General features: G+C 38.3%; 5 protein-coding genes and 3 long non-coding RNA genes across 15 annotated transcripts in view; 4 read left to right on the top strand and 4 right to left on the bottom strand.

Moving 5' to 3' along the window:
• Positions 1-22,839: 22,839 nt before the first annotated feature.
• LOC122528291 lies at positions 22,840-23,602 on the bottom strand. Its single transcript, XM_043653265.1, has 2 exons — positions 23,156-23,602; positions 22,840-22,995 (listed from the first exon to the last, which is right to left on the bottom strand). The coding sequence occupies exons 1-2, from the start codon at positions 23,403-23,405 to the stop codon at positions 22,925-22,927; spliced, it is 321 nt and encodes a 106-aa protein (XP_043509200.1). The 5' UTR covers positions 23,406-23,602; the 3' UTR covers positions 22,840-22,924.
• An 824-nt stretch (positions 23,603-24,426) lies between these two features.
• On the top strand, positions 24,427-27,781 carry LOC122528317 (cingulin-like; the record flags this gene model as incomplete). Its single annotated transcript, XM_043653315.1, has 4 exons — positions 24,427-24,780; positions 24,897-25,129; positions 25,667-25,984; positions 26,057-27,781. Coding segments are annotated over 4 exons (1,131 nt in total), but the record flags the coding sequence as incomplete, so codon positions are not given.
• Positions 27,782-28,284: 503 nt separating this feature from the next.
• Positions 28,285-30,918, top strand: LOC122528290 (cell death-inducing p53-target protein 1 homolog). 2 transcript variants are annotated; one of them, XM_043653263.1, is made up of 4 exons: positions 28,285-28,408; positions 29,332-29,463; positions 30,298-30,442; positions 30,517-30,918. In XM_043653263.1, the coding sequence occupies exons 2-4, from the start codon at positions 29,349-29,351 to the stop codon at positions 30,614-30,616; spliced, it is 360 nt and encodes a 119-aa protein (XP_043509198.1). In that variant the 5' UTR covers positions 28,285-28,408; positions 29,332-29,348; the 3' UTR covers positions 30,617-30,918. The 2 variants fall into 2 exon arrangements, with proteins under 2 accessions (XP_043509198.1, XP_043509199.1); XM_043653264.1 differs by lacking the exon at positions 28,285-28,408 and adding an exon at positions 28,863-28,957.
• A 79-nt stretch (positions 30,919-30,997) lies between these two features.
• LOC122528289 (nucleoside diphosphate kinase) lies at positions 30,998-32,131 on the bottom strand. The gene is made up of 3 exons (XM_043653262.1): positions 31,854-32,131; positions 31,433-31,534; positions 30,998-31,353 (listed from the first exon to the last, which is right to left on the bottom strand). Exons 1-3 carry the CDS (start codon positions 32,031-32,033, stop codon positions 31,120-31,122), a joined length of 516 nt encoding a protein of 171 aa, XP_043509197.1. The 5' UTR covers positions 32,034-32,131; the 3' UTR covers positions 30,998-31,119.
• Positions 32,132-32,623: 492 nt separating this feature from the next.
• LOC122528288 (UDP-N-acetylglucosamine--peptide N-acetylglucosaminyltransferase 110 kDa subunit) lies at positions 32,624-46,524 on the top strand. 2 transcript variants are annotated; one of them, XM_043653261.1, is made up of 12 exons: positions 32,624-33,202; positions 35,789-35,939; positions 36,014-36,257; positions 36,430-36,498; positions 39,902-40,098; positions 42,614-42,703; positions 42,779-42,959; positions 43,041-43,643; positions 43,728-44,242; positions 44,344-44,797; positions 44,883-45,259; positions 45,335-46,524. In XM_043653261.1, exons 1-12 carry the CDS (start codon positions 33,058-33,060, stop codon positions 45,525-45,527), a joined length of 3,219 nt encoding a protein of 1,072 aa, XP_043509196.1. In that variant the 5' UTR covers positions 32,624-33,057; the 3' UTR covers positions 45,528-46,524. The 2 variants fall into 2 exon arrangements, with proteins under 2 accessions (XP_043509196.1, XP_043509195.1); XM_043653260.1 differs by lacking the exon at positions 32,624-33,202 and adding an exon at positions 34,926-35,453.
• LOC122528294 lies at positions 45,615-50,768 on the bottom strand. Its single transcript, XR_006306536.1, has 2 exons — positions 50,227-50,768; positions 45,615-47,940 (listed from the first exon to the last, which is right to left on the bottom strand). It is a non-coding gene; the product is annotated as an uncharacterized LOC122528294 (long non-coding RNA).
• Positions 50,769-66,770: 16,002 nt separating this feature from the next.
• Positions 66,771-71,408, top strand: part of LOC122528293 — a 5,225-nt gene continuing 587 nt past the window's right edge. The window contains exons 1-2 of the long non-coding RNA XR_006306535.1: positions 66,771-67,842; positions 70,022-71,408. The exon at positions 70,022-71,408 is cut by the window's right edge and continues 587 nt beyond it. This is a non-coding gene — a long non-coding RNA (uncharacterized LOC122528293). The remainder of the gene's footprint in view (positions 67,843-70,021) is intronic.
• LOC122528292 overlaps positions 70,563-71,408 on the bottom strand; it is a 7,798-nt gene continuing 6,952 nt past the window's right edge. For all 6 annotated transcript variants that reach the window (XR_006306532.1, XR_006306529.1, XR_006306534.1 and 3 more), the window contains exon 2: positions 70,563-71,408. This exon is cut by the window's right edge and continues 433 nt beyond it. This is a non-coding gene — a long non-coding RNA (uncharacterized LOC122528292).

Below are 71,408 nucleotides of genomic sequence, written 5' to 3'. Positions count from 1 at the left end.
AATTGGATTTCTCTCACGCTCGTTATTCACGCCGAATAGAAATGAGCGAATAACCAAATTAAAGCATGAATAAAATAAAGTAGATTGTATTACTAAATTAATATATTATTAAATCACCAAGTTAAAACAATAAATCACCAAATTGAATAATATTATAAATCTACAACATCTAAGATAGACAAGCATCCATGCACATCTCGCAACGCATCGACCCTTAATTGTAACTTACCTACGTGAAAAGGGCAGAAACTCAGCCTCGTTCGCTCGTAGCTCTGACGTTAGTTAAAAGTCACTCCACGTCAAAAAAAAAAAAAAAAAAAAAAAAAAAAAAAAATGAAAATGAAAAAGAAAAAGAGAAAAGGAAAAGCTGACAAAAATCAGGGACAAGATTCCATTAGCTGCTATTTCACTTAACCGGCCCGTGTTCCATCCTCCCCCACGCGAGCGCAGACACGGTCCAATCGAGAAGCGGCTCACCCTCGAGTAGAACGGGGCTCACCCTCGATTACGTGGTAACGAAGGTCTCTGTCCGCCGGTATCGCGGTCGAAAGAAGGAAAGAGGACTGTAAAATTCAGGAAGGAACATTAGGGCGAGGAAGGGGTGGCGCCGGTTCGTTGATCACCCCCTGGGTGCCTGGTTGAATTAGGGGGATCGGGGTGAGCCGTGTTTATTGACACAGGAAGCGATTGCTGCGCCTATGGTGCGCTTCCACGGTCCACGGAGGAGACACGAGGAGAGACGAGAGAGAGACCGACTTCCATGGGGGAAGAGGGGTGGACTGGTTGGTCCCTTCGTTGACGTATTTGCACCGTAATCCCATGATAAATTGCCAGGGATAAGCTCTATTAATTTTGCGTTATAAAGTCGCGAGGCAGAGGGAGCGTGGGGCCAGATACCGGCGCGTTATGGAGACGTAAAAGTATCTTCGACGAGGGGGTCCCGCAGCCCTCGCTTCGTTTACGGGCCAGTTAAAATTTAATCTTCCTACGTTCCTTCGTCTCGCGCGAGTGTTTTGATTTTTTTCAATGGGCTTCGGGGTTGATTAGTTCGTTCACTTGCGGGTTTCAGACGGAAGGGATCCTTTCTTTAACCTCTTGCGCTGGAATGACGTGCAACGCGCGTCGACAAAATTGCAACGTTTTCTCAGTTTCATGTTGTATTCAAAGGTAACCCAGGCAAAACGAACGACAAGTTTATTACTTCTTAACAATTTCTGTCCAGCGATATCATATTGACGAGTTCAATAGAAAAAGAAAGCGACCAATTGTTGTATACGGTCCACAATCAGTTGCCAGCGCAATTGGTTCAGTTATAACCTGTGGTTGTAATTATTATATCGTTAGTTGCGTTTAATTATGATACTAGACGGCTTGTAATGTGCCGATCGTAGAAATGCGTGAAAAGAAAGAGAGTATGGCGCGAGGCATTATTATTATTTTCTTTCCTTTTTTTTTTTTTGAAAAGGGAGAGAATCGAGCGAGTATGAAACAGAGTCGATTCGAGTTACGAAAAGGAGTTGATTGAGTTGTTCAGAAAAGAGTTTGTTCGAGTCCTGACCGCGTATATTAATATCAATCTGTGTTCATTGCCTTGTTTAATTACCTACCGTTTAATCACCAGCATCATGCTGTCAAATAAATATTATTTATTACCTACACAAAGAATAAACAAAGTGCCACCAAGTGCTGGAATGACGTGCCACGCACGTCGAGAACTTTTTGTCCCAATATTGCAACATTTCCTCAGCTTTAAGTATATTTAAGTATAACGCAGGCAAAACAAATAATAAATTTGTTACTTCTCAATGAGTTTCTATCCAGCAATTCTATCACACCGGCGAGTTCAACAGAAAAAGAAAGCGAATTGTTGTATAATGGTTCGGTCACTCGTTATGGTCCGCGAACCAGTTGCCAGCGCAAGCGGTTAACTTTGTTCGATTTTCGTTTTTGCATATATATATATATATACAAATGTCTTTTTCTTTCTTCTAATTTGTTATTTGTAAAATTTCACTAACGCGCGAGACTGAATACCGAATAACCTGATCAATGGTAATTATTAAAACCATTCACGCGTCACCTCTTTGAGACATCAAAAAAAAAAAAAAAAAAAAAATACTTCGTGCCGATCGTGCCGTTTTAAACCTGGAAATCACTACCAGGGGACACACGACCGAAAATCCTGCTGCACGACCTTCGGACGCGGCTTCAGATACACCGGCAGATAGGCTTATTGATGATGTCACGGTGGTTAGACGATCTGTCGTGGAACGAGTTCCAGACCTCGGCGTCTTCGGTACTGCCGTGCACGTCATCTCGATTCCTGATCTGGCGAACAGTGTTGGCGTTATGTCCTCTAATGCAGATTAATTTATCAATCGGGGACAAGATAAGCTGGCCCAACTCGTTGTTCTTCGCGCGATATCTGTTGGAGACACGTGAAAGAAAAATAATCGCCTACTATGTAACATGCATTATATATGTATGTGTGTATACTATAATACGATTGGATTCGTGGGAAGAAGACGTTTGTCTTTGGTATTTTGGATGTACGAGTGGACGATGACCCTAAAGGCATTTGTCATTCGCACCAACGCTGATCCAACGATAGGGCCCCGGTCAAATGGGGTAACCACCGATCTTCGGTCGTGTTTTACGTTTGTCGTTGTTAAATGGGGCCTGAGGTGATTCCGATTGCGATCGTGTTGCTCTTTCGTGTTGCTCCTTCTTTACGGTCGCTCGTCTGTTATCCTTGCGCATCGCCGCTTGGAATTCTGCCGGCGAAAATTAGCGCGGCCCTCTGCGTCAGATCGATCTCAAGTTGAGAGATGTTAATACAAATTTATCAAGCGAGCGCGATTCGTTTATCGAAAGTTAGAGACATTGGCTCGCGATTGTCCAAAATCTTCGTCGCACTTTATCTTTCGATTCAATTTTTTCTCTTTGCTTTAAATCGAACGAACGTTAACGAAGATCGCGAGGATTTCAGCTAGAAAATCGAAAAGTCGATTCTCTGTCACTCGACGAAACCAAGATTAGTTATTTAGGATTTCTTTATCCCACGATATTGCAATTCTCGTTCATTTCTGACCAAATTGTAATCGTCAGTTGCAAGTTTTAAAAATCTGTGATCCCTAATAAACCGATAAAATAATCGTGCCTAATTTGCCGATTGCGCTGCATGCCCGCGAGAAATCAAGCTCCAAAGTATTTCTCGTTCCTTTATCGGCGTCGTGCCGTTTCATGGAAACGACTCGAAGAAGGAAATCTTATCCCAACTTTCTCTTTTTTTTAAATCACCGATTTCAAGAGCGCTGTGCCGCGCTCTCGGCCGGCAATTTACGGTAACACGAACGTTACGTGCGTTTCGCGCCAGCCATAATTATCGTCCTTTCCACGAGACGGCACGCGAATATCAGTAGAACTGCGGCGCACGCCTCGCCCGTTCATTAATTGCCGAACGACCGTCCGTTCCACCAGCATTCTCGACTCTGGGAAACAAAGTTTGTGTACAACGTATCGCCGTGAATTTCGACTGCATGATACGCGTGTATGTACGTACCTAATATTATATTATAATAAACAAATAATTACTAATAATATATAATAATAATATATAATATGAATTTAATTTATATAATAAGGACAGGTAATAAAATATATTATAATATATATATATATAATATTATAATAAACATATAATTATCAATAATATATAATATAAATTTAATTTATATAATAAGGACAGGTAATAAAATATATTATAATATATATAATATTATATTATAATAAACATATAATTATTAATAATATATAATATAAATTTAATTTATATTATAAGGACAGGTAATAAAATATATTATAATATATATATATATATATAATATTATATTATAATAAACATATAATTACCTCCATTCTCTCGGGGTCTTTGTTTGAAATTTATTATTACAACGCCGACAATTTTGGCGAGGAGAAATTTATTTTGACAGACTTGGAGATTTTGCGTTTGTTTACGAATTTACTTGGAATTTAGAAATATTTAGACGATTTCGTGTTGTAGTAAATTTAGAAATTTTGATAGCTTCCTAGGTTTTACGTTGTTTTAAATCTAGAAATTTTGACAGCTTTGGAGATTTCGCGTTTCGTTGGGAATTTATTGAAAATTTAAAAACATCGACAGCTTCGAACATTTTGTGTTTCGAATTTAGAAATTCTGCTTTCAAATTTAGCTTTGGTGAGTTTACGTTTGTTGGAAATTTGTCTCAAATTTAAACACTTGGAAACTTTGGAAATTTCATTTTTGATTTGAATGTTTTTAAACTGCGCTAGCTCTCCTTGGAGAATTTCTTTTATAATAGTAGGATTTTAATATTTCTGAATCCTCGGAAAGGATTTTGGCAGAGACTGATTGGAACTAGATTGTTAGAAACCTGAATTTTTGACTTTCACAGCTCAAAATAATTCACATAACAATATATTAAAAGCATTTGCAATCCTTAAAGAGAACTGGAAACCCTAAAATTTATTACTATCCAGTTCAAAGCTTCCGAATCACTTTCTCCCTCGCAAAATAATATTTCAACCCCCTAGTATCAAAACTATTATCTTCGTTCGAATCAAATTGCCTTTCAATTATCGACGAAACTACCAGAAAGAGAGAAATAAAAAAAAAAAAAAAGCAACAATGAATTTTCACTTGACGAGACGCAGTTTGTTTTATTCATTCTATAAAGAAAAAAAAAAAAAAAAGAAACTAAAATAAAAAGTAAGAAATATATATATATATGTGTGTTATGTATTTATAGAGAGAAGAAACAGAATTGCAAGATCTGCTTTCTTTCAAGGGAGTGAACGTCGAGTGAGGATGGTGGAAGGGGGAGGAGGAATATCGAGGATCAGGCGCAGAACAAAGTCCTTTGAGAGGAGCGGAATAAATTTGCATGGATTACGATAAAGTTGCGCGAGAGTGCATCGCTTATTGCGCCAGGCTCCACTCTCTTTCTCTCTCTCCTCTTCGCGACATTGTGCAAAATAAAAAGCTGGCGACGTGAACGCCCGGCCAGCTCGAGCGGAAAAGGCGTCCACCGATATTGTTGCTGCAACAATGTCCTCCGATCCTATCGGTGAGGTGTGACTGTCATGAAAAATGGCCCGCTCCTCGTGCCAGCGACGACGCGGCTTGTTACGCGGCACAATTTTTCAAAGGATTTCGTACACGTCGTTACGTACGAGGTAAGTGCTTTTCGACGAATCACTTTTGCTTTATTTGTTCCGCCGAGTGTTTAGGATCGCCGAAAGTTAAGAAAATTAAGAATTTTCGTCTTTATATATTTTATTTTCTTTGAATCTCTGTATAATATTTTATTATATTTTATATATTATTTAATTTTATTTTTGTTATTTAATCTATTTTTTATTTTCTATATATTATATATTATATTCTATATTCTATATATTCTGTATATTCTATATTATATTCTATATTCTATATATTATTTAATATTATTTTCTATATATATTATATTCTATATAACATTTTATTGCTGGTCAGATTATTTGCAATGTATACTTAATGAACTAAACACTTAAAGGGTTAACTGTATAAAATGTCACGTAACTTGAACGTTGGTCATATCTACGTTCTGAAGATTTTGCTTATCGTACTTATTGTTTTGTTGTTGCATTTCATTGATACCGAACGAATTTTTAACAATTGTTTCCTTGAATTTATAATTGATGGATTAACAGTTTATTAGCCATCATTTTCAACTGCAGGTAAGCGAAATTTTGATTATCGTGTGTCAAGAATTTGATGTTAATTAGAATTTTATATAAAGCGACGTATTGAGACGCGTTTAAGGTTCAGCTTGACTTTGTTGTCACTTTGTAAATTATTCTGCATTTACGCACGTACATGTTCAGATTATATTTATATAAGTCCAAAGATTTCGTATAATTATTACATTCGGTTAAATCATTAAATATTTTCTACTATATATAATATAATATTTTTTACTATAATTTATATTATACTTTACCATCACTCTGCCGATTCTCAATTTTAACCTTGCTGTTCTAAATGAAATGTTCATTCAGATTATACTTATGTAATTTTTTACATTAATTTTCATGTAACAATTACATTCGGATAAATCATATATTTTTTTCTACTATAATATTTTATTCTACCATCACTCTGCTGATTCCCAATTTTAACATTGCTGTTCGAAATTCAATTTCACTTCCACTCCCAACAAACCTCATTCTCACCTCCAAAGTTACAACATTCCCCGTCATCCCCAATTCGAACGTCCCGGCCGAGCCACCAAAAACCATCCTCCGTCCTTCTCTGGAGGGAGGCAAAGAGAGATCGATGACGTATCCTCTCGGCCCTAAGTAGGACTCGCGTCCTAAAGCAATTAACAGTTATGGTAATAATCGTTAACGATCGGCGGAACGAGCGGGCTAAACAAGGATGGAACGAGCCCGTAGAAAAGAGGGAAAGGAAGGGCGAGGAAGGTGAGGGACTGTGGAAGGAAGCCGAAAAAGGAGTGGCCTGAGTGGCTTTGGTAGCAGCAGGCACAAGAGGCGGCGGCTTAACGTCGAAGAAGACGAAGAAGAAGAGGACGAAGAAGAAGAAGAAGAAGAAGAAGAAGAAGAAGAAGAGAAGGATGACGATGACGATGACGAAGAGGAAAGGGAAGGTCGATCGAGCGAAGATTATACGACTGGACATTTCGGGCATTTTTACGAAAGGGACGCGCAGGAACGCGTGTTCTATTAGCTAAGACAAAAGAGCGGCGCCTAGACGGGAGGGAGAGGGGGAGGGGGACGGGACCCTGAAACTGTCCGACAGCGTTTATTTATGCGGCGAACCGCGGAAAAAGATGTAAGTCCCTCGGAGGGGGCCCGTTCCTCGGTGCATTCCGAGGGCCGGGCTCCGGCACCCACCGACAGGGGATATTATCTGCCGCAAGGATATAATCGACGTGTCCTCCGACTCGTGAGGACACATTTTTGCCGGCCGTTCCGACGAGGAACCGTCGTCGCCGCCCGACACGCGTCCTTCGCGCCGCCTGTTTTTCGCCAGGTCCCTAAAATAGGGCCCCTGGGAGACAGCGATAGAAAAATTACCATTTCCTCGGGTTTGCCGGATATTTAATTGCTTGCACTGCGAACGTTTTTCTTCTTCTTCTTCTTCTTCGTGTCTTTTTCTTTTTACGTCGCATCGACAGCGACGACGGTAGAATTAGAGATGTGCGTGTAGTAGTTTGTGTTTTTGAGATGTTTCAAGGGGTCAGGACAGCGTGAAATTTTCAAAAAGAAACTAGTTTTTTGTTCGTTTCGTTTCAAACGGTAGTTTGAAGTTCTTAGAAGCAAGGTGTAAAAAGTCCTTTAAAACGACTTATTTTAGGGTATAAATTCGCGGAATAATCGAATTTGTATCACTGTTTACAACTTTAAGCAGTATTATAAAGTGTAAATATACTTGAAACTGAGGAAATATTACAAGTTTGGGACAAACAATTCTCGACGTGCGTGACACGTCATTCCAGCGCAAGAGGTTAACCACTTGACAACTGATTGCGGACCATAACGAGTGACCAAAACCGTATACAATAAATCGTCGCTTTCTTCTTGAATTCGTCGGTATGATATCGCTGGATAGAAAAATGATCGAGAAGTAAGAAATTTATTATTTGTTTTGCCTATTTTGTTTTACGTACAGCTGAGAAAATATTGCAATTTTGGAACAAAAAATTCTCGACGTGCGTGACACGTCATTCCAGCGCAAGAGGTTAACCACTTGACAACTGATTGCGGACTATAAGGAGTGACCAAAACCGTACACAATAAATCGTCGCTTTCTTCTTGAATTCGTCGGTATGATATCGCTGGATAGAAAAATGATCGAGAAGAAAGAAATTTATTATTTGTTTTGCCTATTTTGTTTTACGTACCATTGAGAAAATATTACAATTTTGGAACAAAAAATTCTCGACGTGCGTGACACGTCATTCCAGCGCAAGAGGTTGATACAGTATTTGTATTTGGTGGTCGACAAAATTCTTCGACGACATTTTCGACCGTTTCTTCAGATTCGTAAACGATTTTTTCGCCGATGAGAAAAGTTTCAGATGTTTGGAAAGACGCCAATGTTGTAAAACGATGGTCAAAAGGTGAAGTAAGGACAACGTGTACGAAACAAGCGAAGGCTAAACGTGTAAAAAGAAAATCTACACGTCTCTCAATATTCGTTTCATTCACCACGATCAAACCGTACAAAATTGTCCCGCCAATTCTGTATAATTTCTACGTCGAACAATTTTTCGACTCGCGCAAATCGACCACTCAGTCCAATGAATAATAGCCGGATGAATTATTAAGAACATCGTAAGAACTTGCACTCCACGTGCATGCGCGATAAAATGCCATCCTCTCGCTCTGTCGCGGCGAAAGAAAGAGAAGAAAAAAAGGGGAAAAGAAAATAATCGACAGTGTGACCAAATTGCGAGTCGCACGAGCATCATCGGCGAAGCACTCGGTGTATTAACATAATGGTGGAAGAAGTTCGAGCCGAAGAAGCGCCATTATCCGCAGTTACGAGTGAAATCGGTCCCATTACGGGAATGCCTTATGAGCACTGGCGGGCGCGTAAAAGTGCCAAGTAACTAACAGGTTCTATAGAACGCCAGCGGAGGGTATAGCAAGCAATAAATTGCGTACAACAGCCGTCTACGGACGACTGAGGCCGAGGAGACGACTTGGAATCGGCTGTCTCTCGTCGAACTGCATAATTTAACCGGACTCCATTAAAACTTCGAAGGAAACCGTGGAACGGTAACCGTGGAGCGAAGAAATTGCAAGAGCTGCGGCTTCTTATCAGCTTGTGTTCTTGAAATGAAAGAAAAAGAAAAAAAAAAAAAAAGAAAAAAGAAATATGACGGTGTCACGTTGTGATTTTCGTGATTGGCGTAAATCACGACGCGTCAAATCATTTTTTTTTTTTTGGATTTCTGTACTGTTTCGTTTTGTTAACAACCTCGCTAGATCGTTTCGTTGCTTTCTATTTCTCCATGGACGATTCCGTGTTTCATTGCCATTGAATCAACAAATATTCTCGTTCCCCCAGAGTTTTCACTATTATTTTGTTATTACTTCGCGTGATTTGAAAATCTCATCTTTGTTTCTCGAATGCAGTTCTGTTTTTATTACGTGAAAATTCTGGAGCTCCACTTTTGTTTATTGCAATTATTTCAGTAATTATTATTAATCTACCAGGAGACTTGGATTCATTTCTCATTCAAGTAAATAAAAGTTATGAAGTCTTTCCACCGATGACTTTTCTAATCATTCCAGCAGTTCCAAGTTTCAACTTCAGTATTTTCCAAAATCATTTCTTCCGACGTTTGATTGAAGATCGTGCGTACAGAAAACGTGTTTCGTCAAGTCGGCGAGATCTTTGTCATGCCATCTCTGACATTCGTGCATTCCCTAAATTAAAACTGTCAACTGCATTTTTGTTTTTGCAGTAATTGTCACAATTGACACTGTGTCCATTACGATTAATTTCGTTCGCTAGATGTTCATTCATTCATGAACAATTGAATCTTTATGAATTAAAGTTGATGCTATTCCTGGTCGAATTAATCAATTAAATTTATTTTCAATTCGCCCTAGATTATTTTTTGGTCAGTGTTCAGAAATTTGTGGAATTAATCATAGATTTATACCAATTATATTGGAAAGAACAGATTATTCGAATTTTATTAATTGAATGAATAACAGTAATAATTTTTAATATATGAAAATTTAGTTAATATCATGACATTAATATCATAAAATGTCGTTTCAAAATAAACTAAATAAATTGATCTTCTATTTCACAAATAATACCAATTAATTGATTAATAATTTATTTATTGTGTTTATTAATTTTGACAACAACTCTGTTTATTTTTATTATTAGTATAATTCATTACAAATTAAATAAATTTAAATTTAAAAATTTATATTAAAATGAAATTATTAATTTTAATAAATTTATTCTTAATAAAGATTTGATCTTTATGTTTCTTTATCGATTCTTCTTTGAAAAATCGCTTACGACCAACGAGACAAATGTAGTACTTCCTCCGAAAGTCGAAAGTCGAGCAGAATCCAGCGACTCTTTATTCGTTACAATTATATTCGACAATTCCAAGCACACCTCCCGTCACCAAAATCATCCAACGCTGGCTAAGCGCCGCACGCGATCCTCCTGAATGCCTCCCCCAAGAGAATGGAAAAGCATGCCGCTTCTCTAGGTGGTCCAATAATAAGACAATAAGTTAGGCCCCGGGTCTCGGTTGATATCAGTGCGGGATCGAGGTTGGAACAACGGAGAAAGACGCGAGCGAGCGAGTCCGAGGCAAGTCGTGAGCGAAGGGATCCGAGAGAAAGAAAGAAGAGGAAGAAGAAGAAGAAGAAGAAGAAGAGGTGGAGGAGGAGGAGAAGAAAGAAATAAGAGAGAGACAGGACGAAGAGCGAGTGGTATGCCCGGAGTGGCGCCAGAAGTCTTTCCTCGTCCTTCGTGCTCCCTTGTCCGGCGTTGGTCGCGCGATGCTGAGCCATTATCCTCCGGACCGTAGGACCTCTCTCTTCGTCTCTCTTCGGCCAACGTGTTACCGTGTCGATCCAATTCTCTCGGGCACGCGGTATTCACAACGGGAATTAATAATCTTTCTCTCTCGCCGGTGCGGTAGCGGAGGCAAGCATTTCCTCTCCCGCGATTTTTTTTTTTTTTCTACCCCTGTCTACTGTCGTGTGTTTCTTTGTATTTTCAATGAGAGAAATTTGAAATTTGCCAGCATAGCAGATTCTCTAATTTTTGTGAATTTTATTTATTGTAGAAAACCTGGAAATAAGGAACTTGCAGATAATTCCTATTTTCATTAAGTAATCCCTTTTTCTGAAACGTGGAAATTTGCAAGTTTCCCGGAGTAGTGGATTTTTTTGTATTTTTAATGAGCGAAATTTGAAATTTGCTAGCATAGCAGATTCTCTAATTTTTGCGAATTTTATTTATTTTAGAAAATCTGAAATAAGGAACGCGCAGATAATTTCTATTTTCACTAATAATAAGTAATCTTTTTTTCTGAAACGTGAAATTTGCAAGTTTCACCGGGCAGTGTGTTTTTTTGTATTTTCAATGAGAGAAATTTGAAATTTGCCAGCATAGCAGATTCTCTAATTTTTGCGAATTTTATTTATTTTAGGAAACCTGAAATAAGGAACTTGCAGATAATTCCTATTTTCATTAAGTAATCCCTTTTTCTGAAACGTGGAAATTTGCAAGTTTCCCGGAGCAGTGGGTTTTTTTGTATTTTAAATGAGCGAAATTTGAAATTTGCCAGCATATCAGATTCTCTAATTTTTGCGAATTTTATTTATTTTAGAGAATCTGAAATAAGGATAGAAATTGCAGATAATGGTGTGTATTACAAATTCTAAGTCCTAGAATGTTACTTCGTAGATAGGAACAGTCTGTCCGTAGGTATCTTGGAAAAGTAAAAAGATAATGTCAGATGGAAATGTCTTATTTTCACTAATTGTAAGTAATTTTCTACCCACGTGAAAGTCATACCACTACCACGTCTGAGTAATTTTTTTTCTAAGCACGTCTGTACAATTCAGTCTCTCCCGTTACTCGAAATTTCGTGACTTGAAGCTCACTCTGATCAGTTTTCAAGAAACACCCAAAGAGATTCACTAAAGTCCACACTTCGGCAACTACCACCACACTCCGCAACCATAAATAGAAAAACCTGGTTCCGTAAAAACGGTGGAGTGCCCGGAAGTCGTTGGAGTCAGCACGATGGAACACAAATATTCTCGATTGCACGTTATTCCTAACCAATCCGAGCTTATCACTATGCATGAGACAGGAGGTAAGAGGGGTTGGTTCGATAGAAATCGTCCAGGGCATAAAGACCCGGATCCATTATTCCATTAATACTCCTCTCATCTAGCTGGTCCTTGTGCCTCCTTCAGCTTGCAAGAACGACGAGGTATCCTCGCGCCTTGAGCCCCCTTTAATTAGTCAGGCTCGAAGGGAGGACAGACTCCGGCGTCTATGCATAAGAATCGGACAGAGAATCGCGCCGATTCCCTCGCTTACTTAACTTTAGAAGAGGAATACCTGGCTCGCCTCCGCGAGAGAGAAAGAATATTAATTTCTGTTGTGAACCGAGGGAATTGGATCGACACGGTTATATATATATATATATATATATATATATATATTAGTACAGTATATTATATTATATTAGTATATATTAGTATAGTATATTATAATATATTATATTAGTATATATTAGTACAGTATATTATAATATATTAGTATATAAGTAATTATATATAAATATATTAGTGAGGCGAGGATGGTTCCACGGTTAGGAAGATAACGGTCTTGCCGATCTATTCAATTGTTTCAAATTATGTTTTTTTGAAAAAATTTGGTAGTTTAAGAGAGATAGATTTTTGCTTCGAAGCATAAATTTTCGTAGAGTGAGAAATTTGTGAAAATTGGGGATGGATGGATGAATGATACGAGTAGAAAGTTGTAAATTTGGAGGTTGGGAAAATTAGGAAAAATCGTGATTCAGGATTTTTCAATAACAATATCAGCATAATATAAGTGGTAGTTCCGAAATTTGTCAATTTGTCAACATTATAAATTCCAGAAAATTCCTCAAAAACCATCTACCACGAAATTAACCAATTTTCAACAATATAAATTCCAGAAAATTCCTCAAAAACCATTTACCACGAAATTAACCAATTTTCAACAATATAAATTCCAAAAGATTCCTCAAAAACCATTTACCACGAAATTAACCAATTTCCAGCAATATAAATTCCAGAAAATTCCTCAAAAACCATTTACCACGAAATTAACCAATTTCCAGCAATATAAATTCCAGAAAATTCCTAAAAAACCATTTACCACGGTAAATTAACCAATTTCCAGCAATACAAATTCCAGAAAATTCCTCAAAAACTATTTACCACGGTAAATTGACCAATTTTCAACAATATAAATTCCAGAAAATTCCTCAGAAACCATTTTTTTTTCCACTTGGAACGTCCAAAAGAATCGAAATCGTCCTCGGGGAAAGTTGTTGGAGAGAACGTTTCTCTCGCAGCGCACGGTTCTTCCCGATTCCCCTGACGGGTAGTGAGGAAGGATAGAGGGAAGAGGGGGAAGGAGGAATTCCCCCCGGATCGAGGCTGATCCTCTTTCGCGGCTCATCAGCGTAACTCGCGCTGTCAACGGCTGGACAACGGTGGCGGCCCGGGGTTGAAGTGTTTATCGGCGCTGGCGGAACACGCCGGCGTTACAAGCGGCGCTTCGTGTCCGGCGTGTCGCGGCGGCAAATCACCGAATCGGCCGCCGGGACGCCGTGGAATCCGCAGCATTCGCCGGCTGGTCTCCGGCATTCGGGAATCGTCGCGGCCAGCGGCCGTTGAAAACGATGGAATTGCGGTCGTGCCCGTCCGAGACCAGCGGCGAGCAACCCGCCTCCCCATCGATCTCTCTCTCTCTCTCTCTCTCTCTCTCTGTCTCTCCTCGGCTATTTCCATCGAGAGAATCGTCGTCCCGCCGAATTCTATCGTATCGTGGCTCGATCGCTCGTCTGTTTGTGACTCGTCCGTCGTTGCTCGTCGTTGTATTTTCACTGTTGCAGCCGATTGTCACTGCATCGAACGACGAAGGATTCTTCTTTTTCCGGTTCCAGGTGTTAGTTAATACAGTTTTGCAAAATGTTCGAAGCTCAGCCAACTCACCAATTGATCTGAATTGGTCTGTTAATATTTGCAGCCATGTTCGTTATTCCATTCGTTTTTATATACTGTATGCGCGCGAGACCGCCGCGTAACCGTTGATCGTCACTTTTCGTATTCCTTGTATGGTGAACGCGTGCCCCAAACGATTGTGAATAATGTTAAATGTTTAATACGGTATATAGATATTAAAAGGATTCGTTTAAACCAAACACAAAGTCATCTCTTTTTGTCTCGTCACGTTCTCGATTTTGTACTCTGTTAGCTGTAACATGATAGCTATCAGTTGGTAATGTTATAGTATTATTATAGCTTGTAATATTACAAGCTACTGTTCGTCGTAAAGTCACGTCAAGTCTGTCGTGTGTTTGGAATTCTTTTAACTCTTGAGTGGTTGAGTGGTTAACTTTGACGCGTTATTAAAGTTATTCTTAAAGTTCTTAGAAATATGATATAAAAAGTCCTAGCCTTTAAAACGACTTATTTTGAGATATAGATTCGCGGATTAATCAGAATAATCGAATTTTTATCACTGTTTACAACTTTAAGCAGTATTATAAAGTGTAAATATACTTGAAACTGAGAAAATATTACAATTTTGGGACAAACAACTCTCGACGTGCGTGGCATGTCATTACAGCGCAAGAGATTCACCACTTGGCGATTGATTGCGGACCATAACGAGCGACCGAACCGTAATACAATAAACCGTCGCTTTCTTCTTGAACTCGTCGGTATGATATCACTGGATAGAAATGATCGAGAAGTAAGAAATTTATTATTTGTTTTGTCTATTTTGTTTTACGTAAAACTGAGAAAATATTACAATTTTGGAACAAACAATTCTCGACGTGCGTGACACGTCATTTCAGAGGTTAACCACTTGGCAGCTGATTGCGGACCATAACGAGCGACCGAACCGTAATACAATAATTCGTCGCTTTCTTTTTCTTTTGAACTCGTCGGCACGATATCACTGGATAGAAATTGTTGAGAAGTAATAAGTTTGTCATTCGTTTTGCCTGCGTTATACTTGAATGTACTTAAAACTGAGAAGATATTGCAATATTGGGACAAAAAGATTCACGACGTGCGTGGCACAAGAGGTTAACAATGGTTCAGTTACTCTTGAATAATTCCAAGTCCAAATTTCTGATTCTCCACGAATCATCCTCTCTCTCCTTTTCTCTTTCGCTCTCTGAGCACCAGAGAAGTGTTTCGTGCAGAATAATACGACGGAGAAATCATTTGGAGATGAAAAATGGCGACGATTTTTCAATGGTAGTTTAATTAATAAAAACCGGACGTTTATTGTCATATCCACGCTCTGAGAAATTGATTTTCGGGAAACTTCCTCTTGAGATCTCGAGAAATCTCGAAAGATCGTAACACGCGCGACGTGCACGTTTATTAAATCACTCTGTAAGTGTTGGAGCGGTTTCCTGTGCCGCTCTGTGTTCACAGAGAGAACAATTGAACAATCGGCGAATCCTGGAAACCGAAACGTTTGGAACTCTTTGCACCGTACGCGCGTGATTCGATATCTCGCGATGTTTGTGTTTTTGTTTGCACGTGATCGTGGACGTTCGGTTGGCAAAACTGCTGGCAAATATTTCTGTCGAACTACCACCGACACTTTCGTATTATGTTCTCTCTCCTCTCTCCCCTCTCCACCCTCTTTATTTCTCCTTTTATTTCAATTAGAAATTAGCGGTTTCAGCGAGACGTTTTCACGTTTTCAGCTCGCTGGGATTTAATCAAGTAAGGAAACACAAACCATTACACCTTTCGCCGCTTTCAACCCCGTTCAACCCCCCCCCCCCCTTCTTTGTTGATCGATACTGTTTGCACTACAAATAGTCGGCCAACTGGTTGAATACATGTACGCATGTACATCTGTGTCTGTGTGCGTGTTCTTTTTTTGTTTCTCTTTTATTTTTACCGGCGCAGCGTTGTTAGTTTGTCAGTAGTTCCGCGTGTATATCTTTTTTTTTCTCCTTTTTTTTTTTCGACCACCGTGAAACGGCAATTAGCACGGTGCCTAGGCAGCGAACAATGCGTCCGTGCGTCGCTGACAGCTGATTTGGCGGAAAAAGAAAAAAAAAAGAGAGAGAGAGAAATTCCCGCGAGGACGCAAGCGAGCGTGAATTTGACAAAAACAAGAGGGAATTAGTGTTTCTAGTCTGAGATCGATATTTCTAATAGCTCTACGTAGATATAGATATCGACTCGCTGACCGAGAGAGAGATACTTGAAAATTAGAAGGTTAAGGATTCAAAGATGGTCGGAAGGTGTTTGGAAGAGGTTACTCGGCCACTATCTCGCGTGAACATCTACGGCCGTTTGCCCCCGAAAGGGAAAGCTACCGCTCTAGAGATTTGCTGAAAGTTAGGACAGTTTGTCCTGCGTAACGATCGCTCAACGACTTTTAAAAGTTCGTCAACTTTTCCGCCGTCACGAATTATTTCGAAAGCTTCCACGGCCTTGGCTCCTCTAAAATCCATCAGGTTCAATTTATCTTGCAAATCGTTGATCGATCTCTCTCGTTCGAGGAAGTAATTTCACAGACAAGATTCGTATTCGAGGCTCGCGCAGGAAATACGAAGCGTAGATCTTTGGAGAACAGGGAACAGGATATACACTGGGTGTATCTTTTCGAATTCGTGACGATGAAAAATAAAAGATTTATCTTTTCGATAACGCGAGTGGTATCAAGAGGCCGATAACTGGTAAGAATATTTTTTTCAAGGTCATTCACTACATACTCTATATATATAAAACTATATATTCTTTATTATCTATATTATCTATATATATTATATATATTATCTTTATTATCTATATAATATATTATATAACTATATATTATTTTTTTTATTGTATCGCGTAGCTACGTTCAGATGTGTGAAGAACGTGACTTTGAAAACTTAAATTTTACCACTATAAATTTATCTCTATCGCAGAATCGGAGGCATTGTAATAAATTATTTATTACATCAGTGATCTTCCAATAGCTAGAAATCCTGATCAGTCAGTATCGAAATTTGTCAATCGTTTGCAACGGAACATTCAACGCGAGAAATGATCGAAATATTATAAATAATTTACTTTTCGATAACACGCGTGGTATCAAAAGGCCAACAACTGGTTAGAATTTTTTTTTTCAAGGTCTTCTTTTCCCAAGAACTTTTCAAGGACATTGATGTTTCTCTTTACATAACTATATATTTTTTTAGACGTGTGAAGGACGTGACGTTTTACCATTATAAATTTATCTCCATCGAGATCACAGAACAGAATCGAGAGCATTGTAATAAATTATTTATTACAATCAGTGATCTTCCAATAGCCAGAAATCCTGATCAGTCAATATCAAAATTTGTCAATAATAATTTTGCGAGATATTCAACGCGAGAAAAGATGGAGAATATTATGAAAAATTTATCTTTTCGACAACACGCGTGGTATCAAGTGGTCAGTAACTGGTTAGAATATTTCTTTTTTCAAGGATTCTTCTTTTCCCCAAGGATTTTTCAAGGTCATTGATGTTTCTCTTCACACAACTATATATTTTTTTTAGACGTGTGAAGAACGTGACTTTGAGAACTTAACTTTTACCATTGTAAATTTATCTCTATCCGGATCACAGAACAGAATCGAGAGCATTGTAATAAATTATTACATCAGTTAATCTTCCAATAGCTAGAAATCCTGATCAGTCAGTATCAAAATTTGTCAATAATTTCGCCAGAAAAGATGGAGGATATTCATTTATGGTGTATATACGCACGGCGGGCCATTTTCGACCGTTAGAAAGTTGGTTAGACTTAGCAGAGGTGGCTGTGGTGGAGTCAGGACGCTCGCCGAGGTAGAACGACGAGGGTTTGGCAACACGTTAATGAGGCTGAAACAAAAGAATCTTGGGGCCCCAAGGCGGAACCCCTGCCGTGCCATGGAACACCGGGGGGTTGGTGGCGCCACGAGCTGTCATCACGTGTCAAACGTTCGCCTATGATATTCAGGTAAAGGAAAGAAGGCTCTTCGCCTGCCCTCCTCCCTCAACCGGGGAAACTACCCTTTCTCTCCGTATCTCCTCTCTTCTCTCTTCTCTCTCTCTTTTTCTTGTCTCCTTTCCCGGAGATCTGCCGATCAGATAACCCTAATGCTCGCGTCCCGTTAATACTCGGGGCACACCCTTGAGTCTGCGCCCCTTTTTCTGTTAATTATTTCGGCAAACGAGGGTGGAGTCACTCGCTCTCCCGTGTGTGTGCAGATATTTTTAAGATTCGCTCGTTTGTCGCTAGTTTCGTTTGTGCTTCGTTTAGAGAGAGATATCTCGTGGCCTGTGTACAGATACAGAAGAATTTCAAAAGAGAAACCTGCCAGATGAAACGCCGAATGGAGGAAGACTGTGTGGTAGATAGTTATATATTGGGGAACGAATGTACATGAATGTTTGCATGGAAGGATGAGTGTGGCGAGAGTGTGCATATAATTGTGGTGTGGTGTGATCTGAGTGTTTGATATATTTCACGGCTAAAGAAAGAACGAATGAGAAAGATGTGCGCGAGAGCATGGTGACGAGAAACAGTTGTAATTGAGAAGATCCCCAGACTCAAAGCATGAGAGACGAGATAGAGAGTGAATCGATGAGAATTGAACATAATATGTGTTTCATAATTTATATTAAGTCTATCAATAGTCAGTGTGTTTGTTATTCGATCCACTGTTGGATTCCGTGTAATGGAGTCAACACGCTTACAAGAAGAGTTTATTCCCTTACAGTCGTGGTCGTGTATGAAATAGGATGATATACAATGATTTAGAATGCCTTAGAATATGATGAATGTCTAATGCTCTTAACGATATAGAATGTCTCTATAATGATTTAGAATGTTTTACGAGTGAGAATGTCTCTAAAGTATGTCCTCATATATATTTGGTTATCATCGTCAAGTGGAAGTGGAAGAATCATAGATGACCAACTATTGAATCTTGCCTTTATGACTAACTATTCACAGTCCACTTTTATGTGGACTGTTGCTAGCTTATTGTCAGTGTTTGCATAGATTCAATATTGTCCGGGTCATCCAACAAAGTTATGACTTTTTCAAAGCCCTCAGTGTTTCAGTAATCCAGCCTGTATAACTCGACCGCTTCATCAGTCACTTGGATCACTTTGGATACTCGGTTTCGCGGATTAGATCGAATGGAGAAGCCGAGGCACGAACGAAAGGTTGAAGGGCGCTAGAGGGAAGCATTTTCTGCCGAAGCCTTTGCAGGGAAAGAGATCCGGCAAAGAGCGTCGGTGTGTCGGTGTGTCGGTGTGTCGCGTCGCGTCGCGTCGCGTCGAGGATTTTCCTTGCTCGTGAGAGCATTGGTTTCCCCTTGGCCTTCCCAATGGAACGCGCGGCCACTTGTATGTCTGCTTATCCATTTGTTGCCGCAGGATTTACCGCGGTCGTCGTACGTGTGGATTTACAGCGGTGGCCAAACCGCAGAGGCGACGCCCGAGCTCTCTCCCCTCTCGGCGAAGAAACGGTTTTTTACGTTTCGTTTCTCCGCTTTTTTTCCTTCTGCGGTCTTGTTTCTTCGACTCACCTCGATCATCATCCCGCCCCCCTCTGTTGTTCCTTCGTTTTGTCTTTCTTTCGGTTTTCTTGGCCTCTGCGTTATTATCTGGCGTCTAGTTTCTCCGGGACAGCGGAGAAACAGGCGTGTGCTCTCCGAGCTGTTCTGATTCGCAACACGTTCATCAACCTCGTATATCTTAACCATCGAGAGTCGAGTGCTCGCCCGCAGCGTGGCTGACCTACAATCCGACGCGACGTCAGACGCGATTCTAGTTGAAGGGAGGAGCGGCCGATCCTCTCGCTCGACAACTCTCAATGTCGGATCTTTTCAATGACCGGGCACTGTTCGTTCCTGTACGAAACGATTTGCGATCAATAATCGGCCTTACACAATCGACCGAACCATTTGTCGGCGAATCGAACGTATATACAGAGCGGTCACTGAAAGACTGAATGCTACAACACAAAAGTAACTTCTACAGGTTTTTTTAAATTTTTTATTATTTTATTTGGAAATATAATTACTAGATTTTTTTTCTATAAGGATGGTCACTGAGAGACTGAACGATATAAAACAAAAATAACTTTTACAGTTTTTTTTTAATTTTTTATTATTTTATTTGGAAATATAATTGATTTTTTTTCTATGAGAGTGGTCACTGAAAGACTGAGTGATATAAAACAAAAGTAACTTCTACAGGTTTTTTTAAATTTTTTATTATTTTATTTGGAAATATAATAGATTTTTTTCTGTTAGGGTGGTCACTGAGAGACTGAATGATATATAACAAAAGTAACTTTTACAGTCTTTTTTAATTTTTTATTATTCTATTTGGAAATATAATTAAGAAGAAAATAAAGAAGATTGAAGATGAACAAGCTATGACTTTTTCAAACTCTTCAGTTTTTCAGTGGCTACCTTGTAAACATATATGAATTTTTGAAAGAGACACACAGTAGGATCTCCTATAACACGAGATAAATGTTCCACGTTATCCAAGAGCGCAAAAAACTATAACTAAATAAATAAAGTCTTCTTTTAATATGACAAAAAAAATATCTTGTGTGTCTTATTAAATAAGTATTCAAAGAAATCATATCTATCATATGATCATGGAATGTTGAACCAATCATATAATTAAACAATTTTCTGTTTTTGTTAATAAAAGATCTTTTGTACGGGCGGATTTCTTGAAACTTGATGACGTTGTCTAGCTCTTATTTTACTTTCATTTTTCCTAATTGTCGATTCATTTCTGTTAAATTTCTTGCAAAGAGATGTTAACTTATCACCAGATTTCAATCGATTAAGAATTTCTAATTTTTCTTCCAACGATATAAATCTTCTATTCAGCTTGTCTTTTCTGGAGATCTTTGGAGTCATGGCTGGAAAATATTTCTTACTTCTGACATCAAATATAGCGAAAAAAGATTGCTTTAGAGATGTCTAACACTTCACATATTATAAACAAAAAAAGTCACAGTTTATAACTGTGAAACTATTAATTTTTCGACCCATGTTTACAAGGGCTTTCTTTCATGTGTCGGCGAGTACTATCTACCCTGAAGTTATGAATCCTTTTTTCCATTCACTCTGTACATGTGCTTGACTTCTGTTGCCCGAGATATTAATGTAAATAATAATGAAATATTCATATTAATGTAGACGATAATGAAATATTAATAAATGAAAATATCTGTTAATACTAGAACAATTGTATTAAAATATTCTGCATGTAAATCATTGTAGTTCGAAATGAATTATACAATTTATACAATTACGTTTCTATCCAAACGAAAATTAATATTAATTTTGACAAGAAAATTCATAGCCTTTGAAGCAGTTGTAAAAAAACTGAATGACTGATATTGTCATATTGACGGGTTCGATTGTTACAGTGTTAAATTAATAAAATTACAATTATTTATAAAGTTCTGACAAATAATATTTCTTGCACGCAACTCTCGTTTCAAATATCCCGCCAGGAATTTGTTGATGATTACCTAACATATATCAAGAAAATCTCACAGTCAGTTGCTTTCAATTTTAATATTGGCTATTCTGTTTGCTTTAAAAAAGAGTCACGTGGAATTGTGATTAATCTAATCGCTAACTTGATCTTTTTGAGAAAGTGACTTTCAAAATAAGCGACTCCATATTATGTACAGATTTGCCAACGTTACGCCACAACGCAACGCTAACAAAAAAGTTTTCTCAGCTTACCAGTCTCATTCACCTTTGACCTTTTGCCTCTTGTATATAAAGGGTGTCCCATTTGAAACTTTCCATGCAATTGTTTCTATTCGTTGTGGAGGAAAATGTTTCAAGTGCAATTTACTTTGTTTCGAGGATATTTTTCGAGGGTAGGTTAGGTTTAGGTTAGCTTTCGAGAATTCAAAGTGACCTTTTTTTTTTCTTCAAATGAAACCACGTATTTTTCTTGTAGCCTGTATATGTGACGAATACAACGACCTATCGTGTACAAAATACTCTGAAACACTGGAAAAGGTGCAGCAACTATCTTTTAGAAATAGATCAGATTATTCGCCATTTCGAATATGAAAAATAATTTCTCGGTACGCAGGTAACTTTTAAAAGATGGTGTACGACCTCGAATAACTTTGAAATACCAACGTATGATAAGTCTCGATAGATTCGTCATGAAACATCTATTCGGGTTACACGTCTATTTGGAGGAAAATAGTTTTATTTGACTCTGCACTCGACTGTGACTCTAATGAGGAGACATGATACTTGTACAGCTAAAATTATAAAATTTTTTTATAATTACTGATTATAATTAATGTATATACGATGTTCTATGATATAATATAACGACATAAGAGGATAATAAAATTTTAAAATGATAAACAATCATAATAAATAATGGAAAGAGGCAACTGTGTCAGTTGATACTCATTGTCATCGAATTATTATTATTATTCGAACAATTCGGGATAACTCGCATAAACTAAACTTGTTGCTTCTTAACCTCTTGCGCTAGTAACTGGTTCGCGGACCATAACGAGTGACCAAACCGTACACAATAATTCGTCTTTCTTTTTAAATTCATCGGTATATCACTGGATAGAAATTACTATAAGAAGTAATAAATTTATTATTTGCCTTGCCTGGGTTATATTTCAATATACTTAAAACTGAGAAAATATTGCAATTTTAGGCCAAATATTCTCAACGTGCGTGGCACGTTATTCCAGCGCAAGAGATTAACCACCAACTGATTGCGGACCATAACGAGTGACCAAACCGTATACAATAATTCGTCTTCTTTTTGAATTCATCGGTATATCACTGGGTAGAAATTACTATAAGAAGTAATAAATTATACATATTATTTGCTTTGCCTGGGTTATATTTCAATATACTTAAAACTGAGAAAATACTGCAATTTTGGGCCAACTATTTTCGACGTACGTGGCGCGTCATTCCAGCGCAAGAGGCCAACGAAAGTTTATAAAATAGGAAAATTTTCCAAAAGATTAAAATTCTATGTCATTAACTATACTCGATGATTACTTAAGACGAAGTTGCGTATTAAAGAAGCACAATCGACAAAATTCCATGCTAAATCTGAAACATTTAAACAGGACGATTATTTCCAATCTTATGTCATTTTATTCGAAGTGACACTTCGCTCGCCGTTTTCGTAAATAAATCGCTAGTAGATGATGCAAAAAATGTTTTCGAGGGCAGAGAGTTAAAGAAAAGAAAAAAAAAAAACAGAAGTCACCTTGGAAACCTCGGAAGCACGGTCCACCACGAACGAAGATTTGCGGCTCACTGCAAGATGTCCTCCTCGAAACAAAGTAAATTGAAACGAATAATTTTGGAGATAATTGCCTGTATGAATACGAACATTCTTCCGAATGTGTTTCACTGACTATAGGTACAAATAATTGATTCGTTTGCATGCGGTCCACAGACGCAGCCAATGCATCGGGAAGCGATGGCCATGAAATCAGATGCAGTGCTCGAAGCATTCTGTTCCATTCTCTTTTTTAATTGGGCCTATTATCTTCGTTAACGATCCCTGTGGACTCGTTCTCGGGTTATCAGTTGACAATTGTGATACTTTCGTTCGAATTATTCTGGTTTGACAATGCCTGGTGTCGCACGACAATTTAAAAATCTAAAAGCAGAAAATGAAGGATATGAGGATATGATGTGACTCGTCGATCAAAAGCGAATCGATTTTAACACTGGACTAAAAAGCATGAAACTTTCATCAGAGAATTTTTATTAAAGTGAAAAGAAAATGAATAAAATAGAATACACAAGCTTTTATTTGTCATTTTATTTCATAAGAGAATTATTTATATCTCTAGAAATACACTGTTTCGCATCTATAATGTGAAAATTAATGTGACAAATATTAATAATATTTAGAAAATAGTATGACAAAAATTATGAATTAGTCATTTTGATCACTTTGGTAGTTGTAGTGTTAATATCGCTAACTTGCAAAAGAGCAGGAAGAGAGAAACAGGGTCGTAAAAATAATAAAAATATAAATAAAATAAAATAATAATAAATATAGTAGTAGTAAATATTAAAAATAGTAAAAATAATAAAAATTGATAAATATTAAATATAGTAATAGTAAATATTAAAAATAGTAAAAATAGTAAAAATTGGTAAATATTAAAAATAGTAAAAATAGTAAAAGTTGGTAAATATTAAAAATAGTAAAAATAGTAAAAATAGTCAAAATTGATAAATATTAAATATAGTAGTAATAAATATTAAAAATAGTAAAAATAGATAAATATTAAAAATAGTAAAAATAGTAAAAATTGGCAAATATTAAATATAGTAGTAGTAAATATTAAAAATAGTAAAAATAGTAAAAATTGGCAAATATTAAATATAGTAGTAAATATTAAAAATAGTAAAAATAGTAAAAATTGGTAATATATTAAAAATAGTAAAATAATAAAAATAGTAAATATTAAATATAGTAAAAATAATAAAAAAATATATTAAAAGTAATAAAAGTAGTAAAAATTGGTCCGATTGTTTCAGGCTGAAAGGGACAAGCTGGAGGAGACCCGGCGGTCGTTGGAAAAGCGGCTGGAGGGTTGCGAGGCAGAACTGCGTGGCAAGGAGGATGAGCTGTTCCTGCAGCTGGAGCGGAGCCTTCGCTTGGAGGAAGAGATGGAAAGAGCGAAAACGGAGCGCGACGGTTGCCTGGCTGCGAGGGATCGGCTGGAGAGGCAACGCGAGGTAGCGTTGCGCCGTCTGCAGATGCAACTGGCGCAAAACGAGATCACCAGGCAGACTCTCGAACGAGCACGTCAGGACGTTGTCAGGCAGGCCACTGTTATCCGTGCCGAACGCGATGCTCTTGAAAGAGAGGTGATGATGATAATTATATGACCAAGTATTTAGCCAAGCTCGAGTTCTGTCTCGACGTTACGATCCTCTATAGTAATTAAAATATCTCACTGTTGTCCGTATTCTCTCTTCCCTAGAATGAAGTTTTAAAAGAGAAGCTGCGTATAGAACAAGGAGAATTGGGCGAAGAGAGGCGTAGACGGGAGGAGGGTGTTGCTGCACTGACTCGAGAAACGATTACGTTGAGACACGCTGCTAGACACCTTCGTGCAGCGACTCTACACGCTACATCTTGCCGCCGTCGACGACGGTGTTCCGTATGTTTGTACGCCAGACGCACGTTTGCCGAGATTGACGATTATCGCGACGAGTAAGCACGAGACAGCACGAGTCAAGCATGAGAGAAACGCGTGTCACACTTTGTGTAAGAGTGTGGGCCCAGCGGCCGGATGGTTGGACCTTCCGACTGCGGCACACTCTCGCACGAAACCATCAATACATACGGCTCGATATTTGCGCGAAACGTATATCCATTGACCAAAATGTAAATTTCGTTTCTCATTAACAAAATGTGTATAAATCATTATCAATTGAATAGAGAAGATTTGATATTGTTGGTGAGAATTCAGTTGAACAAGTTTACCATAATAATAATAATATAAAAATGAAAAAACTTTAATAATCAACTTTGTGAATGATGTATTCTAAAGCACGGATCAGCACATAAATCCACGGTCACGTTGAGAGTCTGACAGTTTAGCAATCAATCCCAACCTAGTTAGGTCACAGTTCGGTAATAGAGTATATCTATATTATAGTAAAACAAAAATTTAGAGAACGTATATATTGATGGATCTTCGAGAGAAAAAAGAAAAGGCTTTGCTCACCGTTGTCACAAATGTTTCAGTGGAAATCTTTTCAAGTGCCTTCAAGCGCCGCTGCAAGATCTGCGTACCTGGTTGCGACCTAGCGCAACGTCTGCGACACCGACATCGCGCAGACAGAGGACCAGCTCACCGTTGGCCGATCAAGAGATAAGTTTCATCGACGACTCCAGCGTGGACAGCAGTGCCGGTGGAAGCAACGGTAGCAACAGCAGCACCACCAGTAGTAACAGTGCGTCTGACGACGAGGCATATCCGAGTACTCCTGTTGCGGAGATATCGCTTTCATCGGCCAACTCGAGCGCGCCAGCTACCGCGAGAGCCTTTTCATCCGATTCAGGGTTCGTCTTGGCATCTAATTTGAGTATAACAGCGCGACAACAACGTTCTTAATCGATTTTCACGTCGTTCAGGTTTTCTTCGGAAATTGGAGATCGACGATCACGATGTTACGAAAATGGGGGTAGTAGCACCAGCAGCAGCAGCGGCAAAAGCAGGAAGATCAGCGAGTCGCTTAGCTGCAGCGAGCCGGACGAGCAAAGTACCACGGGGTTCAGTCGGTCGAGATGGACCTCCTCTTTTCGCAAGTTACTTGGACGGAAGCCAAAGACCAAGTCCACGCCTGACCGCTCCTCGTGAAAAGCCCAAGACTTGAGAATCATGAGAGAAAGAAACCGCGTTGTTTCACGCTCGAAACGCGTCGTGAAATTTTTAGTGCTCCCGCCCTTTTTCTGCTGCCGCGTCGTTGATCCGTCGAAAATTACTCGCTTGATCGGTAAAACATTCCAAAACGAGTCCGTTCGCGGTCGAAAAAACAACTCGATACTGCCAACATGATCGATACGATGCGATGTAATCCTAGATTTCTTCCTAGTAATAACATCGAATTAAAGACTATAGATTTCCAATGACGTACGTCGGTATAGAAAACTTATCCTCGCAAGTGATCGTTACGACCGTTTCACTTAGTAGTTCACTTACTTTCTCGTATCTAATGTATCTTGGCTAAAGTGTCGGTTCTTAATATTCCCGATACTAAGTAGGAATTGAAATTTTCACCATTATTATTGCGAACGATCGATCGAATTAAACTGAATTACGCACGATTAAGAAGAGAAGCTTTAAGAAGAGAAGCTCTGTTAAATTATTAGAGTTCGATGTGAAATTTTGTAGAAATGTCCTGTTTTCCAGTTTGGATTCTAAATGAAATATTGTTATTATTTATATCGCGTTTTATCGTCTTTGTTATTGTTGGGATGATTGTTGTTCTGCTAGTCAAAGAACATATATATATATATACACACACACATACATATATGTATGCGAATATCCGAATCGATCGGTCGTATTTGATTTGTTAGTTTGTAGAATTACAAATGTTAAAAATCTTCAACTCGTTTTAGCATTCAATGCTAATTTTAAAGTACCACTTGTGAAATTAAATATGGTTTTTTGTATACAATAGTGTACGTATACATCTAAACCAAACAATGTCAACTCGAATAACGAGTTTGTTTTACAGGGATATCGTGTAACGTAACGTATATGTGATAGATATATTTGAATGAATTAAATTAAAATCGATAATCTACGAATGCATTTGATAATGTATTATTAATAATCGATTATCGTGACAACTCGTTGTATTCAGGGTAGTAACAAATTCCTTTAAAAACGTCGTTTAATTATTACACGAATAATTCAGCCGCAATTGTTACTGGGTTCCTTTATAAATTTTGCTTGTTAGAAGTTAACACATATTTTGTATATATTTTTTATACTTTATTTATGAATTTCAAGTAATAGGTTTTTTATGATTTCACGAAATAAGTAAGAGTAACTATCTGACGTTAATGCAAAAATCGTAGAAGTTTTATGATAAATCAAGAGGTAGATATCTGTTATAAAATTCACTGAGAATGATTCACGATTCAATTCGGAATTGGATGAGTCAACCTTCATAATGATATTCATAGCCAGTTTGTTTGGAAATTCTTAAAATTTTTGCATCAACTAACAAATGAATGATTCTAATTGGTTTAAATCATGATTAAATTTTTACCAATAATGAACGAAGTTATTTGTTAACCAAAAACGATTATATATTGAATAAATAAGAAACAAAAATGGAAAAAAATACTCGCTTATTTACCGAATTAACCAAAAAAATATGCCATCTTGTACATTTTTTTTTTTTAACATGAAGTCTTATTATTTTCTCTTTTCAATTTTAGATCAATAATTTAATATTTTAGCTTCTAAATTTTTAATAAAATTCTAAATTCTTTATTTATTTTAACTCTAAATTCTTTATTTATTTTAACTCTAAATTCTTTATTTATTTTAACTCTAAATTCTTTATTTATTTTAACTCTAAATTCTTTATTTATTTTAACTCTAAATTCTTTATTTATTTTAACTCTAAATTCTTTATTTATTTTAACTCTAAATTCTTTATTTATTTTAACTATCATAACTAGTAAAGTTATAAAATTTCTTGAAAATAAATAATTTTCCGAATTGAAATTTATTTCATAAAAATTGCTAATCTATTCTTATCTAGATTGTATATATACGAATGCTGATAAAAAGGATAGATTATTAGATATTTCTTACTATTTTCTGCAGAACCTCCCACTTTGGTTGCCTGATACGCACGTACATGTATATATACAATTTAACGACTATGCAGACCTGAAGCCGCTAGTTTGATTTCAACAGTATACCGATTGCCGACAAATTATATATCTCCATAGTTGCAACAGGTAAATACCTGCGTATTTATTTATGTACTCGGAAATAGATTAATATAGATGCATACTGTTAGATTAATTTTGTCACAAACAAAAATAGATTTCGACGCCAAATAATATATGTTAATGAAATTTGAAAGAGAATATTCAACAATATTAGTCTTCGATACTACATTTGAAATTGACTGATATCATCGATTGAGAATACATATATAGAGACTGATCTTCAAGGTCAATTGTTTTATCGCTACTACATTGAATGTTATTTGTATAGCAGTTATATAAAACAATTTCCAGAAATCATATGTAATTCAAGTATCTTCATCTTCGATATAATTGATTTTAGATCGAAATTTCAACTTTTTATTTTTTTTTCTGATGTAACATACACGCAATAAAATGAAACATGTCGTATACTTGCGTTCAAATCTTCTATCTATCTGAAATTTGATTTATGGAACGTCACGTTAGATTATAGTTGCGATACCTTTTATGTACATGCTGTGAAACTCGTACGATGTAAATTATCCTGCAAAGAACATTAGAACGAGAACCTTAGAAGTAATTTTAATAAGAAAATGTATCATAAACTATATTTTTTCATATTTGTCGAACACATTGTACTGTATCAAATTTCTTTATCTCAGACTTCAATATGATCAGTATATATATATATATATATATATATATATATATATATATATATATATATATATATATATATTGAACATTGTCAAACATCTGAGTTTATATAAGCATTGTTATACTATACCTACCACTGGGATAGTTGATTGTTTCGTACTAAGTTAAATATAAGTTACTAAAGTTAAATATAATATATTCTATTAAAGAATCAGTTTCAGCCAATTCATATCAATTTGTTAAATGACAGATTAAAGAATATGGGCTTATATGATCGATACAATATGTTTCAGATAAGAATTGAGATATAATGGAAAAAATGGGACCACATCCACCGCCACCACCTGGTTTTGTTCCAGCACCACCACCACCACCAACTGGCATCTATCCACCACCTCCGCCGTATCAGCCATCCGGAGAACCAAGTAAGTTACATAAAAAAACTTTAAGTACTAAAATGATCGTGATCTTATAGTGACCTTAAATGTTAGCTAGTACCTGTAGGTAGTCTGGAAGCCAAGAAAGTGCAAATACGCATAAAGTGATTTAACGATTAAAATTTAGAGATAGGTATCATCGCTGCATTTACTACCCAAAAATGGGAATAATGGTACTAGTAGTATTGACCAAAATGACAATTTGGGCCTTCCTATATGTTAACAGCTTTATCTCCATGTAGCAACTTTTGATAATGACGCTCCATGTTGCTTCACAACTTGGAGAGTCAGCTAAGTAAACCGTTTTCCAAATGGGTAGGTCCAATTTATTGAATGACTCACAAAATGAGGATAAAGTGTTTTTCATGTTCTATATTATATTTGTGTATAATATATTTCCTGAAAATGATTCTAGAGAATAAAACTTTCAAAAGCGAAGCCTATCTAGAGCAAAAATTCAATCAATCCGATAGTATATATGTATGATACTACAGACATGTTATTTGAAACATTTCATAAATAATATTAAAATCTATTCTTTAATACGATAATTGCTTCTAAATATTACCACTTTATTCTATATAAAATTGCAATACATTAATTCATTAAATTTTATAGAATTCTCATGATTATGAATAAATAGTTGTTCAATATTCAACATCAAAGACAGTTGTACAACTTCTGTCACGAGAAAATTTTTCCAACATTAATTAATATTTTCTATATTTTACATTATTACAAATCTTGATATATGTTATATGTTAATGATTATTATTGCTTTTATATCAATTAAAAAGCTTACCTAAGAATATACTTTTGCAGGTACTGTTGTGATAACTCCTATGCAATTTGGTTCAGAACCGCAGCATGTAATATGTCCTCATTGTCGGGTGCATGGCCGCACGACAATTGAAACTGGAGCAAATACAACAACTCATCTTTTCGCATTACTACTATGTATTTTCGGGTAAATATAATTTGTGATTCATTGTTGATTTTGAGGAAGAACGAAAATTTAATTATATTTACAATTATTTCTAGACTTTGGTGTTGTGTTCCCTGTCCTTATTGCATGGACAGTTGCATGGCAAAAAAACATTATTGCAGTAATTGCAAAATGTATTTGGGAGAAAGTAAATAATGTACTGAAACTACTAAGGTACATAAGGAAATAGCTAATCAAAGCTATTTCCTTATATAATATATATGTATTATAATACATATTATTGTGATTTTCTATAAAATGTAAACAATATTTTATATATGTATAATTAATAGATGAGTAAATCTTTGCTCAAACATATGTTAATCAATTAATGAACTTAATTTATAATTCTGAATGTGAATGAAGTTCAAACACAATAATGCTGTTTACTAAAAAATATAAAGTACACGTATACATTTCATTAAAATTTTTATGAAAATTAAAGAGTAAAATTTAAATTGTTTGTATTATTATTATTACCTTTACCACTTTTTCTATTAATGTATTGGAAATTTTTATTATTCAATCAAATAGATGTATATATGAATCTGGTTTATTGCTTATCAAGCAAACTTATGTACAAGAAATTCTTGATGTTATACCCAGATATAAAAGAATAGATATTACAATAAATATCCTTATTGAAAATTTCGTGTATTTTATTCGTATATCCACTTCTCTGCCCAAGATGCCCAATCAATAACTTCCTTCTCTTCTCCAAACCACAGTTTGACTTCCTTGTTGGCAGATTCAACAGAGTCAGAGCCATGAATAATATTGCGTCCAACTTGAATACAAAAATCACCACGAATTGTTCCAGGTGCTGAATCCTTTGGATTTGTTTCTCCTAACATAACACGGCCAGTTTTCACCGCATTTAAACCTTCCCATACCTGAAAAACATTTGTAAATAATTGTAAGATGTAATATACAAATCAAATTTTTTAATTGTATTATATAGAAGGCAATTACCATTGGTACAACTGGTCCCGAACTCATGTATTTAATTAGACCTGGGAAAAACGGTCTGGATGCCAAATCTGAATAATGTTTCTTTAATAAATCTTCGCTTGGCTATAAAAAAAAAGAATAACTTTAATGACAATAATATAATTTCTACACTAATAACGAAAATTACTGCGCATCTTAATGGGACATTAAGCAAGTACAAGAGTCATAAATTAGTATTTCTATTAATTATCTTGATACAAGATAATATAATGTCACAGAGCTTGGTAACGAAGGTCACGGCAATTACTATGTATTCCACGATCGATAAAATGCGATAAGTGCTTTTAAAATGAAAATGTTTAAACAACATACGCCGAGTTACGAGATTCTTAAAAATTAGAATTTTTTTGAATTAGACACGTAAACATATGTAGACACTTACCCACAACATTTTCATTGCTACAAGTTTGAAACCTTTGTCTTCGAAACGTTGAATTATTTTCCCAACGAGTCCACGTTGGACGCCATCGGGTTTAATCATAATGAAGGTGCGTTCCTTATTTTCTGCCATTATTAATTTACAAAATAAACGAAGTAAAACTAATACAGAGCACAAAACCATGCATCACCGGCTTCAACGCCAAAAGAGTAAGAACAAGAACGAAAGAGCTGATTGGGCCTTCGGTTATTCGAATTCTTTCAACGTGGTGGGGAAATCATTCTCGAACTCTTACCACGTGGCGCTCGTGCATGATCGATCAGAAACGATAACATTAATCTTTACCCGATACTTTATTCTCCCCTAATTTTTGTTCTAACCCTTTTGTGAAATAAACATATTATTTGTAACTTTTATTGCAAACTGCATCATAATCTGTGAAATAACATGCAATTCAAAACGATAATATAACTAAATATTGCAATAGTTGTACAAAGATAAAATATGTACATGAAATCAAGAAACTTGTCTAATATTGTATCTTTTTAATTATACTTTTAAATTAATTACTTTCTTAATGTAACCTGCTACTTTCTAAAAATTTTTGCGTAGATTAATTGATATTTAGTAATGTCTGGTAGATCTTTCTCATAACATCTAATAGTACTACCAATCAAAAGTAACTGCAATAGTCGTGGGTGTTAAAGATAACTTTTACTTGTATGAACATGACGTATTTCCCGCGCGTAGAACGGCATCAGTTTCCCTAACCCGGAATACGTTCATCGATTGGTTTTTCGCGTCGGACCGTATTACGTATGCAGTCTGACAGACTGTCGTTCGTGAAGAACTCAACTGTCGCGATAAAAACTTCTTAGAAAAAAAAAAAAGAAAACCATCTTTTAACGACAAAGTAACTGACAAATATATCATTTACGTTTCATGTGATTTGCATGTTGTGCATAAATCCTTGGTTAAGTAAATTGCTTGGAAATCCATGATGGCGCACGTTGAAAGATCGCGCTAGTACATACCGATGTAAGTGCCGCGTGTACCTGTTTTTTGTTTCAATTCTTCGGAAAGTAAGGAATTCTCTCTGGACCCGGTTCACCACGATATCTCCAATTTTGATATTGGAATTCCTGCACGAGCGTCGACACGTGATCATCGTCTTACATCGTTCGCATCGTTCACACATCATTTTTTTATGGTGGTCGTCATCATGCAAGCACAGCAGCAGCCACAGCAACAACAGCAGCAGCCACAGCAGCCGCAGCAGCAGAATCATCAACAAATTGCATGCAGCAGTGTCATTCTCAAGATGAACGAGATACCACAGGTTTCGACAATCGGTACGTAGCAAGACGATTTCAATCACGTCCCATTCTACTTTAACAAAGTGTCCAATCAAATGGATAATAAATTTGCATATATTGATCTCGAGATGTTCTGACTCGTTTTTTACCAAGTAAATTTCTACAAAAAATTAACACCGACAAAAATTAAGCACAGATTTATACATGGTCACGATTTGATTATTCCTAACAGTTTTGTCGATATTAAATCGTGGCTGTTATTTGAAAAAAGAAAATTTGTGAAATAAAGCTTCACGTGAATTGAGTAACAATTTAATTGGCATACAACTTACGTATGTAAAATGTCTTGTATATCTTTCATTTATCATGATATATCGTAGTAATACAAAGATGTACATACTGCGTATAGACATTCGTATATAGTATATGTAATAAAAAATGGAAAATGTGATGTAAGAGGGAATACCTTTAATATATTTACGTGTTTTTTTTTTATAAATCTACGAAATGATATACATATACACATGTGTGTGTATTATTGTCATCAAAATTGCTCGATAACTTTAAAATTTTTTTTTGATGAATACAAGTATTATCCTTTGTATATAGTTTTCTCCTTTTTCAAGCTTGTTTTCCTTGTTAGCTGTCTATCTACCCTTCTTTCTTGCTCTTTGGTTGTTTCCGCTTCAAAGTGACGATGGAATATTCCATTCGATACCTATGCCATCTGCTTTCCGTGCGAAAGAGTGGGGATGGTCTTTTGTATAGTGTCAGTGGTACTTTCCTGACAGAAAATACAGTAATTTTGCAATTAAAAATTCTCTTATAATTCCATATTTTAAAGTTTTCTGGTATTTGTATTTTTTTCTTTCTCCTACAGTCAATATTTTTATATTTTAAATTAGGCATAAATACACATGCTTCAACCTTAATAAACGTATATTATTGTTTTCAATGAATTTTAATGAACTTACAGTTCTAAAAATCGATATTATAGCATCGATATTATAGCTGTAGTATTAGTTTGTCCTCTAAGATGTATATCTTGGTACTAAAAATAATCAAATGATTTTAACAATCAATTTTGTTCATACGAATTGAGAACCGCTGTTGTGTTTTCTTTGTGTGCTCCCAGGCGCGTACCATCGCATCTGTATGTACAATGAGCACCTTAAAATAATAGAAATTTTTTATATTATTTTCTTACATTGCAACGTATTCGTGAGAATTATTGTAACTTTAAAATGGATTTCTTACTAAAAGATTCACCGACGAGAAAAGGATGACTCCGTTAGCTGAAAACAGAAATTTGCTACTTTTTATTAGATTTTATATCGTTATTATTAATAAGCTGTAAATATATCAGTTATTACTTCATTACATTTATCTATATTTTCATACATTCAATACGTTCATTAATTAATATAAAAATTGTTTGAAAGGTAGAATAAGCAAAGCAACGGAAAAATGAATTTATTAGTTTCGACAATTTGTGTTCAGAATTTCTAAAAATAATTTGACAACGGTGTTTATGATCAAACGTCTGTCAATTATACTGAGAATAACAAAGAAAGCAAAATTATCAAACTCCGAAGATATAAAATACGAAAAACGAAAGGCCACAGGGTGCTAGACGTGATATTCGCGGCGTTGAGCCGGGTGTCTTCCATGTTCCCATTTGATGCCCGGCACAGCGTTGCAGAGGTCTGCCATAGTTGCCAATTGACCAATCAGATTGCTCCTTCTGGTCTGGTGGGGATAACCTGGTAGAGCGTAACTTGTACAGGAAAGGAATACAGAGGACATACTCTGTATGGAAACGGAAAGCTACGAATTGTCTTTGCACGGTTTGAAGTAATAAAAGAGCGTAAACTCGGATAGTGCGGAAGAAATAAATGACTCTGGAGAGCTCGGAATCGAACAGCAAGAATTTTTTCGAAGTGAGAGAGAAAGCTCGAGTTGCCGACACTGAAGCGTAGAAGAGTCTCGAAGTTAATTAGAGGTGATCGTGAAAACAGAGGTGCGCGGCGTGTAATATCGAACAGAAGAGAACGTTTGGGAAAATTTGACAAAATGAGCATAAGACTAGCAGAGAAGAAGGAGAACGTGATAAAAAGTTCGGCCGGTGGAATCGGGAACGTGGTCAATAGTTCGGATGACGTTTGTAATGGAACCGTCGAGTGGCAAAATGGACAGAATCTTCTGGTTGTTACGCAGGACACGCAGGGCAAAGAGCTAATTGCGATCGCCGACAATCAGACGATTAACGTTGCTGTTGACTCCTATTGTTCGTATTTTTCGCCTCATTTTCGTTTCTGAATGCGATTTCGAGTTTCCAACGAGCCGGCTAACAAAATCGATATACATGTTTTATTCTACAGTAGACATATTGTTTTTATATAAACTTCCCTAAAATTTTTGAAACAGGCTCGTTAAAATCAAAATTATTGTATATTGTATTGTCATATTATAAGAATGTTTAAATTAATAGGTGTTCCTGAAATTCTTTAAACTCTTTTGAGAGTTAAAGTAAAAGAAGTGAATGTCTTTGTTTCATTTACACACGAGTTTCCAAAATCTGACAAGTTTTATAAGAAACGTGTTTGAATTTACTTTTTTCAGGGTTACTGGAACTTGCTCACAGGGAGTATCAGGCAGGAGATTACGAAAACGCTGAAAGGCATTGTATGCAACTGTGGCGACAGGAAACATATAACACAGGGGTTCTTCTGTTGTTGTCTTCTATCCACTTCCAGTGCAGAAGGCTAGAAAAGTGAGCATCTTCCTCCCGTTGTGTAACTTTCGAACAAAATAGAATGTTGATCAATTATTATTCTTGCATTTCAGATCCGCTCATTATAGTAGTTTAGCGATAAAGCAGAATCCCTTGTTGGCGGAGGCTTACAGCAACCTTGGGAATGTTTTCAAGGAGCGTGGTCAACTGCAGGAAGCTTTGGAAAACTATCGGCACGCCGTTAGATTGAAACCAGATTTCATTGACGGTTACATCAATCTAGCAGCTGCATTGGTAGCTGCTGGAGATATGGAACAAGCGGTTCAAGCATATGTGACTGCTCTACAATATAACCCTGTGAGAAATCAATCCTGTTATTAATATTTCTTTGTAACCCTTTGTAAATTATCACACTTGCGTACGTTTAATTTATCTGAGCAAATTCTGCTACATGCTGTGAAAAGTATTCTTGAAGAATGGTTGTTTGAGATTATCGAATATATATATTTTGTGCATTCGTGTGTTACAGGATCTTTACTGTGTGAGAAGCGATCTTGGTAATCTTTTGAAAGCATTAGCAAGACTTGACGAAGCCAAGGTAAGTTTTCTTTATCTGTTATACATTGCTGTAAATTAATTTGACGTGTCACGCACATGATTGAATGCATCAATACCGCAGTCAAATACTAAGATGTTGAGCATTGCTGTGTTGTTTCATCAATTTTGTTTTTGACTAGATATGGATGCATTACGTAAAATGTGCACGAGTGCTAGTTAGCAGCTCTACAGAATAGCCAGGAACAACTGGTATCCACTAGAGGCGAAAAGCTATTTCTCTTTGCGATGAAATGTATGCGCGACGCATGATGGCCTGCTATCGAAAGCAATTGCGTGTGACTGTGAAAGAAAATTCAGATTTTGATAGTAGATTATCCATCGTGCGTGTTTTCCTCTTAATTAACGTAATCACTGCGTTTGGTGTTTTTTTACTTTTTTATTTGTCTGTTTATCGAGAACCGATGAAGGTGCCCAAAACAGAATAACGTTTCTTACAAGACATCAAACGCAGGACGAGGGTTTAAGTTTGAAATTAGCTAAAAACTCTATGAAATCCCTCTTGGCATTGCGCGTTTTGGAATAACACTGATGAGAGCAACAACGAAATATCTTTATTTGGTGTTATTGCAAAGTTTAACTTGCCGGTCCTATTATAGCAGTGTCTTTTGTTTATCGTTGATTAAGCAAACAGTGTCGATTCTTTTCTTTTTCAACGAGCTACAATAGGACCAGCAGCGCGCGAATGTAGCGTTTAAGCTCATCTCATTTGATTCAGCTCATTCTGAATGTGTATTTACTTTAGGTATACTCTGATCCGTTACATATACGTGGACAAATGCAACCTTTCTTTTCCAACTACTCTTTCCAATTTTAAAAGTAAACAAATTGTGTATGACGATGACAATTGCGCGAGATCACTTGACTAGTTCCATATTCATCGTTTATTATGAAAAATTCTTAGCTCTTTTTGACGAATCTGTGTCAAAATATTTTTTTAATTATGTTGGAAACTCGTGGGACTTTCTCGGCTCCTAAGAGTTTCATTCGTTTCAATGATACGTAGTGAAGCAAACGAGTCAAGTGGTCTACTTCATAACAGCAGCGCGGCGCGGCAATAGTCGACGAGTAGAAACTGATTGCAGACAGTATATGTAAATTGTTGATAATTTTGCTCAATTCATGTTTGAATTTCATATTGGTATCTTTGTTTGATGTTTCATACTTTTTGCAATCAAACTCGCCGATGATACTCAATGCAGCAAAGAGAAAGGCTTTCCGTTGAATTTCCTGCCGTTCTTGAGCGCTTTCTAGTTCACTCGTTTGTTTTTCGCTTAGTACGTTTTGCCACCAATAATGTTGCATTCACAGAAAGATATCGACTGGAACTACTGGTTATCGATGGGATCACAAAAAAAAAAAAAAAAAAAAAAAAAAATAGTATAGATGGGAAATGGTTTTCCAAATTTATCTTCTTCTCTAAAGAGCAATATAGATTCGCGTTATTTATAATTTTTTTTTTTTTTTTAAAGTATCGTTAGCTACAGGGGTCGCAAAATTAGCACGTTTGTTTTTTTTTATGCTTTAATTTGATCTTATTTTTTCCTTTTTAACCAGGGGACTTATTTTCAATGCAATTGGTAATTGGGGGTGGGGGTGTAAGACTTACACGATTGTGATATGGTGGCTGACGACCTCAGCGAAGCGTGTCTTTCAGCAGCACGCATAACTAGGTACTTCTATATACGTATTTAAGAAAAGAAAAGAAAAGATAAAAAAAAGAACATAAAAGATAATTAGAAAAAAAAAGACAAAGTTGAGGCGAACAGTATCAGTGAAGAGACATTAACGCAGCTGTCTTGTTGTTGTGGATGGGATGATCAACTCTAGGAGGGGAAGTCGGAGCAATGTGATTGGTCTGTTACCATGGGTTCCTTCGTCAAAGGGTGAATCTGAATCTGGTTATTCAGTAACACACTGTCTCTCGGTCTAAGTTTATTATGAGAACTTGCGAGCCGTACCTACCGTCAACCTACCAAAGGGTACACTGCAGGTAAAGTAATTCCCAAGGCCGATCTCTGAACAATCCGTCACAGGCCAATTGACTCCGTTGTTTCCGAAAGGGAGTGAAAGTTGGATCGTTTCAATCGAGGACCGAAAAGGCATGTTTGTGCACGAACACACAGCAGATGAACCGAATCGATTTTCTCTTCGTTGCACGTTGAAACAAGGGAATTCTCAGTTGAAGCTTCATCCAACTTCGTTTCTATCCGTTATCCACAGTTATCCCGACGCTACGATGCCTGTTAATTTATCCAGCCTCTCATTACCGTTCCCGATAGAGATCGGCCAACTGTAAATGCCCTTTTAAAACTTACTGTTTAGGTACGGATTTACTCTGTTTCTTATAACAATGCAGCCCGCCTCTCGGCACGCGCGATGCATTTATCCCTGCTTTGACCCTTAGGAGCGTCGTCATGTATAGAAGATATTGGGATAATTTTGTTTTCTTTACTGCATTAGGATATTAACGATAATACAAATTCAATCGAGACACGATGGTCTAACGTTGAACAGAGAGACACATGTGAATAATGAAAAACCAATGTTTGTTTAAGCTCGTCGACTGAGAACGGACAATGTTGGAGGTGAATTGAGCAGAAACTGAAACTAACTGACGGCGAGGGGCGTGCTGCGTGCCGATCGAGTCCACCGGACGCATTCCGGAGAATCGATGGACACGAGGCGGGACGCCCGTATCGCTTGTGTTTTCTACGAGATGACGTTTCTAGCGCGCACCTAAATCCTTCTTTCCCTGTTTTCATACTAGACTCCGATCCACTGTTACATACTGTATGACTTGCAAAATGGATTTCGTTCTCTCTGTTTCTGATTCGTTCCCGTCCGCCCTGGAACGCGAGGGGAGAATTCGAGTGTATAAAGTACAAACCTTGCAGGAGCAAAAGCCTCTTTAAGAAGATCGCATTTAATTAGCTTTCACAGTGATTGATCGCTTGTCAAATTGGCATTAACTTACGCGTTTCATTTGCACCGAAATGTAACAGAAATGTGTACATGGAACATTTCTCCGAGTATTGATAAATTTTGATCGCGTAACGAAGCAGCAATAAACGAGTAACATGTGGTAACAAGTAATTGATTCCTGAAAGCATTTATTTGCATCTCTGCTAAAAGGTACTTTATCTATGTGGTGGGAATTCATAGAAAAGAAAAGGGACGTGAAACGAGGAAAGAGAGAGGTAACGAGGCAGGGCAGAGAGGACGAAGGTGTATGAAAAAAGATATATTATTGTTCTCTGAGGTTTATCGAAAATAGTGAAATGTATGTGAAAGCCTGCGGCGCGGCGAGGAGAGGCCGGGCAAAGCGCGCGGCGCGTCTCTCACAGTACCGCGAGCAACCTGTTTGACCCCCTGTTTGTCTTTAGGCTTGCTATCTAAAGGCGATTGAAACGCGTCCAGATTTCGCGGTCGCGTGGAGCAATCTTGGCTGCGTGTTCAACGCTCAGGGGGAGATCTGGCTGGCGATCCATCACTTCGAGAAGGCCGTGGCTTTGGACCCAAATTTCTTGGACGCTTACATCAATCTTGGCAACGTGCTCAAGGAGGCTAGGATTTTCGATAGGTAAGAAAATAATTGGACTAGTGGTTTCTGTCAGTCTGGTGCTAGAAATATCAAATTTGGAAGTATACACGCGATGCTACTACGCCAGTTCAAACGATAGAATAATGTAATGTCGCTTTGTTGCTTTGTAGTGACGTTGATTTCCAATATTAGATACAGCATTTTCAAAACATTGCTGTTGAAACGTTTCTGATTGAAAATATTTGTTCGTGTTTATTCGAATTATTGCTAGTTATGTGTAGAAAATAAATAGTTATCAAGAAAATAAATATCACATGATATGTTTAGTATAGTCTGTTCAGACAAGCTCTATTTGTACACATTTTTTTTTTTTTTTAATTCTTATAGTAGTAAAAAATGAAAATTTATTCATATTATTATTGTTATACGAAATTTTATAATACAATATCATGGAGTTTCCATGTATGAGCACTAGTAACAAGTAGCTTGAGAAGTCTCTTTGGCAATAGATATATGGTTTTAACTTCCTAACCAGAGGGACGCGAGTTCGATTCTCAATTAAAATAATAAAAATACATGTCATTTTTTCTCCTCATTTTCTGGAACAAAGTGCACAGTTTGATCGATCGTCGTCTCGAATTTCCCATGGACGTCGGTTTATAAAGCTTGTGCTAAAAAAAATTGGCTCTAAGTTATTCATTTAATGCTCAGTTTACAGTCACATTAATTGGAGTCAAAGAGTCAGACAAAAATACACGTATATTTTTGAAAGTACCCTACCGTGTTATTACGTTACATTTTCGTGTAATAATGAGAAATGTGCTCTACTTTTTTTGTCTTTCAAAGTCGAAAGTATTTTCGCGTTTGCAAAACACGTTTACCGAGGAATCGCAAGCAAAGCGCATGAGCCGACGTGTAAACACCAGATCGATATTCATACAGCGTCCTTTGAAGTTCATCGTCCTTTGTTTCTCCAGAGCGATGTCCGCTGACAACGCAGTACGTGAATTTCTCCTTGGATGTCCTTCGCAACTCTCGCTATGTCGAATTATTTTGCTAATATTATTTCGGATGCGTAAATTTGAAAATCTATTTATTTCGAATACATGCTTATTTATTGGCTTGGAATTTGCTGGAACATAAAAGATTTTTAGAATCTACAAGAAAAAAATATTTACTTAAAAATTGTCAGAAATATTTACTTGAGAATTATCTTAAATATTTATTTGAAAATTATCAAAAATATTTAGTTGAAAGTTGTCAGAAATTTTTACTTGAGAATTATCAGAAATATTTACTTCAAAATTGTCAGAAATATTTACTTGAAAATTGCCAGAAACATTTACTTGAAAATTATTAGAAATATTTACTTGAGAATTATCAGAAATATTTACTTGAGAATTATCAGAAATATTTACTTCAAAATTGTCAGAAATATTTACTTGAAAATTGCCAGAAACATTTACTTGAAAATTATTAGAAATATTTACTTGAGAATTATCAGAAATATTTACTTGAAAATTATCAGAAATATTTACTTGAAAATTGTCAGAAATATTTACTTGAAAATTGTCAGAAATATTTACTTGGGAATTATCAGAAATATTTACTTGAGAAGTATCAGAAATATTTATTTCAAAATTGTCAGAAATATTTACTTGAACAATACACATAGCTACGTAATGGAGGCTGACTTGGCAACAGATAGGAAATTACCTCCGCGAATGCGAGCTGAATTTTTTTTTTTTTCTTTTTATTTACGCGTATTCGGAACCGCTGGAATCTCGGAACGTTACGCACAATAGCGGGAGAAACTGGAGGGCAACTATCGATTCCAAGGATCGCTCCGCCCCTACGCGCGCGCGAGAGCGAGAGCGAGAGAGAGAGAGAGAGAGAGAAAGAACCCCTTTTACTCTTCAAGGGAGGGTGTAAGTTGTTCGCGGGTTTGCCAAAAACGCGTAAGTTGTTCGCGGTGGAGAGAGAGAGACTCTCGCGGTGTCGGTCCGAGGGAGTGGCAAGTTTTGTTTATTAATTATTTAAAAAGAACACACACACACACACACACTAACACATTCATTCGAGGCATCGAAATGGAGAAGGAATGGACTGCCAGTGCGTTGTCGTGTACACGGTGATCTCGCCCTCGACCACGATCGCGCCCTTGTTACGCGTGCAGTTAGAACGAGCTCTCTCACGATCCTCGGCCCGTGGATGTATCTCGTGGATTAAATATAGCGTGAAAAGGTCAATTTCTCATTGTTTTTTTGTTTTCCTTTATTCCGTTTTATACCGGCGCGGTGATACACGTGTGCGAATTTTACTCAAGATCATCGTGTACGTGCGAGTCGGCTGTGACATCGCCATTGCTACCGAATCGAAACCAACGAGCAACATTTTCCACGCGATTCTACGTGCGTTTTCACGCGAGTCCGAATTCGGAATCGATGATTGAATTGTGATTCACTGTCCGTTCGTTCGGAGAACGACCTAAATGCTCACTTCTCTGATTGTGCAATGAATTTTAACGACGTGCGAATTTTTTTGTTTACGACAGATCCGTAGCTGCTTACCTGCGTGCTTTGAATCTCAGCCCTAACAATGCAGTCGTGCATGGAAATCTGGCGTGTGTTTATTACGAACAAGGGTAAGTATCCGTCGGAGAGTATATTTCGTTATTTTTTGATTGCGCGTTAATCTGTTTCTTTGTCTTTTTTTCTAGGCTTATCGATTTGGCGATCGACACGTATCGCCGTGCTATCGAACTACAACCGAATTTCCCAGATGCTTACTGTAACTTGGCGAACGCGCTCAAGGAAAAGGGGCAAGTGGCTGAGGCTGAGGATTGCTATAATACGGCTCTCCGCCTTTGCCCTTCGCACGCCGATTCCCTTAATAATCTGGTATTTATATTTCTGTTCAAATTATTGGCGGGAATAAACTTTCTTCTTTTTGTCACTACGACGAATGTATTTTCATTCTAGGCCAACATAAAACGCGAACAGGGGTACATCGAAGAAGCAACTCGGTTGTATTTGAAAGCGCTTGAAGTATTTCCTGATTTTGCTGCAGCTCATAGCAACCTGGCTTCCGTATTACAGCAACAAGGGAAATTAAACGAAGCATTGATGCATTACAAGGAGGCTATTCGCATTCAGCCAACTTTCGCGGATGCGTACTCGAACATGGGCAATACGCTGAAAGAAATGCAAGATATACAAGGGGCGCTTCAATGCTACACAAGAGCTATACAAATTAATCCCGCTTTCGCCGATGCTCATTCCAATTTAGCTTCAATTCACAAGGATTCCGGGAACATTCCCGAGGCTATTCAATCGTACAAAACTGCGCTGAAGCTGAAGCCCGACTTTCCCGACGCGTATTGTAACTTGGCGCATTGCCTTCAGATCGTTTGCGACTGGACCGATTACGAGGCTCGAATGAAGAAATTAGTCTCGATCGTTGCCGAACAATTGGATAAGAACAGGTTGCCAAGCGTGCATCCGCACCACTCTATGCTCTACCCGCTGTCTCACGAATTCAGAAAGGCCATTGCTGCTAGACATGCGAATCTTTGCATCGAAAAGGTAAATAAGACTTTTACCTTTTAGGTTTTTTTTACCTTTTACCTAACTACTTTACATAAAACTGTTTTACAAATTGTTACACAGATACACGTTTTACATAAACAACCGTACAAATACCCACGTGAAATTGGCACTCGCTTGAAGATTGGATACGTTTCGTCCGATTTTGGGAACCATCCTACTAGCCATCTGATGCAGTCGATTCCGGGGTTGCACGACAGACAAAACGTTGAAATCTTTTGTTACGCTCTCAGTGCCGATGATGGAACCACTTTTCGTGCAAAGATCGCTAGAGAAACCGAACACTTCGTCGATCTATCGCAGATTCCGTGCAACGGGAAAGCAGCTGATCGTATTAACGCGGATGGAATTCACATTTTGGTGAACATGAACGGCTACACAAAGGGAGCAAGAAACGAAATATTCGCCCTGAGACCGGCACCGGTTCAAGTGATGTGGCTTGGATATCCCGGAACATCTGGTGCTAGTTTCATGGATTATTTAATTACGGACGAAGTTACATCACCGGTGGAACTTGCTAGTCAATACAGCGAGAAGCTTGCTTACATGCCACACACGTACTTCATTGGAGATCACAAGTAAGTCTGCGAGATTATATACGATTATGGTACTATATGTGAAATTTATCGGTATTGTATGTTTTTGTTTTTTTTTTTCTAAAACATATTTATTTTTGAAGGCAAATGTTCCCGCATTTAAAGGAACGTCTTATTTTGACGGACAAGTTGAATATGAAAGGCAAAGTAGCAGATAATGTAGCTGTGATAAATGCCACCGATCTCTCTCCCATGATTGAAAATACGTGCGTCAAAGAAATCCGCGAAGTTGTCGTACCGGATGCCAAAAATAAGCCAGTAGAAATTTCCTTGAAAGTTGCGGAACTGCCAACCACTACTCCTATCGAGACAATGATTGCTTCTGGACAATGCCAAATGTCTGTGAACGGCGTTGTAGTTCAAAACGGCATGGCCACCACGCAAGTGAATAACAAAACAGCTACGGGTGAAGAAGTGCCTCAAAATATCATGATTACAACGAGACAACAGTATGGTCTGCCAGAGGACGCAGTTGTCTACTGTAATTTTAATCAATTGTACAAGATCGATCCGCTCACACTTCACATGTGGGCACATGTAAGTTTATTCATATTTTCGTGACAAATTTACATTGCCAAAATTATTGCGTATTTTGTACATGGACGCCGACACCAATTTTCAGATTCTAAAACACGTGCCAAACTCTGTATTATGGTTACTACGCTTCCCGGCCGTTGGTGAGCCAAACCTACAAGCGACAGCCCAACAATTAGGTTTAGCTCCCGGTAGGATCTTGTTCAGCAATGTTGCTGCAAAAGAAGAACACGTTCGAAGGGGACAGTTGGCTGACGTATGCTTGGACACACCGCTTTGTAATGGTCACACTACTAGCATGGATGTTTTGTGGACTGGAACTCCAGTAGTTACACTACCAGGTGAAACGCTGGCATCTCGTGTTGCTGCTAGTCAGTTGAATACTTTGGGCTGTCCTGATTTGATTGCACGAACACGTCAGGAATATCAGGACATTGCTATTCGTTTAGGCACTGACAGAGAATAGTAAGTAAATTATTTTTTTTTCCTATCCCTACAGCTTCATATTCGACATGAGTTAACCAACTGTTTCTTTTTAAGCTTGAAAGCTACGCGAGCCAAAGTGTGGAAAGCAAGATCGGAAAGTCCATTATTCAATTGCAAGTTATACGCAGCGGGCATGGAAATGCTGTACAAAAAAATGTGGGAACGTTACGCGCGAGGCGAAAAGCCTGATCATGTGTCAGCAGTAGATAAAACCGAAAGGGAAAAATTACTAACAGTTACATCTTAAACATAACTCTATTTCTAAATATTTTTATTTATACAGCTTTAATTCCACATCTGGCTTCTCTTTCATTCTTTCTTTCTTTTTTCTTTTTATATAAAAACGTAACATTTAAAACAGATAATCGGTAATCTATTTCATGAAAATAGGATTTTCATACAAATTCCATATGTTTTGGTATTCACCGTTTTCTATGATACGTCGTCAAGCTCGGGTAACAGGATAATTATCATACATATACGTTCAATTACATATTTGATGTCGCAACAAAGAAAATTGTGGATTGTTATACCGTCGTACGAGTCACAAGAAATAATTACATTCATTTTCTACGTTATACAACCACATCTTTCACCTTATTTATACATATAATATATTATGATTCTCGTAAAGTCAGATGTCTATATTTTTTGTTTATCTTTTTGGTAATATGTGTATATTACCTGAATTGGAATGGGATTGTGTACAAGATTGGCTTCTTCATTGTATAAAGTACAATGACACAGACATAGTATGTATGTTGACGAAGGTTTGTATTATTAATATGAAATACGCAGCTGTCATTGATACTTTTATTCGAAAGTTTCTTTGATTCTCAAAGTCTCTGACGCGTGACTCATTACATAATAACGAATAAATGCTGGAAGGATGTTCTTATGGTCATATTTTCCGAATTTATAACGATATTGTCGTTCGGATCGGCACGTAAATGAAGATTGAAATACAGAGAGAGAAGAGTCGGATTATTTGCACCAAGATGTTATTGCTAGAAATTGCTGGTAGCAGAGTTGCAAGTTGTATTATATATATAATTAATTAATGAGATAGACATGTAAATATTAAAATTGTTATTGCTTTAGTTACGATAACGTGTACGTTTAAGATTGAAGAAATGTGTGAGGTAGTGAAAAACGTCGACTGTAGTAAATTCCGATGTACGTCTATAGAATAAAAAAAAAGAGAGAAAAAAGAAAAAAAAAGAAATAATTAAAAAATATAATTTGAAAGAATGTGGATGTTGTGAGAATGTTGGATGGATATGCGATTCGTAAGATCGATTTCTTTTGTGAAATTTTTACTCGATCCTTTGATATTAGTTTCGCATAGAAAAATACAGGTAATGCTTGAACGAATAACTTGCTTGAATTTCTTATATTTATTCAAAGTAATCATTCAATGCGGTTTATAATTTTCAACGAGTTCTACTTGAGAGAGAAATTTAAACAAGTGATTTTCGACAAACAGGCAACGTTCAGTTGAATTCGATGTACGTATGATCTCGTCCACCTGCTGTGTGTATTATCAACATTGCACAGTCTCCATAATGAATAATTGTTCCTGTTACGCACAATTTATATCGGAGTTCAATGTTTCTTAATTTTTATTCCGAGTGCAATCGGAAGAGCAACAAGTATGCCGTATAAAAAGTATCGTTGACATTAGAATGAATTCAGATACCAAACCTTGACCTTTTATAAACGATAATAGTACATTTGTGTAGATTTACGGTAATTCAACATCTGAAGAACTTTGAAATAAATTTGCCAGTGTCAATGACTTCTCAACAAACCGTCTTCTGATTTATGTTTTTACGTCGCGATTTATTTGCTAGGTAATACTATGCTACGATTCGTAAAATTGCGATTATTTTGGTTATACCTGTCCTAATGATTATTCGTGACGAATACGTGACCGCCTTGGGCCACCTCTGCCTAAGAAGTAATGTAACGAGTAATTGTTTTTATGTAAAAAAAAAAATAGCGCATAGCATTCAAAATAAAAGTAACAAATTTTTTACTCTTATTTTTTTGTTAACACGAGAAAGTTACAAATCGTTCGATCCCTAAGTTATGACGAAGTGTGATGAATGAATAGTATTGACAAGAAAAAGAGAGAGAACTAATCACGGTAAGAAGAAACAGAAACGGACAAGTTGGGAGAGAAAGACGAAGTCATTTTATTCACGTGTAATTGCCAGTAGTTTTCGCTAGAGCGACAGTTTTTACAATGATAGAGCACGATATCGGTACTTCTGAGACGTATTATCGATTGCTCGTGCTGGTACTACCACCATGGAAGGGTGAAACTGGGTCGAAAGCATCCTTCCCAACAGGAGTAACTTCCCTCTGCGTGTTCTCTTCCGTCCTGCTTGCTCTAAAACCGGCACCGAAGCTCCATCTTCAGTCGCCACCTGCCACTAATAATAGCAATCGTTTAAATGGCAACTAATCGCCGTTTCAACGCATTCACGATGATTCATTTAAAAATTTACCGACGACTCACGACCCTCCAACGCGATAACTTTATCATCTCGGTTCTCGCGGAAACTTCATTCACGTTTGTCTTTGTCGCTTTTTTTTCTAACGTGTTCCAAGTTCTTCCGAATGAACATAACCTATCAACGTATGTACGTATTTATCTGTATGATAAAAAAAAAAAATCGTATAAATATACGAATATTTATCTATACGATTAAATTCGATTTCAGACGTTTGAAAATCGAAGTGTGATTTCGTGAAAGGAGCGAATTGCTTGATGACTGGAGAGCATCAATCCCGGAAACCGTATAAAATTTAGTTGCAAATTTAGTGGTTGTAGTGGTAGAAACGGTTCTGAAGAACCACTTGAATCGAGCCATTGATTTTTATTAATTTGTCGTACTGTGTCGATTCTATTTCGCGAGACTTTACTTCCTTTCACATAGATTTCGAGATATTATCGATCAGTTTTGTAAATAATTGTAAATAAATGTTCGATGATCTAATCGTCGTATCGCGACCGAAATGAACGATCGAATTTCACGCTTGAAACTTCATCGTTCGTCCAACGGGGGGCGGCAAGAAATTTCGTTGGACAACAAAATTGGAAATTAGGTCAGTTTGACCAAGCGAATCCAGGTTTCCAGGGCCGAGATCGGGTATATAACACGTTCGCAACGTCCAAATGTCTCGGTTGGCGAGAAAATCGTGGGAAATCTTCGCGAGAGGGAGATTCGAACGCAGCCGTTGGGGTGATTCGCCAGCGTTTGAGTTTGTGTTGCCGAGCCTCGAAGCAGGGAGGGATCCTTGACATAAATAATCAGTAGTAGAGCACCGCGGTACTGCACCTGTAGCCATGGTAACAGCATCGATCGAGGCCTACTACAAAGTCGAAACCAACTACCCTCCTCGTGCTACGCGTTTCTTTCTATTTCCCTTCGTTTCCTTTCCTTTTCTCCACGCCCGCGTTTCCCCCTTTTCCCTCTTTCTTTCTTCATTCCCTTCGATCGCCGCGATTTCCGTCTCCGTCGCGCTCGGTTTCGCTCCACTTTGTTCGTTGTTCCACCCTCTCTCTGCTCTCAATCTTCTTTTTTTTTTCTTTCTCTCTCTCTCTCCCATTATTTCCCTCTGGCTGCGTTTTCTTCAATTTCCCTGTGTTCCAGTTTCCCAGACTTCGCCGACCTAACCTCCTTTACGCTTGTACACTCTCGTCTTATTCGACGAGTGTTCGTTACGTTTTCTTCTGCTTTTTAAGTACGACTTTTCTTTTTATAAAGAAACAAGAAGTACGTGTTTGTCGATCTTCACTCGCGTGCAAATCGTGCAAAGTCTCTGTTATCTAGCAGAATGAAGAATATAGAGCACGCTCTTAACAAACGGTGTATTCAACGTTCGGTTCTCGCAACGGCAGATTGAGAAATAAGTCGCGTGCGTTTGCGGAAGAGAACTGTTGTACCGAAGCTGTTGAAAAAGACCGCTTGGTTTTCGCTTTTTGCTCCCGCAGGAGGTCGCGACATCGCGAAAAGTGTACACGGGTACCGTTGATCGCGCAGTGGCACACTGTTTCCCCTTATTCTTTCTTTCCTTTTTTCACGCTTGCGCTCCGTTATCTTTTCACCGATTTTCAGCGACACGATCATCCTCTCTGTCTTTTCTTCTCATGCCTCACCGTTACGGAGGATAATCGAGCTCGTGAATATCAGTATGCGCGAGAGGAGAAGAGAGAGAGAGAGAGAGAGAGAGAGAGAGACCGGTAATACCGCTGCGTGGAGGAATACGAAATGCTCCGACAAAGCATTGTCATCTACGTATAAACGAGTTCGGATGAGCCCGAGGAATCGGCTCGTCGGACTCGTTAAACGCGAGAGCACCGTTTCCTCGGTGGTTACACGAAACTGCTTTTAGACGTAACGAGGCACCACCGGTGGTGCATTCGGTGTGACCCTGATTGACGAAAGCGTTCCCAGAAAGCCAGCACGGCCGGCGCGATGCCGCTTTTATCTATTTTTATCTATTCGCGCCGCTTCTGCGAATCTCGGCGTCCGATGCTCTACGGGGAAAAGGTATATATTGCGAATATCTTCCGAGTTGGGAACTTGAAAAGGGAGAGAGAGCCCCCTCCTACCGCCTCCCCACCCCCTCCCGCCGCCAACCATCCAAGCGATATCTAACATTTCCTCCATCGTATCGATGGATATACGCATCCAGCCGATATATGGTTTCCTCGATAAATTAACCGGCCGGCTATTAATCCCCCGATACCACCAGCCAGATAAAACTACCGTTTGGACAACAATAAATTACCGTTGATAAATTACTTTCGGATACGTCGGTAATTTTCGATCGTCGCGGATTCTCCTTCTTCTCGTCGAAAACCAACGAGTCGAATTAAAACGGAGAGGGGGGGAGGGGGGGGGAAGAGGGGCGAGTTAAAAAAATCGATTCACGTTGCCGTCGAAGGTGTCGATCGGAGAAGAATCCGGTGATAAGGACGGGTGAGAGTAGTAACGGTACCGAGTGGCGCGAACAACGTGGGGAAAAAAAAAAAGGTTGGAAAAAAAAAAGGAACGGACTCGACACGATCCCGCGAGCCGACGTTCGTGCACGGAACTCGCGACGAAGCCGCTCGCGGCGCGTTTCAAGGCTGAACCGCCTCTTCTCTACGCTCTAAGCTCTCCACGCTCTCTTCGTCCCCCTCCAAAAAAGACATCACCCCCCTCCCACACCACCTCCCGGCCCTGGTTCTCTCTCGCTCTCTTTGTTCTTCTTTTTCTTTCTTTCTATTCCCGTCTCGCTCGGTTCGGTTTCCTCCTCGTTCGTTCGTTCGTTCGTTCGTGTTCGTACGTGTTCGTCGATCGCGCCACGGCGACGGTGCTATCCTATCGCATGACTCTGCAGCGTTACGCAACGAACAGAAGGCTAGGTGAGCGGCGCAGGCCGCGGGAGCAGGCTGTCGAGGAGCTGGAAGAGCGCGCATGATCGCTCTGCGACAGTGGTACTCACCGAGGTTACACGCACGACTCTTTTTCAACTCTGGAAAGTTTGCCCGTGCCGCAACTCCCCCCCGTTGTCAGAGGGCGGAAGCTTCGAATCACGGAATGCGCACGCAACAAAAATGCGTCGACTGTAATTGGTAACGATGTTCCTTTCGTTTGGAAACCGATGTCACGCGCGCCCTTTCTCGCTGGATAACCGTCGATATTTCCACCTACGAGACGAAAAATTGCCTCAACTCCAAGTACTTGGAAGGATCTATGAGTGTTCTACTCTAATTTAAGTATTCTAATTACTCTAATTTATAAGTATTCTGCTAAAATTCGATTATTTATTTAACACGAAAATCCGATTCGCGCGCCATTTCCACGGTCGTCAAATCGTGAAATTTGAACGATTGTCGATGATTATTATACCCGATGAGCACCACTGGGCCACGATCACCTTCACAGGCGCGCACGGCCGTGCATACGTGCAAATTCGATATACACATGCATGCATTTATTCGCACGATATGCCACGGTATGCGTGTCCGTATATTTGGAATCGTTGTGTATTAATTTATTGCACACAAATCGGTGAACGTAATAGCAAGCGTGGAATCACGGTTCTAACGTACGTTCGCGCTCGTGATATGCACGTAGGTTGCGTCACGCCGGGGCGCCTTCCTGCGAACAATCCGATTAACTTGCATTCCCATGGTCACCCGTTTTTTCTTCTAATCACGCGGGCATATTACCTCCATTCTGTCCATGACGTGTTCTCTCTCGTTGCTTCAGGCATTTGAGGTTTTTCTCCGCGCAAATGAAAGGCGAATTTTCCGCGAGAAACAATAACATTCGGTTGGACTATGCTATACTATACTGTATTTTGTTCGACGATCTTTTGGCCATTTTTCAAGGTCAAGGACAGAAAGACAGTTCTAAGAAAATTTTATTTGATATTGCCTCATGGCTGTAGAGTTTCTTTACCATGGATATTGGATGATTTTGTACGAGCTTGTACAGCACTTTTTTCCGCTTTTGAAAGTATAACGGGAAATGTTCCATTTTGAAATTGTTAACGAGCTCGTGCATTTTTTCTTTCTCTGAAACGAGCTTGAACAGTTAGCTGTCAGGTTATGCAATGAATTTACGCTTTAAAATGAAATACTAGTTAAAATATGTATATATATATATATATATTCATGATGTCTCAAACTTGAATCAAACTGCAAAGGTTTAATCTACACGTGAGAAAAAGAGAAAAATGTTATGTAAAGCTTGTCAGGAAACGCCTTGTTACGGAGTTACAAGCAAATATTTATCTGTGAAATAAGTTAGCTACGCATTTTCCAGCAAAGCAAATGGAAGGTCAACTGTGTGTTTATTTGTCTTTAATGTCTTTAGTTATGTGTATTCTAGTACTCTTAATTACCCATCGTTCATAGTAGTATCTGACGTCAAAATACACAATATATAATTCATTCATATACAATATTACAGGACGTTCCTTTACAAACATCTTTTTCTTTTTGTTATGTGTTTTTTCCCCTTGTATTTGCGCAGTTTAGGAAGTTAGGTCAGAAACACAGTTAGGACAATAGACATATACACGTAGGAAATAAAGAATTTCTTAAGAAACAGTAGAAATCAATGATGATCTTGATCTTTCGTTTGTTCATGTGACAGGGATCATTTTTGCATGAGTTTAAAGTGAGTTGATTCGAATGAAAAGTTTCAAAAATAAAAACTGGCAATAGAAATGCCAATCATTCGACGACAATCCGTTATTTTTGACTGGTGAACGTAGGAAATTCGCGCGCACTATCTTTCGATCCTAAACGCAAAGAGATAACTCGAGCTGCGTTAAAAAGCAAAATACACATCGCCGAGATTACTTACGTAATCGCTTGTGCATACCTACTCGAGCGAGCATAGGTGCGTACAGTCTCGTCCAAGCGTCAAACAGTTTCGTCGGGAAATATTTGAAGTTTTCGACTGTGCAAAATATACGATCATCGTGTCGCGGCAACAATTTCGCTCTTTCTCTCTGTCACTGAAGTATTCTTTTCGTAGATTCGTTAATCGTCGTCGCTCCACTGCGAGTCCTGCCTTTAATCTTCTTCCCTTAGTCCTCGGTAAACATCAGTTATTGCACCGTGTCGGATAATTTATATCTATTACGAAAAGCAAAACAAATGATAAGTCTGTTAAAAATAATAATTAAAGTCTTCTTAATAATTTCTATCCAGCGATGTCATATCGACGAGTTCAAAAGAAGAAGAAAGCGACGATATTATTGTGTACGGTTCGGTCACTCGTTATGGTCCGCGAACCAGTTGCCGGCGCAAAGGGTTAATCGTGATATTATTATCTAGTGTTTACACGTTTACTTACTATTTAATATTTACACATTAGTAATTGCTAGTATTTACTATTTAGTATTTACACATTAGTACTTACAGTATTTTAACCCATGATTTTTCCTTGCACAACATATCTTGCACACTAACCTCTTGCGCTCGAACGACGTGCCACGCACGTCGAGAATTTTTTGTCCCAAATTGCAATATTTTCTCAGTTTCAAATATAATATAAATGTAACCCAGGCAAAACAAACGATAAGTCTGTTACTTCTTAATAATTTCTATCCAGCGATGTCATATCGACGAGTTCAAACGAAGAAGAAAGCGACGATATTATTGTGTACGGTTTGGTCACTCGTTATGGTCCGCGAACTAGTTACCGGCGCAAAAGGTTAATCGTGATATTATTATCTAGTGTTTACACGTTTACTTACTATTTAATATTTACACATTAGTAATTGCTAGTATTTACTATTTAGTATTTACACATTAGTACTTACAGTATTTTAACCCATGATTTTTCCTTGCACAACATATCTTGCACACTAACCTCTTGCGCTCGAACGACGTGCCACGCACGTCGAGAATTTTTTGTCCCAAATTGCAACATTTTCTCAGTTTCAAATATAATATAAATGTAACCCAGGCAAAACAAACGATAAGTCTGTTACTTCTTAATAATTTCTATCCAGCGATGTCATATCGACGAGTTCAAACGAAGAAGAAAGCGACGATATTATTGTGTACGGTTCGGTCACTCGTTATGGTCCGCGAACCAGTTGCCGGCGCAAAGAGTTAAATCTGTCAATTTGAAAGAATTAAAATTGAAAATTTGAATTCGTATACCGCGAGACGACAATTTCATTCTTTCTCTCAAGTCGGAACCATGATTCCTACCACGATGTTACAACTCGAAATTAGGTTAACCCTTTGCACTCCAAACTATTTTTGCAATTATTTCTCTTTCTGGCAATTTAAAAACATCGAGTGTGACTCAGCATAAGAATTCCTGTGATAAAAACTGTTGTTGAGTCACACTCGGCAAACGGTTAACCCTAAAATCCACGATATGGGAGCATATCATGCTTTCGAGATGGTCGATAGCAGAGTTTCGAGCTGAAAACGAAAAGATTCGCGAGTTTCGTCTACAGAAAGATCGTCTAATTTTGGAGGATAATGGGGTGGCTCGACGAATTCCCAGCGAGGAGGAATCTCGAAAGCGAGTCCCCCCATGAAGATTCGCTTTCGGTCGGAGCGAAATCAAAAGGGCGGACGATCGAGCGTGGTGTTGGAGACCTGCCTGAAACTGGCGCGTCTGTATGAAATAAGCATTTTCAGCGGAATTGTCGCGGTAATGGGGAGGCGGCGTTAACGAAGCCGGCGTTTAACATCGGGCTGGGAAGTGGAAGCGGAAAGGACGAAGGATGGAAAACCGAAAAGTGGAATAATTACGAGGAGTAGACAGCGAGAGTAATCCGTCGTGATCGGTGCTCGTTAAGAGAGCGCGAGAGAGCGAGTAGCCGGTGAAACAGAGCTGGCTGTTTTGAAAAACAAATAACATTGTTTTCTGACAATTACTTTGTAAAGTTTTTATTTGTAAAATAACGAAATTCCAATTAGATGATTTATTTGCTCTCTCGTGAAATAAATTATTTACCTTATTCGTTATTTGATTTTGATAGAAGCAATTGGTTTCTTAAGATACAACGTCCAATGTTTGTATTTACCATTTATTATTCTGCTATCTACAGGCACAAGTTGAAATGAATATTGCTCGATTTTTTTGATGACGATCAAAGAAATTTAGATGTGCTCCGTGAACATATATCAATGGAACAAGTATTTGTAAAACATAATACTCCCTTACTGTCTTCGTCGTTAGTAGTGAGACTATTCTCATTTGCAACTTGAACAGATGTTCTCAAATTTTGTTCGTCAACGGACCGAATGTTTGAGGAACGTGTCCTATTAAAAGCTAACGTAAGACAAATTTCTGCCGTGATAACACTAACAAATTATTAAGAATACCCGTAGGTAATGTCGTTTTTCGATACTGTACAAAATTTTATCTTATTTAAATTATTGTCACTAGATGACAATGTTTATTAAATTTGAAAAAAACGACATTACTTATGGGCACTCCTATTATTTTGATTTTCATTGATCAGTTCCTTTTCTTTTCATTTGAGTATTTTCGATTCATTGATATTTATCCTGAATATTATTTGTAAAGATAAATTTCCAATTATCAAGTAAATATCAAATATTTTCTCGAACAATCAGTTCTTCGATTCATCATTTTCCCAATCACTTGCATTGCTTCAAATCTTTTTAATCGACCAACTGAGCTACACACCATTAATTGAAAATTTATCATTCGCCAAATACCGAAGACCATTGTTTCAAAAATTTCTATTTAAAATAATAATCTAAACTTAAAAATTAAACATTCTGGTTCCACTGATATTTACTTTGAATATTATTTTAAAGACAAATTATCACTCATTATCGTTATCGAGTAAATATTGTTTTCTCTAAATAATCAGATTTTCAATTTGTTATTTTCCCAAATTTTATTTGCGTAGCTTCAAATTCTTTTAATTGACCAAACATGGAGTTACATACCATTCGCCAAACACCAAAGAACGTGGTTTCAAAAATTTATCTATAAATATAAATTATTATTCAAAATAAATTTCGCCCAGCGAGTCTGCTCTGAAATTAAACGACGATCCATCGTGCGGATTTGCCAGGGCGAAAGTCCGCTTCCTCTGCAAGCGCGATGTATGTAGATACCTACGCGCTTCCGCGTTGCGCTCGATTCGCATCGTTACTAACGATCGCCTGTTCTTACAGCTGCTGTTCTCTTTCGGCCGTACACGCGTGAACGCTTCCGCGATCAATGACGCTACGCTGCGTTGTCCTTTTCAACCTCGTAAAATCTTCTGTTGCCTTCTATCTTTCTTTCTTTCTTTCTTTCTTTCTTTCTTTTTTTTTTTGCAAGAGCTATGTTATACGTTTAGGTTAGGTTGTAAGTGAACCACGTGAACTGGCAACTGATTGCGGACCATAACGAGTGACCAAACCGTATACAATAATTCGTCGCTTTCTTTTTCTTTTAAACTCGTCAGTATAACATCACTGGATAGAAATTATTGATTACTAATAAATTTATTATTTTTTTTTGTCGGGATTATACTTAAATACACTTGAAACTGACAAAATATTGCAATTTTGGGACAAAAAATTCTCGACGTGCGTGACACGTCGTTCCAGCGCAAGAAGTTAACCACTGACAGTGATTGCGGACCATAACGAGTGACCGAACCGTATCCAATAATTCGTCGCTTTCTTTTTCTTCTAAACTCGTCGGTATGATATCACTGGATAGAAATTATTGATTACTAATAAATTTATTATTTTTTTTGTCGGGATTATACTTAAATACACTTGAAACTGACAAAATATTGCAATTTTGGGACAAAAAATTCTCGACGTGCGTGACACGTCGTTCCAGCGCAAGAGGTTAACCACTGACAGTGATTGCGGACCATAACGAGTGACCGAACCGTGACCAATAATTCGTCGCTTTCTTTTTCTTTTAAACTCGTCAGTATAACATCACTGGATAAAAATTATTGATTACTAATAAATTTATTATTTTTTTTTGTCGGGATTATACTTAAATATACTTGAAACTGACAAAATATTGCAATTTTGGAAGAAAAAATTCTCTACGTGCACGTCGTTCCAGCGCCAAAAGGTTAGAAAGTTGAAAATTGTAACACGACACGTTGCGACGCCTCTTCATTTTTTTCCTTGTTCGAGATCGATGGAAACGATGGAAACGAAAGACTCCGGGTTTCTAACGACGGTACACGGAGAGGACAATCGAGGATGAGGAAAATTAGTGTTTCCAGCAGTTTCTGCGAAGAAGTTGATAGGCTGTAATTACGCTGGATCGCCGTAATGATAGTTGGGAGGTTTTATGCTATCAAGTCCCCCGTGTCAAGGGGAAGTACCTACGTACATATTATATGTACAATGTGTTAGAGTAGTAGCGTTCTTGACGTAGCGAAAAGTCGATTAAGAGAGGGGGGGGGGGATTCTCGTGTAACAGGTCGATATATATATATATTTTTTTTACGTCAAATCAAACACGAGCTTTGCAGCCAAAGTTTTGCAGTCAAATTCACAGAAATAACGAAACTAAAAATGGTTCGGCGAGATAGAATTTAGCGTCGAAGACCTGTTATAAATGAGTAATGCAGCCACAGCATCTCGTCTGTCCATGGTGCAACTTGAGATCATTATTTACCTACTGTAAGACAATAATGGTTTTCGACGATTAGGAAATGCAGAGATCGATCTCGGTACTATTTCGAGCGTTGACGAGATCGAACTGTCCAGAAACACGAACTTGTGCTGTAAGTACCTACTTTTGAAACTTCGAACGCGTTTTTCTCAAAACCATGTTCTTCAAACTATGTAGGTAGGACAGCTTGATAGTTAATTGAGTAATGAAACTTCAAACAAAGTTCATTTTATTTTTTTATACAGATTCCTGTAGAGATTTGCATTTCATTTTTTCTCTTCATTTGTAATATTTATTTCTATTATAATCTGAAATATTTATTTTGTTAATTTGATATTTATTTTATTTATAATGTTTATTTTAACTATTGTCTACCAGAAATAGTTGATTTTCGATCGAAATCTAATTTTGCAACTATTTATAATTTTCAAGAAATATTAGAAATATTTTTAAGAAATATTTTATAAGTTTAAGAAACTTCGTTTCCTAGATTCGGATAATTTGAAATAAATGCTACATTGCACGCCAACGATGATTACATCATCAAAGAGAGTGGGAGTAATTGTGTACAAAATTGGTATGACGATGGAAAAAATTTATGAATATATCTTTCTACGTACAAAAGATAATTTTTCTATCGTTGACAAAAATCACTCAATCTAACGAGTATTTTAATTTCTCTGCAGACGCTGGTCCAGATATCGATGTTCAATTTCAACGACATGCATTATCTCAGAAGACATATTCTGAAACGAAAATTTAACCTCTCGCGCTGGAATGACGTGCCACGCACGTCGAGAACATTTGGCCCAAAAATTGCAATATTTTCTCAGTTTCAAGTATATTGAGATAATAACTCAGATGAAAACAAATAATAAATTTATTACTTCCTAGTAATTTCTATCCAGTGATATACCGATGAATTGAAAAAAAGAAGACAAGTTATTGTACAACGGCTTGGTCACTCGTTACGGTCCGCAATCAGTTGGTGGTTAACCTCTTGCGCTGGAATGACGTGCCACGCACGTCGAGAACATTTGACCCAAAAATTGCAATATTTCCTCAGTTTTAAATATATTGAGATATAACCCAAGCGAAAACAAATAATAAATTTATTACTTCTTAATAATTTCTATCCAGTGATATACCGATGAATTGAAAAAAAGAAGACAAGTTATTGTACAACGGCTTGGTCACTCGTTATGGTCCGCAATCAGTTGGTGGTTAACCTCTTGCGCTGGAATGACGTGCCACGCACGTCGAGAACATTTGGCCCAAAAATTGCAATATTTCCTCAGTTTTAAGTATATTGAGATATAACCCAAGCGAAAACAAATAATAAATTTATTACTTCTTAATAATTTCTATCCAGTGATATACCGATGAATTGAAAAAAAGAAGACAAGTTATTGTACAACGGCTTGGTCACTCGTTACGGTCCGCAATCAGTTGGTGGTTAACCTCTTGCGCTGGAATGACGTGCCACGCACGTCGAGAACATTTGACCCAAAAATTGCAATATTTCCTCAGTTTTAAGTATATTGAGATATAACCTAGGCGGAAACAAATAATAAATTTATTGCTTCTTAGTAATTTCTATTCAGTGACATACCGATGAATTGAAAAAAAAAAGTTATTGTATAACGGTTTGGTCACTCGTTACGGTCCGCGAAACCAGTTACTAGCGCAATAGGTTAAAACAGAAATATAACTGGAGAAAACAGAAGGATGGATTTTCGGTAACAAGTGCGATATCGCGACGCGGCCGAGCGCGAATGATTTCTCCCAGAGCGTGATTGGCACCGCCACGTACGGTTGGCGAGGCACCGCGTGATAAGGGCGCGACGAAATAGCGAGCGGGTCGATCGGTGAAAAGAAAGGAGCGGAGCAGTAGGCCGGCAGACTCGCGACGATTAGACGGCCGAGCCGTTCGACCTAGTTTGCAAAATAACGCCGACGGTAGGCGTACTTACCCGAAATGTAGGACAACGGTATTCACGCGCAGGAAGCGGCGCAATTATGGATACGCGAGAGAACGCGAGCGGCTGCGCACGCGTGATTCTAACCTCTGCAATTGCGCTTTCTGACGCGACGAGACGCGATCTTCGTTCGTTCTCTCGTTGCCGGAGAAAAAAGGCTGCCGCGTCCGAAAAGCGAGAACGTCTGTTGACAATCTTTGCTCTTTGACATTGAAACCACCTCTCGTCGTCGTTTCACCTGTTTTCCCCTCCGTCGAATTGAATCTCACTCCATTGAATTTCTTTAACCTCTCAGCGACTTTTAACACGTTGATCGCCATATGTAGGTGACAGTCGAGTTTCCATTGGTCGATGATTGATCCCGTTTCTAAATCTTAAAGCGAGAAATATTTAGTAGAAATATTTAGTGGAAACACGAGCTTTTAGTAGTAAGTCGAGCAAAATAAACTCGATGTCAAATAATAGTAAGACAATAATATAGTGAATTTTTGAATTATTTTGAAGTAGTCATAATTACATTATTTACATAAAAATACATAATATTGTAATAGTTATTTGTGACGTATTGAAAAAAAACATGATGGAATTTAAAGGTTTCGTTGCAAATTTTCTAAATTTCTAGTTTACACTTGAAGGATGCAAAAGATGCGTAAAAACTTCTAATTTAATAATCTAACGCTGAAGCACGTACGTGTCATAAATTTAACAAAAAGAATAAAAAAAAGCATAAGAACAATGGAATGCCTAAGGATTCGTGATCCTGCAAAAAAACCCTCGATTTCAGCCCGACGATCAATGTGTTAAAAGTGTGTCTACATTGCGTCGCGACGACGATTATACTCGTCAGACACAGAGTACGTGCAGCTGCTGCAAAAACTGAATCAAATTATAAGAAAATGACACCAGTTTCGTTTTCTCTGTTTTGAAAAATTAGTAATTTTATTGTTTAATTTAATTATTTGCAAAACTTGAACACTCAATTTTTCTTATTAGACAAAATCATTGAATCAAATGTTTGAAAAAGATGAGAAAATTTGAAATTTACTCTGTTGGAATGATGTTTGAATCCGGTTTTGTTATATGAGGAAAATAATGAAAAATTAGCGAATAAACTTCTTGCTAGACTGTATTAAAAAACATCATGTATATATACAGATTGACTTTTACACGAGTCGCGCAAGACAGCGCACACAAGCAAGAAAATATTTAGAAATATCGTAAAAGGAACTAGTCAAGTCTAATCCTGAAATATTCTGAAATTTACAAACTCGCACACTCGTCGTTTCACCGAAAAATTGCCATTTCTTTGTGAGTACACTCGCGCCAGTATACTTGTCATTCACAGCTGAAAGTTTAGCAGGTTGACTGCCACTGTGTTAGTCACCTGTGACCGGAGCTTGTTTCCTCGATGGGGCCACGGTGGTCATCGAGTGACCGAAGTGCCTCGAACGTTTCGAACGAGCAAAATAAAGTGAGCATCGTCGACTAAAAAGTTTCGAATATCACAATTAACTAGAACATTACGAAATAAAAAAATAAATAAATGAACCAACTGGAATATTATGAAATAAAATATTAGATATTACGAAATAAAAATAAAACACACAAAACGAAATAAAATAAAAAAAAAACATAGATCATATTGAAAATAATAAATGAAAATAAAATATATGCGAAATGAAAAAAAAATATTGATAAATAATATATAATAAAATATATAATAAATGAAAGTAAAATATATGCGAAATGAAAATAAAATATATGAAATAAAACGAAATAAAATAAAATACAGATATTACGAGACAAAAATAAAATGCAGATATCACGAGATCAAAAAAATGTAAAAGATATTACGAGAAACGATTAAAGATTTTTATTAAAACGTTACGCGCTGAATTACGAAAATTAAGCGGGTAATTCTCTTGCGTTCCCCTGCCAGCATCTGCCATGACAGTCGACGATGAAATGTTAATCCACGACCGAACGGTCGATGGATAAAAGAATACATATTCGGATAGACACAGAGAGTTTGGAAAACATGGAGAGGGCGCGACGGATAGAAAGAGGGAGGGGGAGAAGAAGCGGCTAGAGCCAGGAGCGAGGAACGCGACCCTAATATTCAGCTCTGGGGAGATGAACGCTAAAATTGATCCAGTAAATTTGCGCGTCCGTTTCATAGAAGAGCGCTGGCCCAGTTTGCGACGGGCTACGAAAGCGAGGGGGGCACCGCGAAACAAGGGGGGAGGGAGAGGAGAGGAGAGGGTTGGAGAGAGGGCGTGAGGTATCTGTGTCACGGCACAAGCGCCGTGGCTGCGACCGAGCGCGATTCATAGTGGTGTTCTTGGCCCGCTTGTCGAGGACCGCGCCACCGTCCACCGTGATGGAACGCTCCTTTATCCTTTATATACAGGCGAACGTACATACATACATACATACATACATACATAGCTTTCGTTCGATCTCTCCGCGTCCCTCTGCTCCCGTCTCCCTCCTCTCGCGGGTTCGTGCGGGCGAGTTGCCGCCAGCCAGGAAGCTCGAGCAAGGCAGGAGCTTCGTCGAATCGAGTGGAGCACGAAGAACGAGGAAGCGAGGAAGTTCGCGGCCTTGACAGTACGTACGCGGCGATGAATCGTGTGTTCGCGCGAGCCTCGCGTCTCATCGTCGTACGCCGCACACTAGATCAATAAATAACCTCCCTGCATCGTTACGTTTCGTCGTCGAGAGCTGTGTGGCCGATCGATCGTCACGCAGTGGCTATATGACCCGAATTCCAACTCCCTCCCCCCCTCTCTCCTAGGAAAGTTAGACGAGGCAATCGGAGATCGATCGAGCCGCGCATTATTTTCTTTTTTTTTTTCTTTCTTTTTTGAAACTTTCATTGACTTTCACGGAGGATGAATAATGATCTTCGTGATATTTGAAAGTCTGGCGTCTGGAACTTCCGTTTGAAAAGGAATCGATGGACCGATGGGACTCTAGCGATCGACCCTGCCGCTATATAACTCTCCCGCTCTCTTAGTGGAACGCTTACGTAAGAAAGCCATACCTATCTACCAGCCCACCTCCTGGCTGTTCAAGGGATCAAGGCAAACCGGTAGGCAGGCAGGCAGGCCAACAGACGCAACCAGAGAGCAGCTAGGAGGCTGGCAAGGAGCAGGCTCTCAAACTAGAGAGGATGCAGGTAGGTAAGTAAATAGGTAGGTGGGCCTACGTGCAAACGCGCGTGCGCCTGCGCACACCCTCCTGCGCAAACCTGCCAAACGAATGGGACCCTGTAACAATGGAAATATGTGCTCTTTTTCCTCTCTCTCTCTCTCTTTCTTTAACGCCTGTGTGTCTTCTTCCATCGTTTCCTCCACGTTCACTCGCCAGTGCACGTGCTTGCACTAACGTGCAAACGTGTTCGCGTTCGTCGATGATCGCATTTCGTTGAGTCAATCGGACCAGTTCTTGTCTTCCCCTCCTTTTCAGGGAAATCCCAAAAGGAAGGAGCGACCCGTTGAGATTTGACATCTTGAAATTCCCCCCCTCGCCGCCATTCCTTTCTACCGTGGTTCTGCTGTTACAGCTAATCATTCGGTCCTTGAAAAACCGAGTCGCGTTGCGTAACCTGCCTCGCGTTTTCGAGACTAAAACGAGTAACCGCGAGTGGACGTATGTGAACGAAAGATTCACTTTCAGCGATAAATGGTGCACAATGATACATTAAAAAAAAAAAGAAAAGAAGGAAAATCGAACGATGTAAACGAAAGTGAAAACAGAGAAGGAAGAAAAGTATTTGTCATGTGTGTGAAACTGCACAGAAATACATTTGGCAGTTAATCCCTTGACATAGTCGTTTCCCAAAGACTATTGAATCATTCAATTTGTCCTTTGATCATTCTTCATTAATTTTGTCCGCAAGTTATGACATCTTGCCGTACAAATTTTATTAATAATATATTTTATAATTTTAATTATTGAAATTATATTATTTAATTTATTTTTAATAATAAATTTATTTTTATTAGTAATAATTTATGATTCTTAACTCAAATTTAATATATATACATCTTTAAATAAAATTATTAATTTTAATTTATGTTTATTTAATTCATTTATATTTAATTAAAAAATTAATAGAAAATTTTATTTCTATAATATGAATTCAAATTATATACTTTATCAAGTTCATTAATTATAATATTAATTTACAATATAGTCAAATAAATTATTTATTATGAATGAGAAAATATAATAATTAAAATATAAAATAGTAAATAAATTATTTAAATTTGCATAAGGATATTCAATTATTTGTATTTCTAGTCATGTTGATATAATGAAAATATTAATAAATACTCAATGAAAAAGTTGATTATATAAAATGGAGAGTAAAATTATCGTTGAAATGTTAAAATGGAAACTAAACGACTACTGAATCATTCATTTGTCCTTTGATCATTCTTCATTAATTTTGTCCGCCAAGTTGTGACATTTTGCGGTACGAATACAACAGTACGAAAGTTACCTTCGAAGTGTTAAAATGAAAAATAAACAGAGTGTAAATGCTAAGATGAAAAATAAACGTCGTTTTTTTTCGGTCGTATCGAATTTCGTTTAATTCAATTCGTACGTCAAGGGGGTTAAACAAGGTGTTTCGCGCCACTATGGGCGAGTAGCTGTTGCGATACTGTTGCAAATTAAGTTAATAACACAACGAACCGTTTGTCGCGCAACGGGAAACTTTTTAGCGGCGATGGTCGAGTGAATTGTCCCGGCTGCTCTACAAAATCAACCTCCTCGACATTTATTGGTCCCCGTCTTCGTGAAGCGGTAGTATCTCGCTGCAGCGAATAACGTTGTCTAGACGCGAGTCTGCCAAGTAATCCCCCCGTCTTTGTATAATGTTTACAAAGATAGCCGCCGTGAAATTCTACAAGATTACATTGAGTGATCGATCGTGTCTTTGGCGTTTGTTTAAAAGAGCAGTAGCGAGCAGTAAAATCGGACAATAAAACCGGCTCTTTTCAGAAAACTGTTACACATTTACGAGCAAGGAACGATTTAAGTACCGGCAGTCCTCGGCTTTCGTATCTAATTGGTTTCTGAAAAAAAAAAAACGCGTCTCTGGTTGCGTTGAAATATACGAAAGTAGAGCAATGTAAAAAAAGAAAACTGTCAGAAAGTGTTTTAAAATATTAAAATATAAAATATTATTTTTTAACGAAGTGTATCACATATAAATAAACAAATGACACTTCATTGATCAGTATCTAGTGTTTTCTTTACGAATTTATTAAGAGATAATTGAATAATTGTAGTCTTCTTTCTCTTTTCTTGATAAACAGCTCTGTAACACGATTAAATTCGTCGTTGAAAAATACTAATTTCATCAATCATGTAATTCTCTAGTAATTTGCCAAAGTAGCTTCCACAGTCTCAATTTTGAGGATAGTTTACATGCACATGGTTGGCGATGAAACAAGAATATAAAAAAAGGTCAGAAAGTTTTCTTCGAAGACTCACCTTAATACTTTGACGGTCGCAGGTTTCTCTCATCGTTAGCCTTTAAGTTGCCGCAAGTTTTACTGCCGATATTTACGCAATATGTTCGTACCACGGTTAGTAATTACACGATACTTATTGGTAAAAGTTAGCCCGTCAAATCAGAGATTTTTATTTTTCTATCATCCTTCGCGTGTAGACAATTTAAAGAGTTTACAACCAGGAGCGTGAAGATTTTTTTCTCCCAAAAAATAATCGCCACGTCATAAACCATTCGTCAGTGTCACCGCAAGCAACGAGACGTGGTTTCCAAATGTGTATATTAGACGGATATTGAATTCAAGGCCTGAAATCATTTCCACGACACCGCTGGCAAGAGAAGTGACAGCGAAATTTCGTCGAAATTGATGGACACTTCAAATACGCTCTTGCAACTGCACTAATGCTCTCGTAACTGTCCAACAGTCGGGACCGAAGCTGGTCAGTTAAGAGGGATACTGTGTTCCAGGAATTGGCGTCGAAAGAAAGAGTGGGGATGAGCTATTCCATCGACTGTACGTTGCTCAACTACTTCACCGATTGTACATTGCTCGTAACCAAGCATCTTACACTATCGTGAGTGTTGCATCTTCCCTTGCATTTGGCGCCGTTATCTCGATACTCGCAAGCGACACATACATATTTCGTCAATTATTTGCTTATCTCTCGGGCGAAAGATTTCTGCCCCGGTTCGCCTCGTTTGCCAGTAGCAGAGAGCTTACGGAGCGTATCGCTGAGCGCGGAGAGGCACGGAGAGAGGCGAGTTTACACGGGCGAGAACTGCGGCGTGACGCGGCCGCGATAGAACCGTCGGGCCAGTAATTAGGCCAGTGGAACGGGTCGATCGATTTTGTGTCCCGAAAAAGCCCGCGTTCCAAAAACCTATTTCGTTCTAGACGCAGAGAGGCACAGAGAGGGCACCGAGGTGTGACTCAGCTTTGTCTCTTTGTATTCTTCCCGATAGCCTTATTCCGTGCGTGTGTGTGCCTTTGAATTCCGTAATCGTTCATCACGCGTAACTCACTCGTCCGTTGATTGTCGTACGTATGCATGTACACTTACTTTCGTCATCCATCCTGTCCTCGTACATATCTGCAGCAGCTTCAAATCCATGCTAAATGAAGTGATGACAGTATCTGGAACAACCGTATCAGAAATATTCTACGTATGAATCCTATAATTCATATAAATTATATTCGTAATAACGTCATAACGTATAAATTGTACAAAACAATTAAAATAGATTTTAATTTGTTCAGTTAGGGCGTAACACATTCGTATTATACTATTACGTACATTTGTACAATTATGTACATGCTTTCACGGCGTGAATATGATACATATAGGTTAGGTTAACGAAAATATTAACATAAATGAAGAAATGAAAGCATCTGTTATCATATTAAAATATTCTACACATATCGTATAAATCATATAGAACAATTAAAATGAAATAGATTTCAGTTTATTCATTTAGGACGTAATACATATAGGTATATTTGACTTTGGCTGGTTAACCCAACTTTAGTTTAGTTGGAAAGTATCTATCAACGCTGGAACAACTGTATCAAAATAAAATTCTACGTATAAATCATACGAAGTAATCAAAATATTTATATGATAATTAAAATGAATAGATTTGTACAGTCACGTATCTGTCCAAACTGTCTGAGATCAATGTCAATTTGGACAAGAATGTTAGACGCTTTGAAGCACTTGTAGAAAATCGAAAGTGAAATCATTTGTAATCGATTGTTGTCACAGCGTTCAAATAATAAAATTGTACGATTGCTTGTACAAAACTTCTACAAACTTCTACGCAACTGTCAAGAGTTCACTGCAAGATTTCCTACAAGAAAATCAGAAATTACTGCGTAATTTCCACGTAAGGGATAAAAGCACGTATCTCTCTCATAAAACCACATCGAGGCGAATGGATTTTAACGTCGTCGGGAGACGAAGCTTCGAATGGAGATTGGAAAACGGCGCGCGAGCATTTTGAAAACAGGCATTTTGAGAAAAGAGAATAAGAGATTGCGAGACTGTCACACAGAGAGAGAGAGAGAGAGAGAAAGAGAGAGAGAGAGACACGAGAGACTGGGAGGTTAACGAGTAACGAGCGGTCGTGATTGCGTAATTTCCGGGAAGAAGCGATCGCACGCAGCTAGGGAGCCTGCGATCGTTCTTGAAGGAGCGGCGTGGTGTGCCGGCATTCGTCCTTGGAGCGCCCTTGATACTGGCTGTGCAAGCTAAATCGGCCGATGGAAAGCTGGCTGGTCGGGTTTGGCGAGTGTGTAGGGCGTGGTCTAGCGTTGCACCCGGTGACCTCCTAGCCAGCTAGGCGGCCATCTTTGAGCATCGAGTCGTCCGGGCGTACTGCGAGGGTGAAAGTTGGGGTGGGTTTTCGGTGAGGATGGAACCGACGAACAGGTCGCTTCGTGAAATCCTCTCTCTCTCTCTCTCTCGCTCGCTCGCGCCGCTGCCTGGCCTCGCTCTGTCAAAGGAGACGCCCTCTCCCACGCCTCGTAACACTTCCTTTTCTCTCTCCTCTCTTCTCTTCCCTACCCGTTCTTCCCTCTCCCTTCTCGCTTCTCACCGGAAGTCTTCGCTTTCGTTTCCCTCCTCCTTCTCCACTCTCCCCCTCCCCCCTTCGTTTCACGCGACTCGCACCACTCATCTCCTCGAACGCTTTTGCTTTTAATTTTGCCTTTGCAACAGGCCTGTCGCAAGCTTTCCCCACGAATCACCCCGAGCAACGATTAGGCTTTTAACCTGCCGAGGGATCAACTGTCGGACGATGCAGAGCTTGTCGCTTTTCCCCAACTGGAAACTCGCAAACTTCGTAGTTCTCGAACTTTCACAGAGACGCATACCGAGAGTGTATTCCTTCGGTACCACTCGCGTGAGTAAATTTTTCAGAGACATTGGAAAATGATTCAATGGCTCGTCGCTTCTGTAAATTATTGCATCATAGCGAATCTGAACGATAGGATCGCGCGTTTCAGCCGAGGTCAAAATCTTCGGAGAAAATGGACTCGACAAAGGGCTTTATTTTTGAAGTTGAAGAGACGATATTTAAAGTTTCACCGACGAGAAACGTACGATATTTGAAACATAACTTTACGAAGCACGATGTGAACAAGTCTTTAGCCGTGTTCGATACGCTATTTCCGTTTTATGGATCTCGCGATGCTTTGTTAACTTACAATTCGATCCACGTCCGTCACCTACCTTCTCTTCGCCAGCTGTAAATAAAGCTTCGCGACCACAGACAAATATATGTACAGGGTGTCCACTGGAAAAACTGAAGGATTTGAAAAAGTCACAACTTGTTCATTTTCAATCTCTTTTATTTTCCTCTTTTGTAGGTTTCACACAAAATATTGAAAAAAATCCATTAATTATACTTCCAAATAAAATAATAAAAAATTAAAAAAAAAACGTGTTTGTAAAAGTTGTTTTCTATCATTCAGTTTTTCGGTGACCACCCTGTACGTGCGTAAATAAAGACAAACACGGAAAACGGCAGGTTTAAAATCGCCAGGCCGTTTTAAAAATACGATATACGAAGAGCCGAAGGTGTTGACTCTTTGATGTTGTTGCGGTTACACAATTGCATTATCGAGCTTCCGAGCGATAGCCGGTATCCTATTCGTCTTTTTCCTCTTCCCCTCTCTCCTTGCTCGCTCCTTCTTTCTCGCGTGGTGGCGTATTGTCGTTCCGTTCATTGTCAGTATTCCACTGACGCATTTCCGGAAAAGTTGCTGCCACGTAAATTCCGATGTGTCATATCGCTGAGCGGAGCTCGACACATCGAGGACGTTGTTGCATGCAGGAAGCATGCACGTGGAAATCCACGCGCCGATTCTCGACAAGTGAAGGAGGCAAATCTCTTCGATAGAGTCGTTATCAAAGTGTAGACGATAAACGACGGCGAGAAAAATTCTCGAGAGCTTGTCATTTCTGCGCAATTCCAGCGAAAACGCAGATACTTTTCCTCGGAACGATCGCGACGCCGATTTTACTATTATTTTTCTAATTTTTCTATTAGATATTAGAAATTTCAATCCCCTCTCTTCGACTCTCTGAGCAAGCCTGTCGTGGCAACGTACGTAACGTGCGTTGCTTTGAAACCGACGCGCCCTCGGCGTGCAACAGCTTGAAAATTATAGTCGCGAGCGAAAAAGAGCTCACGTTGGACGCGTAACGTTCTATTTCTGGGCATAATATCTTTTGGTTAACTGCGACGCGAAACATTGCCAAAAATATCGTTGCGAATCGTAGAAATAGATCGAAAGCGATAATTCGGTAACGGGAAGGGAGACGAGGTGGGCACTTTTTTCTACGACTTTTCGTTTTTCTTTCTTTGCAACTTCACGAAGCGGTTTAGTGTATAGCGGAGAGGACCCCCGAGCAGATTTTTTGTTCTTTTTCGCTCGTTCAAGGCCTGATTGCCTGGTCTACCCCACCGCTGCCATTCTCATACTTATATCACATCACGGTTTCATTCTCCTCTTCCCTCTCCGTGAGTTTTCTACACACACACACACACACACACAGAGATTGCTCGTTCTTTCGTTCTCAGTCCGTCTCATTTGCTCCTCAGAGACTTCTGTGCTTAGCGATGGCCATTCGATTCCGTCTCGTAAGTTCTCGAAACACGCGACTTCTTGCATCTGCCCGCGGAGATCGATCGAGAACGTTTTTCTTCCCGCGTATACACACGCATACGTAACTGCATGTGTACGAATAGCAACAGCGTATCTATGAACATGAATATAGCAACAGACGAAACACGTTGCGTAATCTCAGTTATCCGGTAGTTATTCGTCATTTTCTCTGCCGTCAAGTTTGTCGTCCGAGTTCTCGCGAAACAAGCCGAGATGCCGTAAACTGGCGACTTGTTTTGTCACGCGGATCCGCAAAGGGAAGAAAAAGAAAACGCGAAACGCGTTGATGAGGCCATCGCTAGCCGCGTCTTCCTTTTCATTCTCGGCCTTCTCCCCCTTCACTCCCGCAACGCGCAACCATCACACTCCTCGTCTCTACCCGCTCTTCCTGATGATCCGCGATCTTTACAGATGCCCCTCTACCCCCCTCCACCCGCTGGCCAACCGTTTCGCAATGATGTCATCCGCAACATTGGCGCAGACAACGGAGGGGAATTTTCTTCAAACGGGGCAGGGAACGAAGTCCACAACGCCAAGAGACACGATCTCGTCACTGTTTTTTATTCGGATGCAAGCCCGGTTGGCGTGACAACGTTTTTCCTAAAAAAAAAAAAAAAAAAAAAAAAAAATAAAGCGACGATACTCGAAGACAATTGGATGGCGTGGAATTCTCGTCACCGCGATGCGAATGACGCGGCGAGAACGGAACTCGCGTTCAGCGGATTAAGAAGATGAGTCGTCGAGTCGCCAGACTTGTGGCCTCAGATTATTTAACCCGCGCGTGAAAGACTTTTCATTCTTCCTCGGTGCAGCTTGCCAAAGTCGTGCCAACTATCCATCTGAGATTACCAAATTTTAATTACCAATTACCTAGAAAAAGAAGATATTAGCTGCAGATTGGACTACAATTGCACAGATTGGTAATATGGTAATGATTTTAAAATAACTGAACTTTCGTAATTGTACGTTTATTTTCAATTTCAGCCTCGTTACAATAAAACGGTTGTGCATCATTCTCACATGCACATGCGTAGCACATTTCGCTTCACCTATCGTATAAATTTTATTGCTTACAATTTGTTACAAATTTACGCACACGTATCTGTGTAAACAAAGCAATTACACACATATGTACACACACACATTCACGCACGTGGTGCATACAAATTCAATAGCTGGCGACCATTCGTTTATGGCTACGAGGTTGACATTTCCGAGTTGGAAATTCCGGGGAATTTCAGCAGAAAGCCGGCAAAAAGGTTGCGAGCGATTTTGATAGGAAACGCGTTTTCTCGGACTCAGGTAGCAAGCACACGATGAGCCATGGCGAGGCGGATTCGAGGACACCGTGTAAAATTAGACAGCGCGTGGAACGGAATTCGAGCCAATCAAGCAATCCCAAATGGAAATGGAAACGGTTCGGTTACTATACAAAAGATGGCCGCAATGCGGTGGTTTCTATAAAATGGCGGTTGTTGTGTCCACCCGTCGCTCGCTCTTCTTTTTTCTCTCTTGCACAGATTTCAACCGATACTTACGCCTTCCGAAAGCACACACGTCCCAATGTCTTCGATAAAATTATTTCGTTTCGTCGCGATTATTAAAGCGAACCGATCACGCTAAAAACATTCTGTATACAAAAATTTCAATACTACCAAAAAGTTTCTTTTTCGCAAAAAAGGAAAAAAAATTCAATGATCTAGAGATTTGCAACTTGGGGGCACGCTTGGTTCGACAGCGATAACAAGCGAAACCAATGTCAGCGATATCGAGGGAAGAAACGAATCTGGTAATATTA

The sequence above is a fragment of the Frieseomelitta varia genome, unplaced genomic scaffold (assembly GCF_011392965.1).
Source record: "Frieseomelitta varia isolate USP_RPSP 00005682 unplaced genomic scaffold, Fvar_1.2 scaffold_248, whole genome shotgun sequence".
Lineage (NCBI taxonomy): Eukaryota > Metazoa > Arthropoda > Insecta > Hymenoptera > Apidae > Frieseomelitta > Frieseomelitta varia.
The sequence above is the reverse complement of the archived record's forward strand: the minus strand, read 5'-3'. Positions and strand labels throughout refer to the sequence as shown.

Coding starts and splice junctions, on each gene's coding strand:
- LOC122528291 (XM_043653265.1), bottom strand. CDS start 23,405: ATGCTTCGAGCACTGCATCTGATTTCATGGCCATCGCTTCCCGATGCA. Junction 22,996..23,155: donor GTGCTTCCGAGGTTTCCAAG/GTGACTTCTGTT, acceptor TAAATGTTTCAG/ATTTAGCATGGAATTTTGTC.
- LOC122528290 (XM_043653263.1), top strand. CDS start 29,349: ATGGAAAAAATGGGACCACATCCACCGCCACCACCTGGTTTTGTTCCA. Junction 29,464..30,297: donor TCAGCCATCCGGAGAACCAA/GTAAGTTACATA, acceptor ATACTTTTGCAG/GTACTGTTGTGATAACTCCT. Junction 30,443..30,516: donor TTACTACTATGTATTTTCGG/GTAAATATAATT, acceptor AATTATTTCTAG/ACTTTGGTGTTGTGTTCCCT.
- LOC122528289 (XM_043653262.1), bottom strand. CDS start 32,033: ATGGTTTTGTGCTCTGTATTAGTTTTACTTCGTTTATTTTGTAAATTA. Junction 31,535..31,853: donor TAGCAATGAAAATGTTGTGG/GTAAGTGTCTAC, acceptor TTTTTTTTATAG/CCAAGCGAAGATTTATTAAA. Junction 31,354..31,432: donor CGGGACCAGTTGTACCAATG/GTAATTGCCTTC, acceptor AATGTTTTTCAG/GTATGGGAAGGTTTAAATGC.
- LOC122528288 (XM_043653260.1), top strand. CDS start 35,240: ATGAGCATAAGACTAGCAGAGAAGAAGGAGAACGTGATAAAAAGTTCG. Junction 43,644..43,727: donor CGAATCTTTGCATCGAAAAG/GTAAATAAGACT, acceptor ATTGTTACACAG/ATACACGTTTTACATAAACA. Junction 44,243..44,343: donor TACTTCATTGGAGATCACAA/GTAAGTCTGCGA, acceptor TTATTTTTGAAG/GCAAATGTTCCCGCATTTAA.